The sequence below is a fragment of the Lolium perenne genome, chromosome 6 (genome assembly GCF_019359855.2).
Source record: "Lolium perenne isolate Kyuss_39 chromosome 6, Kyuss_2.0, whole genome shotgun sequence".
Lineage (NCBI taxonomy): Eukaryota > Viridiplantae > Streptophyta > Magnoliopsida > Poales > Poaceae > Lolium > Lolium perenne.
In genome coordinates this window covers 11,513,953-11,574,900 of record NC_067249.2, presented here as the reverse complement: position 1 = coordinate 11,574,900, position 60,948 = coordinate 11,513,953, and the positions used below count along the sequence as shown (strand labels likewise).

Here is a 60,948-nt window from a genome sequence, read left to right as displayed (position 1 = left end):
TGGTCGGAATTGGGTCCAGACCCGATTGCTTAGTTTTTAGGGTCCTAAGTGAAAATTGTATGTGTATGGTAAACCGTAATAAAATTGGGTGAGACGGGGATTCGATGACCACCATTTTTTTGTTTCCTGAACAACTTATCCATGTCAAATTGAATTGATGCGCCGACAGTACAACCGAACTAGCACTGGCACACTGGTAGATGCGCAGGCTGTAGCTACTATCACCGGCATGTTAGCACTGGCGTGCATATGTGCGCCAACAGTAAACCAAATACTCCCTCCGTCCAGAAATAAGCATACATTTAGGTTTTGTGTTTAGTCAAACTCTTTAAACTTTGACCAAATATATAGGGAAAAGTAGTAGCATTTATGACACTAATTTAGTATCCTGAGATTCGTTTTGAAATGTAGTTTCAAATTATACCAAAATCTCATTATATATGTTGCTACTTTTTTTTTCACGGTTGATCAAAACTTAAAATGTTTGACTTAATTAGTACAAAAGCTAGAAGTACACTTATTTGTGGACGGAGGGAGTAGGTGCTCCGATCGTAGTGGTATCCCTAGTTGTGTAGCGCGGCACTCCGCTGTAGCAAGTAGAACCTTGAAAGCTTTCGCCAAGCCTTGACCTGTGTGGTGCTGGTAATTGGGAGGAGAGTATGGGTGGAGAACGACGCAATAATTACTCCTATCAGATAGAAGCTCATTATAGTACAACTCCTTAATCCCAGCGCCCAGAATATATGTACGCGATAATCAAGGGAGCGGAGGAAGTAGTTAAGAGCATCTCCAGCCGCGTCCCCTAAACCGTCTCCCAAACCGCACCGGATTGAGCGTTTGGGGGACGTGTTTCATTCGTGCCGCGTTTGGGGGACGTCGCTCCCCAGTCGCGTCCCCCAAACAAAATTTTGGAAATTTTAAACTTAACGAGATTCGATTAGATTCGTCCAAACTTACATAGATTCAAACGAAATTTGACTAAATTTAAACTAAACCTAATCTAGAACCACTTGCGGCGGCCGGAGGCGTCGTAGTACTGCTGGAAGTTGTACATGTCTTCGGTGACGACCTCCTGCTTGACGCGCTCGTCGACGGGCTCGTCCTTCACCAAGCCGCTTGGTCCTGCCTCGCCGTCGTCGGTGAGGTCCACCAGCGGCTTGCCGGCGTCGCGGATGGACATGGCGATCGCCTCGTCCAGGTCGCCCCTCCAGGCGTCCTTGTCGTTCATGGACGCCAAGAACGCCGCCCGCAGCCCTGGGCAGTCCTCGGGGTCGTCGCTGCTGGCGATGAGCCGTTGCTGCCGCTCGTACTCCGCCAGCAGCGCCGCCTGCGACGCTTCCTCCGGCTCCTCCTTCACCTCCGGCTTCGGGACGAGGAGGGCGCCGCCGCGCCTCCCTTGCTGCCGCTGCCGCCACGCCTCGTGTTGATGGGCGTCGCCGGCTCCTCCTTGACCTCCCGTTTGGGGACGGTGTAGGGCGCCGACCGGTACGATGAGGACGGCGTCGATCGCGCCGGTCCCGAGGAAGAAGAGTGCGAGGAGGACGAGTACGTCGTCCTCCTCGGCTGCCATTGAGGAGACGGCGGCGGCGACGACGGCATCTCCAACCTTGGAGCGCCGTTGCGGATGCCGCGGATGACGTTGTCGAGGGTGCGCCCCGGAACGCCCCAGAACAGGGCGCGGCCGTCCTTGTTCCAGCTGTTGGGGCCGCCGACGAGGTTGTCGGTGCTGTGCATCTCGACGTCGTACTTCGCCTTGAAGTACATCGTCCACCAGGCGTCGTTGTTGTTAACCACCCACGTTGGATCCAACCGCTCCTCGGCGGTGAGTTGAGCCCGGCGGGCCTTGATGGCGTCCCTCCATTGATCCGTGCCCAGCTTCGGCGGCGGCGGGACGCCAATGCCGTTCACGGCCATCTACCAACCGCTGCTGCTTGGCAGCCGCATGTCCGGCGGGACTGGATACCGGGCATGGTACAACGCCCACGCCTCCGGCACGGTGAGGCTACCGCGGCCGAAGCCGTTCGCCGCGGCGTTCTTGCGGGAGGACGAGCTCGACATTTTTGGAGCGGCGAGGAGAAGATCTGGGAGGGGGGAGGCGGCGGCGACGAGAAGGATTGTGAGCGGCGAGAACTGCAGGGCGTCTTAAAACAGCGGCGGCAGCGGGTGGTTGCACGCAATAACTCCGGCGCGGACGGCCACGCGGCCATGCACGACGAGACGCGTCCCTGCGTCGCCTGGGAAAACAGGGACGCCATTAACATCGCTTGACCAAAGGTAGGCGACGGGGTTTTAGCCTTCCGTGCCGCTGATGGATCGGCCCCGCCATTCCCCGCCTCGCTTTTCGTTGTGTCCGGCGTCCCCGGTGCGTCCCCTGTGGGACGGGGACGGGCTCGGGGCGCCAGACACCGTATCGGGCCGCGCCGGACAAAAATGGGCTTTGGGGGACGCGGCTGGAACGCTTTTTTTGTCCGGCGCGACCCAAATCCCTTTGGGGGACGCTTTGGGGGACGCGGCTGGAGATGCTCTAAAACCAATAACCAGTAGGATCACTTAGCTAGTTTCAAATACTACCTCCATCCCAAATAATAAGGCACATGCGTATTTTAAGATGAACTTTGACCATAAAAATTGAGCAACATAATCTTGATTATATTATATGTAATTAGTATCGTTGAATTCGTATTGAAAAGCATTTTCTAATGATGCTAATTTCATACAAATAATTTTTATATATTTGAAATAATTCTTGATCAAACAAAAAACACGTAAAACGAGAACACCTTATTCCTTGAATCGGAGCTAGTACATCCTTTTTCGTTTCCCGCCCCCTACGCGTACCAGCTAGCTACTACCTTTATGTCAAAAAATAGAAGAAGCTAGCTACTACCTACCTAGTTTCCTGCCGCAGAGGTAAGAGGGGAATCAAGTACCGTAGTATATTGTAGGGCATTCAATCTTGTAGGATACTCCTACGTGACTATTAGGTATACATTGTGCTAGCTTTGCGTTGCTATTTTTTCGGCCTTATTTTGCATCTTGCTACCCACTCTAAATTGATTTGCAACTATCTAGTGAATGTGTACTAAAAAGATCAAAATTATTTTTATACACTGCTAAAATATCGTTCAGTAATATAATTTTGGTCAAACAAATTTATTTGGGCCAAATAGAATAGAAGATTTGGGAACCGTAGTGGCTGCACTACGGTGGCTGTCAATGCCCGACGCCTGGGGCGCTTCTCCTATGGTGAGCTATATGGTGAGATCAGAAAAGAGGTCGTCACGGCCACCGGTATCTCCCAACATGCTTGGTCCGGCGAGCAGAGATCCGTGATCAGTGGGTACGTCGGTGGTGAGTACACAATGGTGGGAAGATGCTTGTCTCCCTATGTTCTTTAGTTTCAAGTCTATTTTGCACGAAAATAAAATCCATATTTCTCTTCCAAAGTCTCTCTCTATTTCTTCTCGTCAAGTCAATTCAGCGCAAAAATAAAATCACATTTTCTTTCTTTAATATATAGATGGATATATACAACATGGAGGTGTAGGTATCTGTGTAGACATCATCCCGCCTCGATGGGAGTCCATGTTGGTGTCCGTGTGGATGATGCCCGACCTCAAGGGGCCCCACATAGGTGTCAGTATAGATGGTGTCCCACCTCAAGTGAACCCGTGTAGATGTCGGTGTAGACTGCAGGGCACTGGGGTTTGCACATGCACTGCCGCCTCCAATTAGGTTGTCATCACCAAGAGCTGGGAACCGCCAAGCCCTACACGGGCAGCAGCCCGGAGGCGTCATAAGCAATGAGAGTCGAGCCGGATGTCGGCAGGTTGCACATGGCCGTGCAAGGGCACCTTATGGGAGATGCGAAGTGGCCGTGCTGAACAGAGACGTGGCCACGGACGTCGATGGGTACCAGCATGCTGCACATAGGCACGTTCGTGGATGCACTAGTTTAGATGGCCGAGCGATGGCCACCTTCATCACCTCTACATGTGCGGCTGCAACGGACATCGCCATGGGCGCGTCGGATGTTTGTCCGCCTCCAGATGCAATCGAGGTCACCTCCGTCTAGGGACGCCGGCACACCTCATCCTGACCACGTAGGCATGCCGGCTACCGGAGTTGCCGGCACGAGGCAATGGACATGCATCTTCGCCCGATGAGGTAGAAAATCATGGAATCCATGGGATTGTATCTCATTAATTTCATACACACGCGTAGCTGGACTGCGAGAGTCCTAGACGCGCACAACAAGCCATGCCGCATCTTTGATTCATCGATCCATCTTCATGTGCTATCATCGATCCATCTTCATGTGCTAGTAGCCCAGTACATGCACCACGTTGGGCCAATAAATCATTATCTAGCCATTAGCCCAATAACTAATGCATGTTATGATTAATTAAGAAGCTAATTAACTTACTATATTTGCCCGCTACATCACATATACTCCATCCCTCCATGTTCGTCATCATGGTCGGCGACGTGTTGTGACCGACGTGACCGACGTTGTCATGGTGATGTTCATCTTCGTGGTCGGCGATGTGCCCATGCTTGTGACCGGCGGTGTTCTGGTGGTGTTCGTCTTCGTGGTCGGCGACATGGTGATGCTTGTGACCGGCGTGACTGACGGTGTCATGGTGGTGTTCGTCTTCATCGTTGGCGACGTGCACATGCCTGTGACCGGCGTGACCGGCGGTGTCCTGGAGGTGTTTGTCTTCGTGGTCGGCGACATGGTGATGCTTGTGACCGGCGTGACCGACGGTGTCATGGTGGTGTTCGTCTTCATGGTCAGCGACGTGCACATGCTTGTGACCGGCGTGACCGGCGTTCATCTTCGTGATCGGCGGCATGGTGATGCTTTTGACCGGCGTCACCGACGGTGTCATGGTGGTGGTCGTCTTCGTGGTCGGCGACGTGGTGATGCTTTTGACCAGCGTGACCGGCGGTGCCATCGCCGACGTGCCGAAACTTGTGAACGGCGGTGCCATGGTGGTCTTGTGATAGGTGAGGTAAGGTCACCATGTTGGCATATAGGTGAGGCTAGGAAAACCATGCGACCAACCAATCAAAGTGTCACTTGTGTGCCACCCGATGCAACCCAGCCTATCAAACCATGTGTGATTCGTGAACCAGAGCTCGTCCGGAACGAGATGGGAGTCCCATCTCGCTGGCGCAGTGAGCCATGAATCACATGCAGCCTACCAAACGCGCCCTACACAACCCCGGCATGAGCGAACATTGCCGACCGACCATTGGTCTGGTAGACAAGAGTCGGCACCAGCCGCTCCAGACGGCGAGAGGCAGGGCGTGTAGCTGCTTAATTAGTATTACCTATTTACATAAGTTTAGAAACTATTCATCATTAGTCAACACTAATTACATCAGAATATTCTTTGAGTGGAAGCCAAACAGGTAGGATCATTGATTATCCTGGCCTCATTACAGGCCAAAACAGAGACGAGCTCATGACGTAAAGGAATACGTAAAGTCGGACGTGTTCAGCTTCGGCGTGGTGGTGCTGGAGCTGATCACCGGGCGGCAGCCGGTGCACAGGAGGGGCTCCGGTGCGGGCGCAGGCGCCGACGAGAGCCTGGTGATGTGGGCGACGTCGCGGCTGCGCGACAGCAGGCTAGTGGTGGCGGAGCTGCCGGACCCGGCGCTGAAGGAGGGCGGGTTCCCGCCGGAGGAGATGCAGATCATGGCGCACCTGGCGAGGGAGTGCCTGCAGTGGGACCCGGAGGCCAGGCCCACCATGACCGAGGTCGTCCAGATCCTCTCCACCATCGCGCCCCACGCTGCAGACAAGCGCCGCCGCCACCACCTGCCCGCCGCAGCAGGCTTCCATGCTGCCGAGAGGCCGCGGGAATGCTCGGTGTCGCTAGAACGGTGGCAGGACGGTGACCGCGATCACTTGCACAGAGGGAACGGCAACGTTGTCGTCTCGGGAGAGGTTGCGGTTAATGTCGGCATGCCCGTGACGACGATGGGTCGGAGCTGGCGGTCCCCGGAGCCGGAGGAGGTGGATCTGACAGAGCCGCGGCTGGAGACGTTCACGCAGTCGACGACGACGACAACGACAACGACGACCATCTTCAAGTGAACGAATGAAGATCGATCGAACAATCAAACATACGTCGCAGAATAGATAGGTAGACTACACTAGTCCATTAGCTTCGGAAACTCTGCTGCGATCCTCTGCCATGGAAGGATCCATCTATGTTGTACAGACAAAAGGTGGTCACTTAATTTATTTGAGTAATTTTAAAAAAGTAAGTTTACTTGAGATATTTCTCTCTCGTGGTATAAGAAAGAAGGAATGTAATCGGACGCCATTTTTTTTGCTCATGGGTGCATAGCATCCAAGGACTACGGTGGCACTGGCTTCCAAGATATGCGCCTCTTCAACCAGGCGCTATTGGCATGCCAAGCGTGGAGACTGATACAATACCCTAACACTCTGAGTCTCTATGTACAGCTGCTCAAGGTAGTATATGACAACGGGACCGAACCGCGTCCGGCCGTTCGTCTGGAGCTTGGCATTTGCACGCATGCTGTTCACGGACGGCAAGGCTCGGTGGTAAGGGGAAGAACCCACGAGTAACGCCCTTAGACTTCTGTTTTCTGTTCTTAGTGCGCTAGCTTAACTTACGTTCTCTACTCTTCGCAGTTGGTGAACTTGGATTGCAAGCATGCTCTCAGAACTATTTTTCTTCAGAGAGTTATAAACTATCTTCCTACCAATTCAGCCTATGCAGATTAATCTGCAGCGAAAAAACCAAAGTATCTACCCAAACTGTTTCCACCCAATGGGATTGTGGACAAGAAGACGCACTAATTGGAACCAACACTGCAATGGTGAACAACAAGGCACTTCTCCAGATTCCACAACGGACTGCAACACCATATAGATCTTCTAAAGGAGGCAACAAAGATACTGGTCGCTAACATAGTAACAATACTGCTACGATGGGATAGGAGTTACACATCATCCTAATTAATCGACTACCGGATTTCACAGTAAGAGAACTGCTACTAAGGAAATTCAGCTCTCACCTCTTCATTGATCCGCTCTTGTCACAGACCATCCAAAAGTGTTATCTTGTCCTTGTTCTTCACGTTGCATTGCTGTTTCAGAGAAAAAAAAAGGAAGTGTCAGCATTGAGGCAATTAAGCACTGGTATATATTTGTTGCCACTTTAATCATCAGAATATCCAATGGAATAACAAGTCAAGTGGCTAGTACAATGATTGTTAACTGTTATGTTCACTCGTAAATCAAAATGATGAATTTGGTCAAGCAGTAACGCAATATATATTTTATTTCCCAAACGTCAGCAGCAAAAGTTCTTTGAACTGTTCATCAGTAAAACTTAAATGCCTTCTTTTCCCAGCCTGACATGTTTTAGTTTTATAGTAAACGAAAATCTGATGATATATAGAATGAGAAATGCGCCACAGACATAAATTAGCAATTGTTAACTTGGATTGGCAATAATGTCATATAATAGGAAGTTTTCACTGTGATATGTCTTTTTTTTTTGGAGCAACCGGCAGTGTCTTTTCATTAAGCAAGAGGGAACAAAACGGTCCAAACTGTACAAGAGAGGGCATTTTTAGATTAAGGTGGTAAAATGCCCAGAACCCACCATGAAGGACGAGCTACCAAAAAGAAAACTAATCTGGTTCGGCCGGGATGACCGGGCCGAAGCCATTTATGGCACGATCCCTTTGGAGGATATCCTCGTTTGCGATGCTTGTGACCTCAAGGTAGGTAAGACGTTGTCCAGTGAAAATGCGCCGGTTTCATTCCTTCCATGCGTTCTAGAGCACATATAAGAACCGGCCGCTGATGTGTTTCTTTTCTTTCTGTGGCTTTTCCTTTATCATGTCGTTCAACCAATCAGATATGGATTGGAAGTCGAGGCGTCGGTCATCGGAGGAGTCGCCATCCCAAGATTTGATAAGGTTCCAGACAGCCGCCGTGAACGGGCAGTTTCTGCAAAGGTGGTCAGCTATCTCAGGCTCGCTGAGGCATAAGGGGCATCGAGGGTCATGAGGCCATCCTCGGATGGAAAGCATATCGGCGGTAAGGAGCTTCCCATGAAGGGCAAGCCAACCAAACAACTTGCATTTGGGCTCCGCATGTGCCGACCAAATCTTCATGGCATCGAAGCAGGCTTGGGAGCCAAGGAATTGTGCTTCATAGTAGGCGGAGCTAGCGCTGTAGGTTGAATTGGCATTAAGCGTCCAGTCGATGGTGTCCGGCAACTCGGGGGCAAGGTTGATGGAGTGGACGGCCTCCCAGACGTCGATATATTGCGCCAGCTGTTGAGGCGAGTTAAGGGACGCGACAGAGCGGATCCAATTGTTTTCACAAAGCTCTTTGGCGACCTTACGATTCTTCCTCGAGGAAATTTTGTAGAGGTCGGGCGCCCATTGAGATAGAGGGCCCCGAGCATACCAATTGTCATGCCAGAATTTGGCCGTCTCCCCGTTTCCAATGGTAACTTTAGTGGCGGCTCTGAAGAGGGACATGTCGGTGTCGTCGCATGGAAGCTTTGAACCAGACCAAGCGCGGTCCGGATCAGTCCACTGGAGCCAAGCCCAGCGTAAACGTAGGGCACGTCCAGATCTCTCAATGTCCGGAATGCCGAGACTCCCCAGCTTCTTTGGCCTGCAGACCGTTTTCCAATTCACAAGAGCTTTCCCCTGGGCAGCATGTTCGCCCTCTTCACTGGCCCAGACGAATGTCCTGGCAATCTTGTTGATCCTATCACGAGCCCATTTTGGCAGAGGAATGGCAGTGGCATGGTAAATGCCAGTGGCCATGAGCACCGTCTTCGCAAGGATGACCCTTCCAGGTCTAGCAAGGTTCTTGCCGATCCAACCCAGGAGCTTTCCGGCGATCTTGTCGATTAGGGGCTGTAGGTCCACCTTCCGAAGACGGCGAAAATGCAGAGGGAGCCCTAAATATTTGCGAGGGAAGCAGGGAAGCTTCGTGGGGAAGTCATTGAGAATTTCCTGAAGGTCCACGTCAGCGCAGCGCACCGGGAAAATTTCCGTCTTGGTCATGTTGGTGACAAGTCCACTGGCCTTTCCGAAACAGTCGAGAATGGAAGAGATGGCACAAAGGTCCTCCCTACTGGGGTTTACGAAGATTCCAGCATCGTCCGCGTATAGAGAGATGCGGCAGTGGTTGGTCCTAGAGCGTATGGGACTCATAATGCCCAATTGAGTGGCCGAGGATAGGATGCGTTGTAGGGGGTCGATGGCGAGGATGAACAACATGGGTGATAGCGGGTCTCCCTGTCTGAGACCGCGGGCGTGGCAGAAAAGGGTGCCAGGTTCACCATTTAGCAGCACTCTGGACGTGGCCGAGGAAAGGGAAAGACACACCCACTCTCTCCAAGCTTGGCCAAACCCCAGCGCAGACATGACGTCGAGAAGGTAAGCCCATCCTACGGAATCGAAGGCCTTGGAGATATCAAGCTTGAGGAATAGGCTCGGGGTCTTGTTAGCATGAAGTTCCCGTATGAGGTTCTGAACATGTAAGAAGTTGTCGTGAATGCTTCTTTTCTTGATGAAGGCGCTTTGGCACTTGGAGACGATATCCGGGAGCATTGGAGCCAGGCGGTTGGCCAGAAGCTTGGAGAAAATCTTTGAAAGACTATGGATGAGGCTAATCGGCCTGTAGTCTCCCACTGAAGTGGCCTCAGCTTTCTTAGGGATGAGGATGATGTTGGCGGAGTTGACAAGGCTGGCTCAGCCCTCCCGAAGATGGGACATGTGCATGATGGCGGCGATAATGTCGTTCTTGATAATGTCCCAACAAGACTTAAAAAAGGCGCCGATGTATCCATCTGGTCCAGGGGCCTTGACGGCGGGTAGGGAGAAGACGACCTCTTTAATCTCATCGTCCGTAAAGGCGACGTCTAAATCGGAGAGGTCATGTGGCACGTATTATGCGTAAACTCAAGAGTACCAGAGTAAAATCTACCACTTGTGTTCGAGCAAAAGGTTATAGGTGACAAGGTATCAACTTGTCAATGCCTATGGATTGTAGGCTAGGGTTTAGTTGGAAGTAGAGGGCAAGTAGATCTCGAAGGTTTCAGCCGAAAAGTACTCGACGATTATGAAAACTAGGGTTTGTAAACAATGATTCGATGATCTCTGCGTCCCTCGACTCCCCCTTATATAGGAGGCGGAGCCGAGGGATTCGTGCTGTACAAGTTACAAAGTCCGGGAAGGTTTCTAACTCATCCCGTAAGATTACAAATAAGACTTTCTATTACAACTCTAGCTTTCCTTAATAATATCTTGGGCTTCCGAATCTTCTTATTCTTCGGGTAATGGGCCTTCAGTAAACCCCGGGTACTATCTTCGGCAGGCCCATTTGGGATGCCTATGTCAGTAGCCCCCGAGATTTTGCTTGAATCGTAGGGTCAAGAAAAATCTCTACTGTTTATTTTTATTCGACAGCTTCGACTTTTTCTATATTTCTTCTCATAAACATCTATATTGTACATGGATGATGGTAGTTGGGGCTAGTTCATCTGACGGATCAGGTACTAGTTAACTGCTCTAGTGGCAATCCGCAAAAACCTACTTCAAGATCACGTCCCTGGACATGACCTCGGGATACTGGTGTAAACTTTGACAGGTGCCGCTTAAGGTCTTACCATTCTGTCGAGTCCCAGTAAAATTCATCGGGTACCTAACGCGTCCGTTAGGATTTTTTCTTCGTATCTGTTGATACGGATAAAAGTAGCAGAGCGCAGTCTTTGGCGATGCCACGCCCAGCAGAACGGATCTTGGGTCTTACCTTCACAAATTTGCGGCATTCAGAAATTGATCGCAACTTCGGCGTTCTGAGAATATATTGTCGAGTGCTTTTTCGGCTGTTGGAATGGCACATTTTATCGAGTCAAAAATGACTTATATTGCCCTCCCGATGGGAGTGTATGTAGAGTTAATTATAACTCGAAATATACTTTTTTGCTCTTCTATTTTTCTTTTTCTCTTTTTCTCTTTCTTTCTTTTTTATAATTTCATCGGGCACGCGAGCAGCGTTCCCGATGGGAGTAGCCCCGGAGGCTACAGCCAAGGACTTGTACTTGGGTGTAGGCTCCACGCCTTATGCCGCTATATCTTCTTTTATCTCCCGAAGTTTTATAATTTCTCGGGTGCGCGAACAGCGCTCCCGATGGGAGTAGCCCCCGAGGCTATGAACAAATATTTGTATTTGGTCATAGGCTCACGCCATTTCTATCTTGTCATTCTAGATCTTTTCCTTTTTTCCAAAGTAGCCCCCGAGCATTTGATCAAAAACTTGTATTTGATCAAAGGCTCAGCATTATTTTTCCGTGTCGCCTTTTATGAAGCTGTTCAGTCGAATTTTTTCTTCTGCCAAGGTGACGTTATTGCTGACAATAGCCACGATTGCTAGTCAGAAATTTGCGACAAGTCTTTTCTCGCTGCCATGCGGGCCCAATTGATCCACTATCTTGACACGTCGTGCAAGTGGGGGACACACGTCCTCCGCTTTTTCTGGCGCACGCACCGTAACTTCCCCAGCGTTGAGTTACTTTTTTACCCTTGTTGCCACGTGGCTATCATCTGTCACACATTTTCCTTATCCAACGGTTCGTCGTTTCACCGCACCCCTATATAAGATCGTCTTCTTCCTCCTTGAGCACTTCCGCTCGCGCCGTCCTCCTTCTCTCATCTGCAAATTTCCTCCTGCGATCCACAACCTCCTAAGCTCCTCGCCTCCAAACTGCAAACCCTGCGCCATTGTTGATGCCACCGCGTCGATTGACAAGGCACAGCACACCGGAATCCTCCATGGCCGCCGTGGATCTTGGGGCGGCGGAGTGGGAAAGATCGAAAATTTCCACTCTAGACATCAACATGCTGAAGAAGCTGGGGATCAGCAAGAAACCCAAGGCATTGTGCTTCCCCAGTGAGGAGAGCTACCCAACCCCTCCAATGGGGTACCGGGTAAGTTTTGTCGATCACCTCATCCGCGGTCTGTCCGCCCCCATTCATCCTTTTCTCCGTGGACTGCTTTTCATCTACGGTCTGCAACTCCACCACCTCACGCCAAACTCCATTCTTCACATCTCCATTTTCATCACTCTTTGCGAGGCCTTCCTTGGCGTCCAGCCTAACTGGGCGCTATGGAAGCGCATTTTCTTCTGCCGCCGTAATGGCTCGCCCAATGTCGCCTATAATATAGGCGGCGTTGTAATTTCTGTTCGGCCCACTGTTGACTACTTCGACGTCAAGCTTCCTGACTCAGTTCAAGGATGGCGCAAGAAGTGGTTGTACATTCAGGAGAAGAACCATGGATGTGCGGAAGACAACATCCCTCCTTTTGATGGCGCCGAGAAAATCTTTCGCCGCCGCTCCTGGGACGCGGAGGCCACCGAAGAAGAAAGGGCGTCGACAGAAACCTTGATGGCTCGTATCCACGAGTTGCAAAATACTCGCGGCAAAGAGTTATCGGGTGTCCAAATCATCGCATACTTTCTTAGGACTAGAGTGCAGCCGCTTGTGCTCGCAAATATCCTCTCTGGAAATATGCCGGCGACAAGGACGTAAATCGGCTGTCGGTGAATTTGGAGGTCAAGGATTTAGAAAGACTTGTCCGAAAAATTTCATCTCTCAGCAAAAAAGATGCTGTCCCTTCTTCTTGCCGTGTGACACCATTCAGCGCCGCCAATCCACTTCCCAAGGTAATCTTTGTCTATTGTCTTGTTGTTGCTTTGCTATCTTTTTTGTAACTTCTTTTCTGACATCTCTCCTGTTTTATTTTGCACAGAATCATCCAGACCTTGTCTCGCTTCCTGCTCTTCCTGAAGGTGGAGAAGTCGAAGAAAGGGCCATTGTCACTGATGACAATCAAGAAGCTCCGTCTTTTGTGAATGAACCCGTGGATTCTCAAAAATCTGCGGGATCTTCCGAAGGCACTGCGTCGGCACTATCTCCTCCTCCCGCTGTTTCTCCAAAAGGCAAAAGGAAGAGGAATGACGTCGAAGATTCCGACACTTCCAAAGCCGAAGAAGTTGATCCTTCACGTCAGAAGGCAACTTATGATCCATATCTCGCATCCCTCGTCAGCTCGTAAGTCACCTTGATTTCCCCTTATTTCTGTAGTCGAAGTTTTTTGTCTCATCTTGCTTTTTATGCTGTCGATCTTTAATCGCAGTGATGATGAGGAAGAAGTACCAACTCGTGACGTGGCTCCTCGGACGAGCGCGTCACATACTTTACTTGTTTCGGAGACGCCAATTGAAGGAGAAGAATCCTCGCCTCCTCAACAAAACGTCGTCACCACCACTCCTCCTTCAAGCCCCCTTGCTCCTTCACCAAAAAGGACAAGGGTTGAAACGATCATCGAGCTTGCCCCTCAATTGGGTAGCTCTTCTCATTCGCTCTTAGATGATGTAAGTTTTTGACTTTCCTGCTAGTATCTATATTTCCTCTGTTTACTTCTTTTTGTGCCTTCATATTTTTCTCGTACCGATATTTTCTTTCTCTGTTCTTCTTTGACAGCCCATGATCAAAGAGCTTGTTCGCATTGGATCCCAATTCATTGGGTACCGTGAATATGCCAGCAGGATCGAAGGTAACAAGTTTTTTGCTGTCATTGTTTCTAATCTTCTTGCTCCTATTTTTGTCGCAATTTTGATTGTTCTTTTCTATTTTGGCAGAGAAACTTGCAGAGGCCAACAGGCTTGCCGACACTCTTGCTCAGAAATTGGAGCAAAGTGAAACGGCTCGCAAGAAAGCCGAACTTGATGCTAGCCAAGCAAAAGTAGAGGCTGATGAGGCCAAAGCAAAAGCTGCTAGTGTCGAAGAACTGCAGAAGAAACTTGATGATGCTGAAGCTGCTTTAAACGAGCACAAAGCCGCACAGGACACCCGTGAAAAGGGAATCCTCAAGCGCTTGAACACACAAAATCGTCGCTTCCTCGGTAACTTTGTTGATCCCTTCTATTTTTCTTAAGACTTGCTTTCTTTTGTTTTTACTTGCTGTCAACTAACATATAATTTCTATGGCAGGTCAAACAAGCCAAGATTTTGACCTTGAGAATCCCACCAATGATCCTCTGCTTGACGCACTGTCTTATCTGGAGTTTCATGGCCAAGAAATTCGCGAAGGCGTGGTGAATGCTGACGCAGGATTGTCGAAGTTGTTCCCCTACTTCTTCCCGAAGAAAGAGGAGCCTAAGACTTTCCTTGCCCTTGCCAAGGACTTCAATCCACCAGAGGATCTTGGACTGAAGATGCGCCAGGAGAACATGAAGGTTGCTGTTGAGAACACTATTGCCTTGGTCGCTGACAGTCAACAAACTGTTGACTGGATGAAGGTAGGCGACACCGAGCAGATAGAACAATCAAAATGGAGGTCGTTGATCAAGGCAGCCAAGCCCAACACGAAGAAAATCTTGGCCTATCTCGGGATCAAGCCATCTTCAACTCCTAGCTCATCAAGGCCGGAGGTCTAGTTGAATGCCTTTGCTTTTTCTTTCCTTTGCTTTCTCTATTTCTTTTACTATTGTCGCCATTTTAGCCTTGGCAACAATTACCCTGTTAGTCCCTTTGGAGAACTTCTTTTGTAATGTCCGTGTAAACTTTCTAGAAATCAATGAAATTCCTCTTGGTACTATCATTGATCCTGGGACTTTCTTTTCCAGTTAATATTTGATAATTATTCGACCAACCCTTGCTCTGCCGATGCTTCACCTGCGTCTTCCTTCTCGAAGAAAATACTAGTCGATGATAATCCCCTCGAAGGTTCTTCAAGCAAACATTTGTCGGAAGATTTGCAAGAACTTCGACAACAACTTCAATCCATGAAGAAACAAACTCTGGCAATGATGGAACAATCTCGGAAAGCGTCCGAACAAGAAAAACTTGCTCTCCAACAAGCCAAAGAGGCTATGGCTGCCAAGGATACTGCTGTATTGGAAGCAAAGGGAGCCACTACCCGAGAAAATAGCATGCTCGAGCTAATGTTGGAAGCTAGCACAGATATGTTAGGTATGTTTTTCCAACCTCACAATGCCTCCTCTTTATTTTGCTGTGCCCCCCTTCAAATTTCTTGCCTTGTCGCTTAATAGGCTCGGTTCTTGATGCTGCCGCCGAAGATCGAAGAGTAAACGAGAGAACAAATCTTCTTGTCAATCTTTCCCTTAACCATGGCTGTTTATTCTGGGCCACCCCTGAACGAACCCAGCAAATTGTCAGGTTCCAAGATCGTGCTTGCCAAGTGCGCGAATTTCTCAATTTTTGCACGACAACATTAACCCTTGTTTACAAGACTTTGTTTCCTCGAAATGAGGTTCCCAAAACTCTTCCTGAATTGCTGGAGATATTCAGAGATGCTCCCCGCATTCATAATTTTGTGCGAGCTCAATTGACTACTGGAGCAAGGTTCGCCATGATTATGATAAATATTTGTCATCCAAAATTAGACCTGACGAAGATTGTTGCTGATTGCCTGGCCAAGAAATCGCGGCAAAAAATGATATTGACACAATCAATGAGATGGTAACTCCTGTGGCCGAGTCGATGATAGATGAGCTTCTTCGGATGGACTCAGAATTCTTCGTCAAGGGGTCCTATGCTGAACATAAAACAACCAGAGGCTTGTCCATAGATAGTATTTTAGGCTTTGACTGATTTGTACCATATTGCAAAACCTTGTGTCTCTATCTTTTTTGATTTCTTTTTTATTTCCGAAGAAATTTGTTGTATATTGCAAAGTGCTCTATATTGTTGGAGCCCCCGAGCCTTCTGGCTAGAGTTTGTACTGTTTTTTCCATCTCGAAGATTTTTCCTTCTGTTGTAATAAGACATCTTTGTTTTTTCATTGATGGATTGCAAGCCCTCGAGTATCTTAGTGTCGAAGTTCTATATTTTTGTTGCGAGGTTCTTGGACCAAAGCAATAAGATTTTTGACGTGTACACTATATTTATAATTGTTAGCTTCCGATTTTTATATTTGGCGAGGTATTAGTGTACCAAGGCGAAATATTTCGGTAAGTCTAGTTTGTCTATATTGTACGTATTTTGAGACTTGAAGGCGTTGAGCCCCCGAGCGTGTCGAAGAATAAGAAGTATATCTCCACTATCTTTATTATATTGCAGCACCGCGAGCCCGCCTCATTAAAAACCTTTCCGGCCCCACTCGGTGCCCCGAAAAGGAAAAGAGTGCGTCTGAAAACTCGCGGGCGTTTCAGTACATTGTATTTTTACAGAGAAGGACTGTATTTCAGCTCTAGGCGTAGAACCGCCTGAGCTGCGCCACGTTCCAGGGGTTTTTCTCGGGAGCCCCTGTCTTCTTGTCCTTGATCCTGTATGCGCCTCTGTCGATGACTTCCATGACAACGTAAGGCCCCAACCATGGTGATTCGAGCTTCTCAGTACTTTTTTTATTTAACCGCAAGACCAAATCCCCAACTTGAAAAGATCTTGGCCTTAACCGTCGACTGTGGTAGTTTTTGAGGTCTTGCTGGTATTTGGTGACTCGTGAAAGTACTTCATCTCGAGCTTCGTCGAGTGCGTCCATATCATCCTCCCGAGCTTTTTGTGATGTTTCTTCGTCATACTCTGTTACTCTTGGAGAATCATGCTCTATTTCAATTGGTAGTACTGCTTCGGCTCCGTGGACGAGAAAAAATGGAGTTTCTTGTGTCGCCGTATTTGGTGTTGTTCGGATGCTCCGCAAAACACTTGGCAATTCCTCTGGCCAAGTATGTCGAGCTTTTTCAAGCGGTCCTAGCAGGCGCTTTTTGAGGCCGTTGCAGATGATTCCATTGGCTTTCTCGACTTGTCCGTTAGTTTGCGGGTGCCCAACTGACGCAAAGTGCAATTTAATGCCTACTTCTGCGCAGTATTCCTTGAATTCCTTGGATGTGAAGTTTGAACCATTATCTGTGACAATGCTATGAGGCACTCCAAACCGAAAAACTAGGCCTTTCACAAACTTTATTGCCGATGCTGCATCTGGTGAATTTATTGGCTTCGCTTCTACCCACTTGGTGAATTTGTCGACAGCGACCAGCAAGTACTCATACCCTCCTGGCGAAGCTTTGTGCAACTTGCCCACCGTATCAAGTCCCCATTGGGCAAAGGGCCACGACAATGGTATTGGTGTTAATTCCGCCGCTGGAGAGTGAGGTTTTGCGGCAAATCTTTGACACGCGTCGCAAGTTCTTACTATTTCCTTGACATCCTCGATTGTTGTCAACCAATAGAATCCTGCCCGAAAAACTTTGGCTGCAATAGCTCGACTACTTGCGTGGTGGCCACATATTCCTTCGTGTACATCCTTCAGAATTATTCTTCCTTCCTCGGGTGTGACACACCTTTGCATAACGCCTGAAATACTTCGCTTGTATAACTCCCCCTTGATCACTGTGAAAGCTTTGGATCGTCGAATAATTCGCCTGGCCTCAACTGGATCGTCGGGTATTTCTTTCCTGAGGATATATGATATATACCCTTGCATCCAAGGAACTTCTACCATCATCACAAGTTCTTGGTCCTCTTCATCCTCCGTAGTTTCTTTGAGGGGCGCCGAAGTTTTTCCTTCCTTTGCTTTTTTCTGCACCTTTTTCGGCTTCGTGGATCTCTCCGCTATTTCTTCCCAAAATACTCCTGGCGGGATTGGGAGGCACTGCGATCCGATGTTTGCGAGAACGTCGGCTTCATCATTGCTCAATCTACTGATGTGATTCACCTCACACCCATCAAACAGCTTCTCAAGCTCATTGTACACCTCCTTGTATGCCATCATGCTATCATTGGCTGCGTCACATTGGTTCATAACTTGCTGAGCCACCAATTGTGAGTCGCCAAAGATTTTTAGTCGAGTTGCACCGCAAGCTTTCGCCATCTTCATCCCGTGTATGAGGGCTTCATATTCTGCTTCATTGTTGGATGCGTTAAGGAACGTCATCCGAAGGACGTATTTCAATTTGTCGCCTTCAGGTGAAATAAGTACTACTCCTGCGCCAGCTCCTTCTGCTCTCTTAGACCCATCGAAGTTCATGGTCCAAGTTCTCGACAAATCTGGGGGTCCCGTGTTTTGTAGCTCCATCCACTCTGCAATGAAATCTGGCAGAACTTGCGACTTGATTGCCTTTCTTTTTTCATACGTGATGTCCCGAGGGGAAAGTTCTATTCCCCAAAGGGAGACACGCCCTGTAGCTTCTGGATTGTTCAGTATATTTGAAAGAGGTGCTTCGTTGACTACTATTATCGGGTGTGCCGAAAAATAGTGGCGCAACTTTCTTGCCATTGCAATTACTCCATATGCTAGTTTCTGGTACTGCGGGTACCGCTGTTTGGAAGGCGATAAAACTTCACTGATGAAATATACTGGCCTTTGCACTCCATGGAGTTTTCCTTCTTCTTCTCTTTCAACGACTAGCACCGTGCTAACCACTTGGGGCGTGGCTGCAATATACAGTAGGAGAGGTTCCTTTTCCTTCGGCGCCACCAAGATTGGTGGTGTCGAGATTATGCGCTTCAAATCCTCGAAAGCTCTGTCGGCCTCTTCGTTCCACTGGAATTTCTCTCCTTGCTTTATCAGAGCGTAAAATGGTAACGCTTTTTCTCCCAGCCTGGCGACGAATCTGCTCAAAGCTGCGACTCGCTTGATTAGCTGCTGTATTTCTTTCAACTTTGTTGGCTTCCTCATTGTTACGATAGCTCGTATTTTATCGGGATTTGCTTCAATCCCTCTTGCTGAAACTAGAAACCCCGTAAGTTCTCCCCGCTGAACGCCAAAAGAACACTTCGTCGGGTTCAGCTTGGGGCAGAATTTGTCGAGGTTGTCAAAGGTTTCCTTGAGATCCTCGATCAGCGTTGCCCCCTTTTTTGACGTTATGACGACATCGTCGATGTATACTTGCACGTTTTTCCCAATCTGTGTCGCCAAACACTTCTGCATCATCCTCTGATATGTTGCTCCCGCGTTTTTCAGACCAAAGGGCATTGTTCTGTAGCAAAACACGCCATAAGGTGTGATGAACGCTGTCTTTACTTCATCTTCTTCTTTCAATCTGATCTGGTTGTAACCAGAATATGCGTCCAGGAAGGAAAGACGTTCACATCCAGCCGTGGAGTCGATAATTTGATCGATCCTCGGGAGGGGAAAGTGATCGTTTGGACAATGTTTATTGAGACACGTAAAGTCGACGCACATGCGAAGGACCTTAGTGTTTTTCTTCGGCACCAACACAGGATTTGCTACCCATGTGGCTTCTGTGTGCAACTCCTTGATAAAACCAGCTTCTCGTAGTCGATCGATTTCTGACAGCATGGCCTTGCGGTTTGGTTCCGAAAAACGCCGCAAGGGTTGTTTGATTGGTCTCGCTAGTGGATCCAAGTTTAGGTGGTGCTTGGCAAGTTCCCTGGGTACTCCTCCTTGTGGAACCAAACCGCAAGGCGTATTAAAAAAAGAAGTATTAGTGATCTCATACAAGCTTTAGTTTCAATGTTAAAATGTAGTCTGTGAACAGTTACAACCTTATTTATTAATTTAAGAAACGTGTAGCTGTTATCACCAGAATTTGACCGAGTCAGAGGTGGGCCGCGATCAAGATGGGTTTGAAGAATATACATGGAAGAATATACTTGAATCGGCCTTATATGCAAAGTTTGGGCTAGTTTGCCCGTGTATCTGTAATATAGTAGATTACGTGTCGGTTAGTTAGAGTTTGGCTCGTGCACGGTTGGGATTATTCCCACGTTAGAAAGTCTACGGACTATAAATATGTATCTAGGGTTTATGAAATAAACAACAATCACGTTCACCACAAACCAATCTAGGCGCATCGCCAACTCCCTTGTCTCGAGGGTTTCTTCCGGGTAAGCATCATGCTGCCTAGATCGCATCTTGCGATCTATGCAGTACAAGTTTATTCGTCGTTCATGCGTTGCTCGTACTGAAGCCTTTTTGATGGCGAGCAACGTAGTTATCTTAGATGTGTTAGGGTTAGCATTGTTCTTCGTATCATATGCTATCGTCGTGCAACCCTTAGACATCTAGCCGCCCTTACGCCTATCTTAGGCGTAGGGGCGGCACCCCGCTTGATCATTATTTAGTAGATCCGATCCGTTATGGTTGCTCCTTGTTCTTCAAGGATTAGTTTAATATCTGCATAGTTAGGCCTTACAAAGGGTTGAAGGATCCAGCGGCGCGTAGGGTGTAGTTTGCTAGCCCTAGACAGGATGTTCCGGGGATCAACCTCGTGTTGGTTTTTAGGCCCTGTCTAGGATCGGCTTACGATCACCGTGCGCGGCCGCGAGGCTCAATCACGAGTAGGACGTTCCGATTATGCGGTGAAAACCCTAAATCGTCGTAGATCGTTTTAGCTTTATTTTGATCAAGCAGGACCACCATATATTCGTACACCTCGTGCGAATCATGGGTGGATCGGCTCTTTGAGCCGATTCACAGGACAACCTGAGAGCCGATCGAGGCTCGTATTTAATGTTTACGTGTATGCCATGCAAGAAACTAAGCGAGGCATCTCCATCACCTTCCTGACCAGGTATAGGTCAGGTGGCACGCCCTTGCACCAGCATCGGACGTGCGTGCCGGAGTCTTTGCGGGCCGTCGCTCGGAGGGACCAGGGCCAGCTGCAGCCCTAAGTTGCTCCCGGCTCTTCTGTGTTGCCCGTCGCTGCTCGCCGGTGGGTTTCTGACCGCAACAGTAGCTAAAAATCCAGGCTTAATGGGTATGTCACAATATTTTTGTGCAAGAAAACACAGTGGTAAACGTGATAAAAATGCTAGGCATATTGTTTTCGTCCTCTTATACTTTGGTAGATCCATTCTGTAATTCCGCACTGATAGTTCAGAAAGCTGCAGTATTACAACAGAACGAGAGGTCCATGCTACAACAATGAACACGTTATTTTCCAGAAGAACTACAAGAAGCTATTGTGAGACTATAAGAGGAAGGAAAGGTTCAGGAAGCATGGTGTCTGGTGCCAACACAAGAACAAAAGTAACCATTCCATGAAGTGGTCTGCCGCAGTTTGATACTTCAGTATGTGTCTAGCAAAGGACATCTCAACAATCAACGACACTATCAAAAGTAATTTTGAGACTAATTAATGCCGATCCCAAAAAAATAATAAAAACCTATGAAGGATGACAATATATGGCCGATAGTTTCATTTGGATATACGATATACTCATCCGAGTAGCAAGTAGGGAAGTAAAAAAGATAACTAATAAGTTTGTACCCAAGCAGACAACCTTAGGGATCCGCTGTGGTAGTGTATTTAAATTTTAAAAGGAGTCTTCTGTAATCATTTGGGAATAGAAAAATAAACCTTCATCCCTGCATGATACCTAGTTCTCTAATTTCTCTTACCTATCCACATGGCCCTTCTCAACTATCCTAGGCCACAGATACGCCCACACACAAGGGTGCCCATGCTACTATGACTACAAGTAAACACCTTCTAATATAATCCTTAGTATGCAAGTGGTTACAAATAATCTTATGGCAAGCATTCACTATTTTTTGCTTTAGTATTATCATTAGCGACCCAAAGAATCAATAGCAAGTGAAAAATTACATCGAGCATTCTCTAATGTCGCTTACCTATTACTGTCAAAATGGCCCAAGAAACCAACCAGTTACCTAACACTGTTATACAGCTACAGAAAACACAAAACAGTGAGGTGCAGGGTGCACACTAATTGCAAAGCTATGTAACACTATACAGATCATTGAAGGGAAAAGAGGCAAACCTTGTAGGACAATCCTTCAGCACTGGAAAAATGGGAGGCCAGAACATCGTAAAGGGATAGATAGTACACGAATATCGGTCATCTTTTGTCATCTCGTACACTTTGCGCAGCGTTCTGGACTTGACATCCAAGTGGAGTGCCCATCGGCCCATCTCCAAGAAGAGGAACTCAGCAGTATAGTCCCCCACTTGGTTTATCTTGAGGAAAGCAGTAGGCTCATCCTCAAGCAAATGAGCACACATATCACGCAGGCAAATGTTGTCCACCAGCAGCCAGCTGTTCCCCGCCTTGCGGAGCCAGACATGAAGTTGAAGCTCCTTAGCATGGATGAGATACACATCTGAAGCACCATCATCAGCCCGTGATAGCATGGTGGTGCCTTTTACGCCAAAATCCACCCCTTGTGGGAGCTGAATTGTGGAGAAAAATGCGGCGGTCAGATCCAAGACAAGAATTTCATTTCTGGCGCTCGACATATAGATCTTGTTGCCAACGAGTATAGAGCCTGGGGTATATCGTGCATGCACGAAGTAGTCCGCGGCCAAGGTAAGATGCGTGCGCCAAGCGTCGTCGCCATTTTGCAGCATATATACGTGCACTGTAGATTTCGTTCCATCTATGGTAGACTTCACCGTCAGATAAAAGTATGACAATACTTTGCCTTCTTCTTTGAAGAAGAGTTGTCTGTAAGCGTAGAAAATGCCCTCCTTGGTTGGGAGGCGTAATGTCGGGATGATGGTCGTGCCTCTCTGAGGGCACGTCGGCGTGTGCAGTACAGATATAATGTCGTGCCAGATTTCGCTGTGATTGCCGTGTACCTGCAAAACGGTGCAGGTGCGGCTGGTGAGGACGCGGCCGTTCCAGCAGCCGACCATGTCGAAACACGCACGGCGGACAACAGCGGGGAGCTCTAGGGTCGGGAGTTGAGGCACCATCGAGAAGAACCGCGGCCGCCAGAAGCTCGTGTACCACCCCTGTCCGAGGTAGAAGCCGAGGAGCCTAGGCGGATGGAGCTTGCGGAACCGGCGAAGGAAGGCGTGATCGGAGGCGAGCTGGAGCCAGCGCCTGCAGACGGTGGCGGCACGGACAAGGCTGGCAGGGCAGCCCAGCCGGACGATGATCTCTGCGAGGAGGTCGTCGTCGTCGAGCGCCATGGATACGCACGTCGGCGGTGACTGCGTCTCGCCCTCCATATTGTCCAACGGCGGCTGCGTCAAGCGTTCGGTTCTGTGTAGGGTTTGGGTTTAGGGCAGAGATCAAAGGCATCTCCTCATGGCCGAGTGACCTCGGCTTGAGAGGCCCATCCAAACCCATCACGAACTAACAACTAGGAGCCACAAGTCCGTAATAAAAGCCCCAGTTTCTGAGAGTTAAAAAAAAAGAGTTAGGATTAGTTTGGCAACAAAGTTCCTGTAAAACTGAAAGATTTCAGTGCGCTGGAAAATAAACTCCAGTTTTTTTTCTTCGAAATTCTGCCAATCCATTAATAATTATCAATAGCAGTAAAACAGACCCAAAAGTAATACTCTAAAAATTACAAGTAGGTCTTTCGACCACCTAACGACGACTACAAACACTAACAAAAGCCGAAGGCGCACCACTGTCCTCGCCCCTCCATCACCGGAGCCAGGCAGAGTTTATCGTAGTAGAGTTTGTTGTAGTAGACAAACGGGAAATCAAAGATGACAACCATAGATCGGAAGAGACTGACCTGAAACCATACAAACGAACATGAAAACAAACCGAATCCCAGCAGATCCGCTAGGCACAAGACTCCACACACCCTCCGCTGTTGCTAGACGCACTACCAGAGAGAGGATAGGGCGGGGGGGGGGGGACCTTATTCTGATGGATGTAGCCGCCGCTTCAGCATCCCGAAGAAGACATTGAAAATAACCTAACAAAGAACAAAAACCCTCCCTCTGGCGAGGGGACAGAACCAAGGCCACCGGAGACGGAGTGGACCGGCGGCGTCGCCGGCGAGGGGACGAAACCCTAGATGGGTTTTTTTTGGTCGCGTCTTGATCGACTAAAAAATTAACAACTTAAAGGTGTGTTCCGTTTTCTAGCCAGTTTGTTGATACCATTATTTCTCAGTTTTGGCAAAAACTATACACAGTTTGGTAAGTATGGTTTTACCGTCGCTTTGACCAGGTGCATGTTTCTTGTTAGCCTAAGCAACCTTGTTAAAGCATCTCCATTGGGAGATCCGAAAGGCCACTTAGGCGTAAAACCGTTCACCACCGCGCACCCTAAATGCTGCCGGCGCGCAGAGCGGCCCGATAAACAAACTGGCACTTTCGTGTCGGCCCCGGGGTTCGAACGGGGGGCACTATCAGGGTTTTCCGTGTGTAAAAAGGCATGACTAGTATGGTAGGGTCACAACACACGGTCAAAGCGGCACCGACGCCTTCATCTCCCCAATAGGATGTAAAGCTTGGGAGATGGCTCGTCGACCGACGCAAGAGCAATAGTGAGGACCATCGTGTCGGGGTTCCCCCATGAAGGCCTATTGGCCATTGTTTGTTTTGAGAAAACTCAGAAAATTTTGCGTCCTGGTGCATTGATAGAAAAGAGAATTATCAAATCCGGAAGATGACATCAAGTGGAAGATGGCGCTAGAATGAGGGATGTTCCTCTCTTACGACGTTGGGCAGAGAGTGAACGGCCTGTGCCCTGTTGCCACCAATCCATGACCCTATAAACACAAGTGTGAGCTCTAATGTTATTTTAGTTCAATGTTTTACAAATATAATTCTAAGGGTTGGATTCCTTTAAATACAAGTGGTTCAGATCCATGAAAAGAGTCTCATGCTTCTAGGCCCCTCTATAAACACAAGTGTGAGCTCTAATGTTATTTTAGTTCAATGTTTTATAAATGTAATTCTAAGGCCGGGTTGGATTCATTTAAAGGAAACGATTTTATTCCTTCTATATATGCCACATTGGCAGTTTTCACAAAAAAATGTTTAAATGTGATTTTCTTCTGAGTGCACTTGTTTTCAAAATGGCCTTGTGTGCTAACTGTGAAAGCTGTTCGAATCTTCACCCAATGTTAAATAATGTGACGTTCCACATAATACTTTCTTCTGCCTTTTGGAATCTCATCTCACTACCTTTTATTGCCTTCTCTATATGTTTTTTTTTAATCTTGCACATGACAAATGGAAGAATTTGTCTACTTGATAACCGATCGAGAACTTACATATACAAATATTGTTTTGTTTGTATAACAAAGCTGAGAGCACAACTAACATGAAACCGTATGCATAATCTTATATTGCATTCCGTCGACAAAGAAGAGAAAAGCACATCTCCAGGTCTCGATTGTGAAGAGCATCCCAAACCATAGCCAGAAACCAAACAAAATCCCAGCAACTACATAATAGTACATCCAATGGTCCTGCTCTTCACCATTTCTGTCATCGGGTGCAAGCAAAGTATTTTGGAATGTCAAGAGGAAACCCACAAAGCCCGGAATTGTTGGAGTAAATCGATGGGTCTATGAGGGTCTGAATCTGACTCCCGACAGGTATCTTTCCAGACAAAAGATTATTTGAGACATTCAACGTGCTGAGCCCCGATAAGCTGGAGATGCTCAGAGGAATGGCTCCTGAAAGTCCATTAGATGATAGATCTAGGGACTCGAGAACACTCAAACTGCCAATGTCTTCAGGAATGCTGCATGACAGATAGTTTCTTGAAAGGTTCAGAAACCGGAGACCTTGAAGGTTGGTTAACTCTTGAGGGATGCACCGAGACAGTAAGTTGCCGGACAAATCGATGCCAGTTAGTAACCAGATTGTTCTCTGGAAATTCAGCTCTTGGCCCTTCCAGATTACATCAATTTTATCCTCGTATAGGACGGACGGATCTGGAATCCACTGATTTATTGGAAGCATCATGGAGGTCAAGTTGCTGAAGGCAGAGGGAATTGACCCGATCAAGCTATTGTTTGCCATGTCGAGTAGCTGAAGTTGTGAAAGTTGTGACAACTCCGGTGGAATTTCCCCAGTGAAATTGTTTGATTTGATGCTAAGTATTTTCAGCGATGGGATACGACTCCCGATCCATGCAGGAATCTCACCGGAGAACATGTTGTTTCCAATGTCCAGGGTCGCCAGGAAGTTGCAGCCCCTTAGGACCGTGGGGAAAGGACCGACAAAGCCATTTTTAGCAAGATAAAGTGACCTAAGAGAGCAATTTCGACTTGCCTTAGCCATGGGGACTTTACCTGAGAAGAAGTTGTTGGAGAGATCCATGAACATGAGAGCCTGCATGTTCCACCAGCTATCTGGGAGCTTCCCAGTGAGCTGGTTGTTGGACAGGTCCATGAACAACACATAAGAGAGATTTCCCAAGCAGTGTGGGAGCTTTCCAGAGAGCAGGTTGTTGGAGAGGTCCATGTACAACAGGGAACTGAGTTTGCACAAGCAGGCAGGGAGCTCCCCGGTGAACCGGTTGTTTGACAGGTCCATGTATAATGCAAAATGCAGCTCACATAAGCAGGCTGGGATCTTCCCGGTGAGCCAATTGTTTGATAAGTCCAACCTCTCGGTGGAGACAATCTTGCAGAGCTGGTGCGGGATGTGGCCGACAAGGCTGTTGTTGCGGAGATCGAGTTTAACCAGGCTGTGCATGTCACCCAGCTGTGGCGGGATGGAGCTGTTGAAACTGTTGTTGCTGAGGTCAAGTGATTCGAGGGAATGCAGCCGCGAGATGTTTGCCGGGATGGCGCCTCCAAGGTTGTTCCTGTAGGATAACGTTGCATAGAAAACAAAAAAATTTCCTACCGCGAACATGCAATCCAAGCCAAGATGCAATCTAGAAGACGGTAGCAACGAGGGGGTATCGAGTCTCACCCTTGAAGAGATTCCAAAGCCTACAAGATGAGGCTCTTGTTGCTGCGGTAGACGTTCACTTGCCGCTTGCAAAAGCGCGTAGAAGATCTTGATCACGATCGGTTCCGGCGCCACGAACGGGCAGCACCTCCGTACTCGGTCACACGTTCGGTTGTTGATGAAGACGACGTCCACCTCCCCGTTCCAGCGGGCAGCGGAAGTAGTAGCTCCTCTTGAATCCGACAGCACGACGGCGTGGTGTCGGTGGCGGTGGAGAACTCCGGCGGAGCTTCGCTAAAGCTACGCGGGAGATATGGAGGAGAGGGGGCGGCTAGGGTTTGGGAGGGGGTGGCCGGCCTCAAGGGGGTGCGGCCAACTTGTGGCTTTGTGGTTGCCGGCCCCCTCCCCTATGCCCCTCATTATATAGGTGGAACCCCAAGTGTTGGTATCCAAGTCTTCGAATAAGACCCGAACCAAAAACCTTCCATATGGAGGGGAAACCTAGCCAAGCTAGGACTCCCACTAGAGGTGGGAGTTCCACCTCCCATATGGGGGGGGTGGCCGGCCCCCTAAGGGGGAGTCCATTTGGGACTCCTCCCCCACTAGGGTTGGCCGGCCATGGAGGTGGAGTCCCATGTGGACTCCACCTTCCTTGGTGGTTTCTTCCAGACTTTTCTAAAACCTTCTAGAACCTTCCATAGAACCTTCCGCGACATTTTAATTCACATAAAATGACATCCTATATATGAATCTTATTCTCCGGACCATTCTGGAACTCCTCGTGATGTCCAGGATCTCATCCGGGACTCCGAACAAATATTCGAACTCCATTCCATATTCAAGTACTACCATTTCAACATCCAACTTTAAGTGTGTCACCCTACGGTTCGTGAACTATGCGGACATGGTTGAGTACTCACTCCGACCAATAACCAATAGCGGGATCTGGAGATCCATAATGGCTCCCACATATTCAACGATGACTTTAGTGATCGAATGAACCATTCACATACAATACCAATTCCCTTTGTCTCGCGATATTTTACTTGTCCGAGGTTTGATCTTCGGTATCACTCTATACCTTGTTCAACCTCGTCTCCTGACAAGTACTCTTTACTCGTACCGTGGTATGTGGTCTCTTATGAACTCATTCATATGCTTGCAAGACATTAGACGACATTCCACCGAGAGGGCCCAGAGTATATCTATCCGTCATCAGGATGGACAAATCCCACTGTTGATCCATATGCCTCAACTCATACTTTTCGGATACTTAATCCCATCTTTATAACCACCCATTTACGCAGTGGCGTTTGATGTAATCAAAGTACCTTTCCGATATAAGTGATTTATATGATCTCATGGTCATAAGGACTAGGTAACTATGTATCGAAAGCTTATAGCAAATAACTTAATGACGTGATCTTATGCTACGCTTAATTGGGTGTGTCCATTATATCATTCACATAATGACATAACCTTGTTATTAATAACATCCAATGTTCATGATCATGAAACGATGATCATCTATTAATCAACAAGCTAGTTATACAAGAGGCTTACTAGGGACTCCTTGTTGTTCACATAACACACATGTATCAATATTTCGGTTAATACAATTATAGCATGGTATGTAAACATTATCATAAACTCAAAGATATTATAATAACCATTTTATTATTGCCTCTTGGGCATATCTCCAACAGTCTCCCACTTGCACTAGAGTCAATAATCTAGTTTACATTTGTAAAGATATAACACCTTGGTCTTCTGGTGCTTTATCATGTATTGCTCACAGGAGAGGTTTTAGTCAACGGATCTGACATGCTCAGAAACGTATGTATTTTGTAATTCATTTGCGTCTCAACGCATCACTCATTTCCAAATGAGTCGGCATTAAATATGTTTGGTCTTCTGGTGGAACCTTAATTCCGCGGTCTGAAATATGTCACTAATATTGTCACACACAATATAGCTTCAAAGTTCTGACTCTGTCGGAACTACACCAAGTTCTCAAAGAACCTCTTGACTTAACATCCTTTGTTATTGTCAAAACAATGACATACTCTGCCTTCTTTTGTAGAATCCGTCACAATATTTAGAACTCTTCTAAATCTAGCATAGACAACTTCTAGCTCATTGTGTTACCTTTTAAACAACACTTAGTCTAATTTGAAATTGAAATTATATTTTATATGTGACAAAACCAATATCGGTGTAACACCTTACAGCGATTTGTTTGTCATTTCTTCATACAAAAAAAAAAATATATCCTTAGTTCTTCTAAAGTACTCAAGGATATTCTTACTGTCGTCCAATGATCATCATATGAATCATTCTGGTATATGCTCATAACACTTTATAGCACATGATATCTGATTGTGTACATATTATTCGTGATCTATAATCACTCATGTGTTTTTACTCATTGAGTGTCAGATACACTCAAATCTTGTTAAAACTTTAACATGACAAGAATATTTTCTTAATATTTCTATATTGAACCATTTTCAATATCTATTCCATGTACTTTGACTTAAACTTATTTATGTGTTTCAATCTATCTTCATAGATCTTGACACTAAATTTGTTTCAGTCCATATCCTTTCATTGAAGTTAATTTTCAATGAAACATTTTTAATCAAGTATATAATTACATTATTTATAACCAACTATATGTCATCTACATAAAGTATTATAAATATGTCTCAGCGCTCCCACTTAATTTCTTGTAAATGCAAGCCTCTTCATCATTTCTGATGAAATCAAAAACTTTTTGACTATTTCATCTGGTGAAGATTCCAACTCCGTGATACTCACTTCATCCAATTGAAGTTCGTATACCTATCTAGTATTCTACGGACTAGTAAAACAATTGGTTGTATCTTGTATACATACTTCTGTTAAGTAGTGTATTTTGCCATCCTACTAGCATATCTCATAAAAGAAATATGTATTGATTACTAGAATAATCCACATAGACTATAAGCATTGCTATGGAAGATCTAATCTTATCGTAGTCAACTCTTTGAACTTTGTCGTAAACAATTTTTTCGACAAGTCGAGCTTCTTTAAGGATATTTCATCCAAGTCTATAGATCCATTTACTTTCAAAAAGTATTCATCTATTATGGATTTCATGGCGTATGGCCATTTTAACGGAGTCAGGGCCCATCATAACTTCTTTGTTTGTAGTTGGTTTATCATTGTTCAAAATCAATCCTTTGTCCACAAATCATTTATTTGATCACAAAGTAAACCATACCTACAAGGTTCAATATGTACTTCGATCTCCATGACTAAAACACTTTGTAGTCATGGGAGCCATGATCGTTGTGGCCGCTTCCGAAACCAATTCCGATGCTGCGCTACTCTGATCATTATGCTCAGGTTCATAAACCTTATCAAATTATATTGTCCTCCCACTCAAATACTTTACTAGAAACAATTTCTCGGAAATAAGAAACATTGACAAACACTTTTGTCTTTGTCTCGTGGGAAGAATTCCCAATCAAATCTCTGGGATAACCAACAAAGACATTCATCCGATTTTGGTTGTAAACTTATTTACTTATGCTATGCATACCAAAATTTAAGAAAAGACTATCAGGTTTCATACCTATGCCATAACTCGTATGGTGTCATTTCAACGGATCATGATGATGCTCTATTCAGTGTAAAAGCGGTAGTCACTAAAGCATAATCCACAAAAATATAATGGCGTCATAATATTTTATCTCATCATTAATCCAACAAGGTTTGGATACATATCTCGGATACTATATCATCATTATGATACTCCAAGAAATGTGAGTTGTAGAACAATTTCATAACTCTCTTAGATGTTCGCTAAAACTCGTGATTCAAATATTTCCACCATGATCCAATCATAGATATTTGACTTTTCTATTACGATGATTTCCACTTCATGCTGAAATTTATTTGAATCCATTCAAATGTTTCAAACTTCTTCCTTATTGAATATATCCACATATATATACTCAATTCATTGTTGAAAGTTTTCATGAAGTAGAAGAATCTCCCGCACACAACTATGCCCAGTGAACCACATACATCATCATGTATTTTTCCACTAAGTTAGTTGCCCGTTCAACTTTTTGGCCTATGAACGGTATTTTAATCATTCTCTTTAGAAAAGATTTGCAAGCGCCAAATGATTAAAAAATCAAATGACTCCAAAAATCCATTTGCATAGAGTTCCTTCATGCGTTCCTTTCTAACATGACCTAAATGGCGGTTCCACAAATAAGTGGAATTCAAATCATTTGCCTTATGGCATTTTTAGCGTCAGTGTTATGTATGTGTGTTTCACCATTAAGATTTATAATAACTTATCCATCGTATATGGAGTAATGTCATAATTTGAACAACTCATTGTTTTCATTTGACCAGAGCAAAATAACAATTATTAAGTTCTTTATTATAAATTCTAAGGGCTAGATAGAATGCCAACGACGAACATAATAACACTTTATTTTGTTCCAGACGTGCATTCCTATCATATTCCTTGTCAGTCACTTAGGCCATTGTATTCTTGTATTGTGTTGTTTTGTATGACACTTCATACCAACCAATATAGTACTAATACCCAAGAATTTTATAGTGTGACCTAACTAGGAATACAACCATAACATGTATATCATTTATATACACCTGAGCTAGACTTTCTAGTCTTTTCTTTCTTTCTGCCAGAATATCTTTTGCAGTTTCTCTTTTAGCTTTCCTCATTATTCAGAAAAACACTTCAACATCAATAACTTCTAGGTTTGTTGGTCTAATACCAATAACCTTGAGGTTCTTATTTTGAAGTTGGTCATCATATGACAAGTGTTCTAGATTTCACTATTAGTAACTTTGTAATACGATGAACAATTTCACTCATAATTTTATCCATCAATTCATGACAACTTTCTGAGACCATGTCTGTACATGCTAGGCTCATAAAGTTTAACCTTAGTATTCGCATGTGCAAATATGGCTTGCACCCGTTGTAAGCACACGTAGAATCTATAACACCCGATCATCACGTGATGCTTCGATACGACGAGTCTTAGCAACGGTGCATACTAAGGATAATAACTTCATGGATATGCGAATATCGTTAGTGCCCCAATAGTTGGAGGATTGTGACGCCTGGCGTCTTCAACCTTCATACATTCCCATAAAACTTATGAGTTTATATAGTCTCACCAAAATATATTCTATCATCTTGCAATAAGGTCTTAGATATCACACATATCTCATACCTTGATTATTTCTGAAAACTAAATTTTCAGCTCCTTACTTTTCAAATAAATTTGAACTTCAAGTTTGACGGAGACAAGATAACTTTAGGTACTAATTGAAACCATAGCTCTTTAAATCAACAATGTGAAGTTTACTAAAAGTTTGCAATAGGACTTAATCAATTCTTGATTCTTTAACAATACGGTACTAATCCGTAAAGTTTCTTGTCAGATTTTAACAGTATTTCTATCTCAATAACAAGACTAGCGCATAGTAGTAAACGGATGCCAATACTACAAAATTAATTCAAAATACTACTCAGACTATGTTTATGATAATTAGTTCATGTTTTAATCTAATTACTAATGAACTCCCACTTAATACAACATCCCTCATAGTTGTTAAGTGGTACACGATCCAAATTCACTACACCAAAAACCGATCATCACGTGAGATGATGTAGCTTCAATGGTGAACATCATCATGTTGATCATATCATCCATATGACTCGTGTTCAACCTTTCGGTTTCCGTTGTCCCGAGGCCATGTCTGTACATGCTAGGCTCGTCAAGCAAACCCAAGTATTCCGCGTGTGCAACATGGCTTACACCCGTTGTATGTGAATCGTTGAATCTATCACATCCGATCATCACGAGATGCTTTGAAACGCATTTAACTGTTACAACGGTGCATACGAGGGGAGAACACTTTATTATCTTGATATTAAAGTGAGGGATCATCTTATAATGCTACCGTCGCGTTCTAAGCAAAATAAGATGCATAAAAGGATTAACATCACATGCAGTTCATATGTGATATGATATGACCCTTTTGTCTTTGCGCCTTCGATCTTCATCTCTAAAGCACGGACATGATCTCCATCATCAGCGGGCATGATCTCCATCATCGTCGGCGCAGCATCAAGGTTCATGACGCCGTCTTCATGGTTGTTCACCTCATGTAGCAACTATTACAACTACTTTGAAAAACTACTCAACATGAAATTTAAAGACAACCATAAGGCTCCTGCCGGTTGCCACAATACAATAATGATCATCTCATACATATTCATCATCACATTATGGCCATATCACATCACCAAACCCTGCAAAAACAAGTTAGACGTCTCTAATTTGGTTTGCATATTTTACGTGGTTTAGGGTTTTCGAGAAAGATCTAATCTACCTACGAACATGAACCACAACGGTGATACTAGTGTTGTCAATAGAAGAGTAAATTGAATCTTCATTATAGTAGGAGAGACAGACACCCGCAAACCCTCTTATGCAATACAAGTTGCATGTCGAATGAGGAACAAGTCTCATGAACGCGGTCATGTAAAGTTAGTCCGAGCCGCTTCATCCCACTATGCCACAAAGATGCAAAGTACTCAAACTAAAGATAACAAGAGCATCAACGCCCACAAACCATTGTGTTCTACTCGTGCAACCATCTATGCATAGACACGGCTCTGATACCACTGTAGGATAACGTTGCATAGAAAACAAAAAAATTTCCTACCGCGAACACGCAATCCAAGCCAAGATGCAATCTAGAAGACGGTAGCAACGAGGGGGTATCGAGTCTCACCCTTGAAGAGATTCCAAAGCCTACAAGATGAGGCTCTTGTTGCTGCGGTAGACGTTCACTTGCCGCTTGCAAAAGCGCGTAGAAGATCTTGATCACGATCGGTTCCGGCGCCACGAACGGGCAGCACCTCCGTACTCGGTCACACGTTCGGTTGTTGATGAAGACGACGTCCACCTCCCCGTTCCAGCGGGCAGCGGAAGTAGTAGCTCCTCTTGAATCCGATAGCACGACGGCGTGGTGTCGGTGGCGGTGGAGAACTCCGGCGGAGCTTTGCTAAAGCTACGCGGGAGATATGGAGGAGAGGGGGCGGCTAGGGTTTGGGAGGGGGTGGCCGGCCTCAAGGGGGTGCGGCCAACTTGTGGCTTTGTGGTTGCCGGCCCCCTCCCCTATGCCCCTCATTATATAGGTGGAACCCCAAGTGTTGGTATCCAAGTCTTCGAATAAGACCCGAACCAAAAACCTTCCATATGGAGGGGAAACCTAGCCAAGCTAGGACTCCCACTAGAGGTGGGAGTTCCACCTCCCATATGGGGGGGTGGCCGGCCCCCTAAGGGGGAGTCCATTTGGGACTCCTCCCCCACTAGGGTTGGCCGGCCATGGAGGTGGAGTCCCATGTGGACTCCACCTTCCTTGGTGGTTTCTTCCAGACTTTTCTAGAACCTTCTAGAACCTTCCATAGAACCTTCCGCGACATTTTAATTCACATAAAATGATATCCTATATATGAATCTTATTCTCCGGACCATTCCGGAACTCCTCGTGATGTCCGGGATCTCATCCGGGACTCCGAACAAATATTCGAACTCCATTCCATATTCAAGTACTACCATTTCAACATCCAACTTTAAGTGTGTCACCCTACGGTTCGTGAACTATGCGGACATGGTTGAGTACTCACTCCGACCAATAACCAATAGCGGGATCTGGAGATCCATAATGGCTCCCACATATTCAACGATGACTTTAGTGATCGAATGAACCATTCACATACAATACCAATTCCCTTTGTCTCGCGATATTTTACTTGTCCGAGGTTTGATCTTCGGTATCACTCTATACCTTGTTCAACCTCGTCTCCTGACAAGTACTCTTTACTCGTACCGTGGTATGTGGTCTCTTATGAACTCATTCATATGCTTGCAAGACATTAGACGACATTCCACCGAGAGGGCCCAGAGTATATCTATCCGTCATCAGGATGGACAAATCCCACTGTTGATCCATATGCCTCAACTCATACTTTCCGGATACTTAATCCCATCTTTATAACCACCCATTTACGCAGTGGCGTTTGATGTAATCAAAGTACCTTTCCGGTATAAGTGATTTATATGATCTCATGGTCATAAGGACTAGGTAACTATGTATCGAAAGCTTATAGCAAATAACTTAATGACGTGATCTTATGCTACGCTTAATTGGGTGTGTCCATTATATCATTCACATAATGACATAACCTTGTTATTAATAACATCCAATGTTCATGATCATGAAACGATGATCATCTATTAATCAACAAGCTAGTTATACAAGAGGCTTACTAGGGACTCCTTGTTGTTCACATAACACACATGTATCAATGTTTCGGTTAATACAATTATAGCATGGTATGTAAACATTATCATAAACTCAAAGATATTATAATAACCATTTTATTATTGCCTCTTGGGCATATCTCCAATAGTTCCCGCTGAGTTGCGGAATGGTGAGCCACTGGAGCGCCCCGGGGTCGAGCGTGCTGAGCCCCCCGGAGAGACCACGCTCCCCGAGCGCTAGCATCCAGACATGGTTGGCGCCGCAGAACACACCGTCCCATTTGCAGAAGGTTACACCTTCTTTGTCCCAGTTGGACAACGAGGCTGCGCCGGTGAGGCTGTCCTTCCATGCTAGAAGCGCATCGACATCGTACGAGGGCGAGACCAATGGACCAACCAAATTCGCTCGGATGGTGGCCGCCAGAAGGAAGAGCGCGGCAGTGCCGGCGAGCTGCGCGTGGGCTCGCGTCCTCATGTCCAGGACACCGGGTGTGAGATGGCTGATACGAGTAGGGGATACTCCAGTCGGCATAACATCACAAACTCAATCGCACAACATATATATGGACGGATTGGTTGCAAGCGTTGGTTTCGTCGTGTGTATGCAACTATGCATACGGCAGCGCACGGCAGCAGGGTGACGAATGGCAGCATCAAACAGCACCAGTCGAGGACAAGTCAGGAAGATTCGTAATCGTTCCCGGCTCTAACTAGCCAAGATGCCGGTCCATTCAAATGCGGCTTGGAAGCATTGGCCCTAGGAAAAATCGCACACTCGCACATAGTACGCCGTTCGTGTCCTGGGTCTGGAGGCTGCTGAGGCCCTTGCGGTGCGCCAAGCCATGGAGATTACCCGTGAGAATGGTATCCAGAAGATTGTCCTGGCGTCGGACTGTCTGTCCCTTATAATGAAGATTCAGGCTCCTCTGCCTGATCGTTCGGAGGTTGGCTCCCTGGTGGGTGACATCAAACGCCTGTCGTTGAGTTTCCTCTCTTGCTCTTTCGTTCATGTTGGTCGTTTATGTAATATCGCGGCTCATAAACTTGCTCGCTCTAAGGAACCCTCTGACTTTATTAGGGACGAACTAAGCTGTGATGTTCTGTAATCAATATAGAGCTGTGATTCTCAAAAAAAAAGTACGCCGTTCGTGTGGAACTCGACATTTGGATGCATGGGCGACATGGCACCGAGATACAGGGAAGAAGAAAACGCCGAGTACGGGCCAAGTCCTCATCTGTGCCTGGGTCCTCCGAGTGGCCCACTCTAGATCTATATATAGGAGGAGTTTAATCATTATACGTACCAGTTGACAGAAAGATTAATAAAGAGTTCTCTCCATATTCTCCTATGTGTCAATTTACTTTACGCATTCGGTGTGCCTTTGCTGTTCGTCTATTTCATCTACGCTATGCACCATCAGGACCGGCCAGCCGGCAGAGGTTGCACAACACGTTATCAGCACCTTCGCTTCACCAACCCTTCGTCAAGCCTGCATCGAGCAGGCGCTCGGCACCCGATCGCGAAGATATAATTCAAAATTGATCACAAAAATGGATTCATTGTTCGATTTCCTTTCAATTTATGCGATTTGCGTAATTATTAGATCTTATCTATGATGTGGATTTCTCTCCCGAGAGTCGAGCTGACATGATCAAAGGCTTGTTAACTACACTAAAGGGAGACGGAAGGCTTGTTAACTACACTATGGTTGGAGGCTCGTTAACTACACTATAGGGAGACGGAAGGCTGATGATTCCGCTGATCATAGCACCGTTGCGACGTACACATGCTGTGTCACGCACCGTTTTAATTCCAGGAGAATAATAACGAAGATGTTACGCTGGCCCTGATGGCCGAGCAAGCGAATTCCTTGGCCGCTGCCCGCGCGAACTTGCCGCCGCTGCGGCCCTGCTAGCCGCTGCCCGCCGCCTCCGCGCTACTGGCCGACACGCGCGCCTCCGCTGCCTTGCTAGCCGCTGCTTGCCGCCTCCGTGCTGCAGGCTGACACGCGCGCGCACACACCCCCGCTGCCTGCTGGCTGGCGCCCCCTCACCCCCACCGCGGCCCTGCTGGCCGACACGCGCGCGCCTGCACCGTGGCCCTGTCGGCGCCCGCATGCCTCCGCCCGCGCGCCTCTGCGCGCCTCCGCCATGGCCCTGCTGGCCAGCGCGCCTCTGCGCGCCTCCGCCATGGCCCTGTTGTATTTTGTATCAACATCGCATTTATGCAAAATTGATTACCTGCTGTAATCTTACACATTTTGCATAAATTGCGGATGACGGGAATCATGAGTTTGCGGAGTTGGCTCAGAACGGGCTGAACTACCTGACTTGGACCTCGGACATTGAGATCGTCCTCAAGGACAAAGGGATCAAGGGTGCGCTGCACTTCCTCCGCCACCACATGTGTGGTACTCTGAAAAATGAGTACATGGCAGAACAGAGTGGCCCTCAAAGCGCGGTTCTCTAGGCTGAAGTACGCTGTTCAGCCACACGCGGAGACAGAATCGATGCGTCTGAGGTTTGCGGACTTCAAGACTGTGGGAGAGTACAACTCTGCATTACACCGGATTTGTACCTCACTTCTCCTTTGTGGTACTACTATCACAGACAAAGAGAAGATAGAGAAAACTCTCTCTACCTTTCATCCAACTGCTATTCAGTCTTCGCGGAACTACTGCCAGGAGAAATTTCAGCAGTATGCAGCGCTCATTGATGTCCTCCAGGTGGATGAGGCGAAAGATGAAGTTATCAAAAAAAATTTCTCCTCGCAGCCTTTCGCTGGAGGTCCAAGTCAAGAAGTGAATGCCGACACATATAAGGTGCGCAAGCCAATAATGAAGAAGCGAGGCAAGAAAGCAAAACAGGGACCTAACCCCTCCAACCCGGCCAATCACCATCAGGACGACAAGGGGAGGCAAGGCCCCAGGATTGCTTCCGCTGCGGATCCAAGACTCACTTCTCCAGGCAGTGCCTGGCCCCTAAGCACATTGTGGACGCGTACAAGGCCAAGAAGGCGCGCGAGACGCACCTTGTTCAGGTGGAGGCACCACCGGCGCCCGCTGCGGCGCCCGTGATGATCCCCGTGCCCAATGCCGCGCCCGGAAAGGCGCAAGTTGAGGCACCTGTAGCGGCACTCCAGGCTGTTCCCGTGAACACCGAAGTGCCCATGGAGGTTGAGCACGTTGTGCCCCCTCCCGTGATCCAGTTGGACATTGATGCTGCCTCGGCAATGATAGCCAACGAAGAGAAGCTCACCGAGATGAAGATATCTGCTGAGGTCGATGGTTTCCTCGCGGACTCCATCTAAAACTTCACTTCGTCCTATTTATTTCATGATTTCACTTTGGCAATAATTTGATACATTCTTTTGATATGGTTGTAAGCTCTATGAGAGCAAAACATTTATTTGTTTCGGCGATTGGATGACATTTGTTTCATTCATTTATTCCATTATTTAATATGAGATGGTTATGTTATGTTCTGAAATGTTTATGTGTCTACTTACTTAATGATGCATCTTCCTCGCTCCATTATATTGATTAGACGCTATATTTTAGAATACGTGTGGCGCCCAAATGGAGGAAACGTGCCTTGCCGATAGCGGCACCACCAATACCATCTTGAGAGAAACAAAATATTTTGAGTCCATAAATAAAAATCTAGGGAATATTATGACGATCGCTGGCTGCGGTCCGAATATGGTTGGCTCTAGAAGCATTATTATACCCGGAGTCGACTCGTACTCTCTTAAGTTTTAAAGACATATGCGCAAATGGTTTCCACATAGAAACTGATGATGACAATGGTAAGGAGTACCTAATCATCACCAAGCGCGACGAAAATGGTAAACACGTGGTCGAAAGGCTTCCTTCATTTTCTACGGGGTTGTACTACACCAAGATCGTAGCACCCCCGTGTACACTACCCTTAAAACTGTCTTTCGAAGCTTTGAACTATTCTGCCTATGGCATGATCGACTAGGCCACCCTGGTCTTAGGATGATGAGCAATATAATAAACAACTCGAATGGTCATAATGTCAATGTAAAAAAATTACCGAATCCTAATGATTTCGTATGCTCTGCATGCGCCACTGGAAAATTAGTCATCAGACCATCCCCCTAAAGGTGAAGGATGAAATACCCGCATTCTTGCAACGTATTCAGGGGACATATGCGGTCCCATTCAGCCCCTCTCGGGCCGTTTAGGTACTTCATGGTGCTCATCGATGCTTCCTCTAAATGGTCCAATGTTTGTCTGCTGTCAACAAGGAACCATGCTTTTGCAAAGTTGATCTCACATATCATAAAAATGCGGAATAAATTCCCTGATCATCGTATTAAGTCTATTCGAATGGACAACTCTGGATAATTTACTTCCAAAGCGTTCGATTATTACTGCATGGCAACGGGAATCAAATTTGAGCACTCTGTACTGCATGTCCACACGCAAAATGGACTTTCGACCGCTTCTTCAGGGTTGTAATTTACAAACTACATGTTGGGGTCACGCGGTGTTACACGCTGCCAATCTCATCAACTTTCGACCATCGGCCTACAACATCCATTCTCCTATGTAACTTGCGCAAGGGTCGGCACCGAAAATTTCCCACCTTCGAAGGTTCGGCTGCCAGGTATATTACCAATACCACCACCCCAGCAATCCGCAATGGGACCTCCGTAAGTCGGGGATGTACGTTGGTTATGAGATAATGTCCATAATCCGGTTCCAGGACCCTATGACAGGCGACTGTCATACGACACGCTTTGCTGATTGCATTTTTTACGAGGATATTTTCCCGACTTTAGGGGGAGGAAACCAACCTCTTGATGATAAAAGTCGAGAAATCACGTGGCAAGCCACGGTGATCCACGCTCATGACCCGCGCACTGTTGAATCTAACAAAGAATTCCAAAAGATAATAGATTTGCATTCACTAGCGAATCAACTGCAAGATCACTTTAGTGACTTAAAGATCGTGACAAAGTCGCATGTGCCCGCATGCAATGCACCGGAAAGGGTTGAAATACCAAAGAGAAACGATGGTATGCCTGCCCCCGTCCAAAGGCCTAAAATGAAGAGGAATCTGGCTCCTCAAATCCCAAGTACTCGGGAACACCTGAAGAAAAAGGACAAGAGGGATTTATTACAGTTTACCCCTGAAGAGGGGAACCAGTTGAGACCTGGCACAAGTACGGATATTTCAGTGCACGAAATCCCGGACTTGAATTTTCCTATATCGGAAATACCTAGCGAAGATGTGTGCACACACATTGGAGCGGGAAAGCTAAAGGACCTAGCTCCCGGATTGGGAAATTCGGTGGAGCAAGGGGATGTGCCCGATGCACTCCATGATGAAATGGCCATTAACTATGTTAATTCGGGTGAGTCATTCAATCGAGCCATGGCAAATGTCGATGTTAATTTTGCCAGGAAAATTGCCTCAATCATAGATCTTGACCTAGAGCCTAACACGCTCGCTGATTGTAAGAAAATGTCAGATTTGAATGATTGGAAGAAGGCAATAACTACTGAATTATTATCTCTTAACAAAAGAGAGGTGTTTGGACCTATTTGTTTAACTACTCCCCCACATTCGCCCTGTTGGCCATAAGTGGGTTTTTGTTCGAAAGATAAATGAAAATAATGAAGTAGTAACGTACAAAGCAAGGCTCGTTGCTCAAGGTTTCACTCAGCGACCAGGTGTCCACTTTGATGAAACTTACTCCCCGGTCATGGATGGAATTACCTTTAGATACTTGATCTTAATGGCAGACAACATGGTTTGAATATGAAACTTATGGATGTTGTCACCGCTTACCTTTATGGTAACTTGGATTCGAACATATACATGAAGGTACCAGAAGGAAGGTAGACCAAATAGAGGTTTATACAGTGTTCAACTTAAGAAGTCACTGCATGGACTTAAGCAGTCTGGTAGAATGTGGTCTAATCGTTTAAGCGATTTCCTTCATCAGAATGGCTACACAAGCAATGCAGATTGCCCATGTGTTTTTATACGGAGATCACAAGATGGTTTCTGTATTATCTCACCCATAAAATATGAGATCATTCTGAGGTGTTTAGGTAGGGTAAAAACAGTATTGTATGTGAGGAATTTAAATAACATATCCATTATTCATATAATATGGCATCGTTAATATCTTTGAATCTGTAAATCGCATTTGGATAAATAATATGTCCATTATTATTAGAAAAATGTGAGGAATTTAAATAACAATATAATAGAAAGATTTAATATATTGATCGCGATGATTCATATGTTCATACATAGAAGGCACACACGACACCACACACCACACCACCATGCATCTACTCATAAATATTAAGTTCGATGCGATCCAACTGGCTATTGTAGCCAAGTGCCCGGAAATGCCTCCTACCCAGCCGAGGCGAGCGTCGAGAGCGGCATACTGCAATTGCTTATGGCTTAAGGGAAAATCGCCCCATCCAAAAATCAGTGCCTCTTCTTCTGCTAATTCCTTGGCGGTCTTCGGCGGCTTATTCTTCTTATTAAACTTCTTCTTCTGACACGAGACCTGTCCCAATATAATGATTTGCCAAATCATACAAACTCGGAGTCTGCTTATTTGGGAAGGGGTTCCGGAGGATCTGCTGGAGGTTAATCACAGATGGAATACCAATAATTCCGTAGGTATGCAACATATTCACATAATTGTGGATTGCCGTGCCACAAAATCTGATGTTCTTGTCCGCAAGGAAATTGATGAGCAGTTGTGGCACTTCATTGGCATGAAAAATATGGAAGACCAAAGTCTCTTGCACGACGGAGAGTTGAAGGACGGTGGCGCGTTAATTAGCTCTACCCTCGTGAGGGTCGGTGAACTCGCAGTCCACGCCCACGATCTTGAAACACAGAAAAATTGCCATTAGGATTTTGGATGCTTTATGATATCTCTAAATTTGAAGCACCTTCTAAGAAAATGCTTCTTTGCTACATCTTTGATAACAAAAGCCATGGAAAAGCTAACCTTGATTTCAGTGGCGTCGAGGAAATCCCTCTTGACGGCACGGATCCACCTCTCCACCCTCTTCACACGAAGGGTGTACGTGACCTTGAAATTCATCTTCTCTATGACATCGTAGTAGACTTCAGATCGAGGGAAGACGAGGGCGTGCGTGAGCTTCACCATTTCTGGATCCATGAGAGACTCGCCAGGCTCTTTTTTGGGAGAGAGATGTGGCTAATGGCGCTTTTGGTGGCTATGGAGATCTAAGGAAGAATAAAACATGTATATAGGGGAGGGAGATGAAAAGGCCAGCCCAATGGCGCTGGCGGCGATGCAACTTCCGGCGGCGATGATCGTTCGTCTCTCTGTTTTCCGTGTGCAGTAATGGCGAGACGAATCGGTTTCCACGCGGGAAAGAACGGTTGGACTTTATGTCTTGGCTCGTGTCTCCAGCCGGGATAAAAGGACTGTCAGCACGCCGAAAAAGGCCTTAGACCTTTTTGTCCCGGTTGGAGCCTCCAACCAGGACAAAAGGTCTTAATGAACCGTGACAAAAAGGCCCCGTAGCTTCTCGGTGATTTCGGGGCGACGTGGCCGGCCTATTTGTCCCAGCTCCAGACTGGACCGGGACAAAAGGCCTGGACGGAAGGCCAATTTTCTACTAGTGTTTGCACGGTTAATTTTTGTGACAGTGTACCTTGCCCTTGAACAACACACCGAATTTCATACCTTGAGACAAAACGTACATCGTACGTAGTTATCAGAAAAATTAGATAATATTTCAGCACATGCCATAGCTTCGACCTGATATATGCATGCCTGTTGCCAATATAACAGCTTGTGTTAGTGAACCCGGACGAATAGCGCCCGGGCTTGGGTGGTCTGGAAATCAGAATACGAACCGTGCGGTGATGCAGGGATCATTAAATGATGCTAATGCGCGTACATGGCAACGTGCCGTACGTGGTACATACATGCGCGATGGATACGATTCTGGAGCAAGCGAATTTAATGCTGACAGGTGGGAGGTGGTCAGAATTAAATTCAGTGCCAGGTGCGGGTCGGCTTTGGAACAGGTTACATGATGCCCGCGGTTTCCGTGGATCATGTTCCATTCCATGTCGTGGGTCTGATTCAATTCCTTTCTTTTTGCGTGTGTTGCTTCTGAAATTAGAGGATCTCCAGCCCTTTGATCCCGGGCGAAAATCTGAATTTAACAAACGCCGGATTGGATGTAAAAAGGGCGTGGGGGGCAACATTTTCCCAGTCGCACCCCCGGCTTTCGCCCATCAGCGGCGATAGATTCAAAATATTGTCTTCCCGCTACACAAAAGAATCGTCAATGTTCGACGATCGGATCAGCCACATTTCGGCGATCGTAACTAGACGATTACAGGCTCATCGGCAGTCCCGTCCTGAGCAACAGTGTCTGGCGCGGCATCGTCAGACGAAGCATCGGGGTCTGCAGTTGTGGAAGTGGCGGGAGTAGACGTCTATCGCCCTTGCCTCCTCTTGTGTGAAGCTCGGGCTCGACGCGGCGGCCATGGAGCCCGACGTGATCATCTCGTGCATCACAGGCTCATTTGGCGGCGACATCCCGGGGTTGGAGAAGGGGAGCGACCCACGTCTCAGGGCAGGCGAGAAGGCCTCGTACATCGCACCGTCGTACGCCGGCGGTGACGGTGTAAACCCGGCCATGCCGCCGGCGGCGTAGATGTCATGGAACATGGACGTGGTCGGCGACGCCGGCGAGAAGGAATGAGTTCCGACCATACCTTGGGTAGGCCATGGCCCGGGGATGCGCGGCTGGCCGAAGTTGATGGAGATCAGCCTCGCCTGTTCCTCCGCTGCCGCCGCTGCCACCCTCTTCGCGTTGCACTTCTTCTCCCTCTCCGCCCGGCCGCGAGTTTCGTTCCGCCGCCCACTCCGCGTTTGAGATGCCCTGCGGCCTCTGTTTTGGCGCCCGCGGCTTCCTCGCCTTCGGCGCGCCATCGGCGGCATGGTGGTGGAAGGGAAGAGGAGGAGCTGCAACTGTGGGGGAGAATGGCGGTAGCACCGAATTTCGGCGGGAAAAATGGTTCTATGCGGCGCATTTTGGAGGGAAAACAAAATTAATGGAGGGAACTACCAGCAGTGTCGCCGACAACGCGGGCCCGCTCGACGTTTCGCGCATTTTCTCTCGTCCGGAGTCCCCGAGCGCTCCCCGGGGGCCAGAGATGGCCTGGGCTCTCCGGACGGATGAAAGGCCTAATCCGGACGAAATCGATGAGCCGGGGACGCGACTGGACCGTTTTCGTTCATCCGGATGAAAAAAAAAGCGTCTTGAGGGCCTCGTCGGGGAGACGGCTGGAGGTCCTCTTAGCTTGCAAGCGCAGCTGGCCGAAGCTAGGAGCAGTGTAGTTGTTGTGGAGGCAGTGGTTGGTTGCTCCTCGCTGCCTGGTGAGGCGACAGCACCAGTTCAACCTCGGGCAACTCTGTTGCTGGAGGACAAAGCACAGTGCGCTGCGATTTGGGGGTCCGGGCCGAGGTGTCCGTGATCGATGGTGTCGACGGAGGAGAGCGCGCCGTCGTCTCAGGCTGGAAGAGGAGGTAATTGGCACTCTTTCTGATAGCTGTTAGAGCATCCCCACTCGTTGACGCTCCCCACGCCCAAATCCGGCGAAAATTTCGGCCGGATTGGAGGTAAATTTGGCCTGGGGAGCGCCGAAGTTCCAGCCGTCCCCCCGGCAGGAAACCCCCAACCTCGACCATTTGACATATTTCAAACAAATTCGACATAAAATTTAACAAGTTCGGCGATCAATTGGACGAAAATTGCTGAAACAAATTCGGCGATAATCAGTACAATGTTTAACAAGTGCTGAAACAAATGAAGCACACAAGTTCACAATTTTTGAAACAAATTATGACAGACTAGTTGGCGTCAATGTTGGTGTTGCCTCGGAGTGTCCATATGTGCTCCACCAGATCATCTTGCAGCTGCTGGTGCATTGTAGAGTCTCGAATCTCCTGGCACATAGCAATGAAGGCGGCCCATGATGGAGGCACCTGGTGATTAGGCTGTGCAAGAGGACCCTCTCTCTCATATGGTGCTTGTTGCTCAGCCAGAGGAACCAGATGTTTTCGCTCATTTTCAATAATCATATTGTGTAAGCACACACAACAATTCATCACCTCCCACATCTGATCTTTGGACCAAGACATAGCGGGGAACCGGACGACAGCAAATCTCTGCTAGAGGACACCAAATGCACGCTCGACGTCTTTTCGGCAAGCTTCTTGTTTCTTGACAAACTCGCAAAGTTTGGGGGTGCTAGGTTTCGAGATAGTCTTCACAAATGTTGCCCACTTTGGATAGATACCGTCTGCAAGGTAGTATCCTTTGTTGTAGTGCCGACCATTGATCACATAGTTCACCGGGCGAGCATGACCCTCAACAAGCTTGGAAAAGATCGGGGAGCAGTTTAGGACGTTGATGTCATTGTTGGATCCAGGCATACCAAAGAAAGAGTGCCAAATCCAGAGATCATGGGTAGCCACTGCTTCAAGTATCACAGTGCAGCCGTTTTTGTGACCCTTGTACATTCCCTGCCATGCAAACGGACAGTTCTTCCATTTTCAATGCATGCAGTCAATGCTTCCAAGCATCCCTGGAAAACCCCTAGCTTCATTTGTTGCAAGGATCTTCTGAGTGTCTTCGACAGTGGGTGATCTCAAGTAAAAGTCCCCGAACACTGCTATGACGGCCCTGCAGAACCGGTAGAAACAATCAAGGGCGGTGGACTCCGCCATCCGAAGATAGTCATCTGCACCATCACCGGGAGCTCCATACGCCAGCATCCTCATAGCCACTGTGCACTTCTGCAGTGACGAAAATCCAACCAAGCCAGTGCAATCCGCTTTGCATCTGAAGTAGGGGTCAAAGTCTCGGATGGCATACACAATTTGCAGAAATAGCTTTCTGCTCATCCTGAAACGACGCCTGAAAACAGTCTCACCGTGCAATGGATTGTCGGCGAAGTAGTCGGCGTACAACATGCAGTAGCCCTCCATTCGCTGTCTCGGCTTGCACTTCCGGCGACCTGGTGCCGACCCACCACGGCGACCAGTTGCCTCCCCGGCGTACAGGCTTGATAAGCAACCGAGGATCAGCATGTGCTCCTCGTCTTGGGCAGCGGCTGCCATCTCTTCTCGCATAAGCTCGACGAACATCTGCTCCTCCTCTTCGTCCGAGTCCATGGCCGGCGAGGCAAATGGACGAACACCTGACGGGCGTGGTCGAGGCAACCCGAGTCGCAAACGACGAGGAGTAGGCCGTCGTCGGAAAACAGGCCGGCGGAGGAGCAACCAGATAGGCCGTCGTCGAAAGACGGCGGAATATAGGCAGGTGGGGGAGGAGTGGCGGCGGAATCTGGGCAACAAGCCGGCGGGGTGGTGACGGCGGCGAGAGAGATACGAGGGGGGGGGGGGGGAGATTTTTGAGCGAGGTGGCGGTTGGGTTCGTGTATCCAGTCGCCGGCAGAGCGGGCCCTTCCCCGCTTTTCACTCGTCCGGACTCCCCGATAGATCCCGGGGGGACCGGGGATGGCCTGGGCTCGCCGGATGGCTTAAGGCCCAAATCCGGACGAAATCGAGGAACCGGGGGCACGACTGGGCCGAATTACGCCGTCCGGATGTGAAAATCGTCGCTCGGGGCTCGTCGGGGAGACTAGTGGGGATGCTCTTACGTTCTTGCATCCTGATCCCCAACCCCGGTGCGGCTAATCAGATAGAAAGATTCATTTATTTATGTCTTCAGTATTGCTGGCATACTTATCACATGCGATGGGAACATGGTTTATATCTGGAACAAATGATGTCATAGGTTTAGTTTTTAGCCACTCCCAAAAAAATGTGCTGACAGCATCTTCCTCATGGAAAATGTCGGGTAGAGCTAATGCAGTGAACAAACCAGGTTAATTGGTGGTTGGTCTTTTTAGTATGGTAGGTTGCAGAGTGAATATTTTTGGTGTTGCTAGATGTGGTACAAATGGGATGGAATTTTTGGAAGTGAATAATAATTTGTGCCTTCGACGAGAGAAAATACTTTGTGGATGCCAATGTGTTGTAGTCATATAAAACTTGAGTGCACAGCCAATTATATTACTTTTACTCGACAAAAATCGAATCCTATATCATGTTTTCATTAATTGAGGTTTGCACGCAGGCCCCATGTGGGAAAAGCCCCTCCCGAACGACCCCTGAAGTCCGCCCGGGTCACATCCCTTGAGCGGACTCTGCGTGAATTCCCGAGCCACACTAGTGGCGAAGTGATTGTGCCAGAGGTTGGGGTTACGTTTGATTCGATCGGCGAGGCTTATGACTTTTACAATCTGTACTCTTGGGAACGGGGGTTCGGAGTTAGATATGGCAAAAGTCTGCTAAATGTTGACCGAGTGAAGTGCATGCAAGAGATAGTCTACGGGTGCTCGGTGAGTACTTAGAGCATCTCCACTCGTGCCCCCGTCGAGGTCCCCGGCGAGCGTTTTTTCCATCCGGACGGCGTAATTCGGCCCAGTCGCGCCCCCGGTTCCTCGTTTTCGTCCGGATTTGGCCCTTCATCCATCCGGCGAGCCCACGCCATCCCCGGCCCCCCGGGGCGCGCTCGGGGACTCCGGACGAAAGATTTTGGCGCGAAACGTTCCCGCGCGTCTGGTGGCCCAAACTTGTCGGCGAGAGACACCGATCGTCGTCCTCATCGCATCGTCTTCCACGCGCTGTAAAAGCCTGCCGCCGGTCAGCATTCGCCGGACGCGTAGCTTCGACGCGGCGAGTTAATGCCGTCGCCTCGGTTTCATGCGCGCTCGTCATCCGCGACCAGCCCTCCTCGCCGCAACGCGGGCGGAAGAGGAAGACGGCGAAGAATCAGGCCGCCGCGGCCGCCGCCAACCAGCTCGCCGAGGAGGAGGCGAAGCGCGCGGAGGACGCCGCGGTGGCGGAGGCGATCGCCAGGTCGCTGAAGGACCTGGTGCCCGCCGACAACAGCCTCCCCATCGACGCCGCACTGGAGTGGTCCAGGCGCGACTGGGAGCGCCAGGAGGCGGAGCAGCAGCGGCGGATGCTGGATCTGGCCGCCGCGCGTCAACTCGCCGCCGGCGCCGCCGCACCATCGTCCCCGCGGAACGCCGCGCCCAGGGGAGGTGATCAAGCTCGAGGAGAGCAGCGACAACGACATCTACCGGCCGTCGCCTCCACGCGCCGGCGACGCTGGCCAGGGCACGAGCCGCTGGTACGAGGCGCCGCCACCCCAGGACGACGCCGGCTCCAGCGACGACGACGACGGCGGCGACTACACGACCTTCTACCGCCATTTCGGCATGTAGGAGGCCGCTTTTAGTTTTAGTATTAGTTTGCCAATCGCCGAATTCAAATATATGTACGAATTCGGCCTATTTATGTACGAACTCGCCTCTATATGTTAAATATCATTAAATTTCGCTTATGTTTGAACGAATTCGCCTATTTTGTCTGAATTTGTCGTATTACGTTGCATCCATCCTGGGCTCGCGGCTGGGAAAATGGGCCTCCCCACGCCAAATCTTCCTCCAATCCGGACGAAAATTTCGCCGGATTTGGGCGTGGGGAGCCCAAACGAGTGGGGATGCTCTTATCCTACTGTCATTTTCAGCGGGTTGAGACTTTGGCGTCACTCTGACTGTTTATTTTGTCGCCTCTTTTTTCAGGGAAGGCCTCGAACAACAAACTCGCAATCAACGAGATTTTGTGCCCTCTCATCAGGTTGCTGCGGTCAAAGGACAATGAGTGGTACATTTGCAAGCACAGAGATGTACACATCCATGAACTATCGGCATCTTTCGGAGAGAGGGCGCATTGGCCGTCGCACAGACACATACATAGCTACACAAAGGATTTGATTAAGCAGCTGAGGGAGAACAACGTCAACCTTGGGAAGGTGTACATCATCATAGGGAGCTTCTTCGGAAAAATGGAGAACATACCTTTCACGAAAAGGGCATTGAAGACTTTGTGTGGCCAGATTAGTAGCGAGCAGGCGGATGACGATGTCAGGAAGACAATAGAAGTGTTCTCCGAGATGGGGGCTGCGGATCCCGAATTCACTTATAGCGTGCAAGTGGATGACGACAGGAGGATAATAAACCTGCTGTGGACTACAGGGAAGGGGAGGGCTCAGTACCATTATTTCGGTGATGCAATCACATTTGACACCACATACCGAACAAATGTTTATGACATGCCTTTTGGTTTAATTGTGGGTGTTAACAGCCACTTCCAGAGTGTCATATTCGGTGGTATTCTGCTAAGGGAAGAAAAGGTAGAAAAATTTGAATGGCTTTTCAGAGAATTTGTGAAGATGATGAGTGGGAAGAATAATTTGTTTGCCATTATTTTCCCACCTAGTCGCGGGATCCGCCAACTGTTTCCCATTATCTGTGGCACATATCTGTTATTCTAAACAAAAAATTCAATGTACTTTGGTATAATGCAGATCAGTGTAGAGCGATGGAAGTAGCTACTGTAGGATAACGTTGCATAGAAAACAAAAATTTTCCTACCGCGAACACGCAATCCAAGCCAAGATGCAATCTAGAAGACGGTAGCAACGAGGGGGTATCGAGTCTCACCCTTGAAGAGATTCCAAAGCCTACAAGAGGAGGCTCTTGTTGCTGCGGTAGACGATCACTTGCCGCTTGCAAAAACGCGTAGAAGATCTTGATCACGATCGGTTCCGGCGCCACGAACGGGCAGCACCTCCGTACTCGGTCACACGTTCGGTTGTTGATGAAGACGACGTCCACCTCCCCGTTCCAGCGGGCAGCGGAAGTAGTAGCTCCTCTTGAATCCGACAGCACGACGGCGTGGTGTCGGTGGTGGTGTAGAAGTCCGGCGGAGCTTCGCTAAGCAATGCGGGTAATATGGAGTGGAGGAGCTTGGCTAGGGTTTGGGAGGGGTTGGCCGGCCACTCTATGGGGGGCGGCCAGCTTGTGGTCTTGGGGTGGCCGGCCCCCTCCCTTGGCCCCTCATTATATAGGTGGATCCCAAGTGTTGGTGTCCAAGTCTTCGAATAAGACCCGAAACCAAAACCTTCCATAGGAGGGGGAAACCTAGCCCAACTAGGACTCCCACCCAAAGGTGGGATTCCCACCTCCCATGTGGGGGGTGGCCGGCCCCCTATGGTGGAGTCCACTTGGGACTCCACCCCATCTAGGGCTGGCCGGCCATGGTGGTGGAGTCCCATGTGGACTCCACCTTCCTTGGTGGTTTCTTCCGGACTTTTCTAGAACCTTCTAGAACCTTCCATAGAACCTTCCGCGACATTTTATTTCACATAAAATGACATCCTATATATGAATCTTATTCTCCGGACCATTCCGGAACTCCTCGTGATGTCCGGGATCTCATCCGGGACTCCGAACAAATATTCGAACTCCATTCCATAATTCAAGTGCTACCATTTCAACATCCAACTTTAAGTGTGTCACCCTACGGTTCGAGAACTATGCGGACATGGTTGAGTACTCACTCCGACCAATAACCAATAGCGGGATCTGGAGATCCATAATGGCTCCCACATATTCAACGATGACTTTAGTGATCGAATGAACCATACACATATATTACCAATTCCCTTTGTCTCGCGATATTTTACTTGTCCGAGGTTTGATCTTCGGTATCACTCTATACCTTGTTCAACCTCGTCTCCTGACAAGTACTCTTTACTCGTACCGTGGTATGTGGTCTCTTATGAACTCATTCATATGCTTGCAAGACATTAGACGACATTCCACCGAGAGGGCCCAGAGTATATCTATCCGTCATCGGGATGGACAAATCCCACTGTTGATCCATATGCCTCAACTCATACTTTCCGGATACTTAATCCCACCTTTATAGCCACCCATTTACGCAGTGGTGTTTGGTGTAATCAAAGTACCTTTCCGGTATAAGTGATTTACATGATCTCATGGTCATAAGGACTAGGTAACTATGTATCGAAAGCTTATAGCAAATAACTTAATGACGAGATCTTATGCTACGCTTAATTGGGTGTGTCCATTATATCATTCACACAATGACATAACCTTGTTATTAATAACATCCAATGTTCATGATTATGAAACTAATCATCCATTAATCAACAAGCTAGTTTAAGAGGCATATTAGGGACTTCTTGTTTGTCTACATATCACACATGTACTAATGTTTCGGTTAATACAATTCTAGCATGATATATAAACATTTATCATAAACATAAAGATATAAATAATAACCACTTTATTATTGCCTCTAGGGCATATCTCCTTCAGCTATTGCAAATGTTTTACCTAGCACGAAGCATCGATGGTGCAAGTGGCACGTCCTGCGGAAGGTGAAGGAAAGACTTGGTGCGCTGTATGGAAAAAAACAGTCAGTTCAAAGTTGATTTCCACCGCATTGTCAACCAGATGTTGACAAAAGAAGAATTCGAGGGGGCCTGGGTTCACATGGTGAGCACATATGCATTGGAGAAAAATCCATATCTTTACCAGATATATGAGACAAGGGCAAAATGGGCGAAACCGTACTTCAGTGGCATATTCTGTGCGAGGATGACTAGCACCCAGAGGAGTGAAAGTGTGAATCACATGCCAAGACTTATGTGCCACCTGGGTCAGCCATGCACGTGTTTGTAAAGCAGTTCAACAAATTGTTGTTTGATAGAGACGCCGAAGAGAGCTTCCAGGAGAAGAGGACACGCCTGGTAAATACGAACCCATGGCTGCGATGGGAAACCTCACACCACATTTTATTTGCATGACTTCTGAAAACTGTGTATCCCTTCTCCTTGTGCTTATTTGATGTATTTCTCCGTTGAACTTGTCGCGTGCAGGGTGGGATTGTCTACAAAGTTGGGGAGCCCATCGAAAAACACGCCGCAAAGATATATACTCGTACCATGTTCGAGAAGTTCCAGAAAAGTTTGTACAAGTCGGGATCTTACTATGTTGACGAGCTGGTGCCAGGAGAGGTCTATGCTGCGACACATTTTGATAGTGAGAGCCGGGAGAATTGGTGCAAGGTTAAGTACACGATTACAGTTAGTGGTGGTTATTATACATGCGAATGCGGTATGTACGAACCAAGAAAAAAATAGCGCGCTATAACAAAATAGCGTCGGCCGAAAAATACGCTATTAGCGTGCTATAGCACGCTATAGCGCCGAAATGATGTAGCGTTGGATGTCTAGAAATGCTATAGTGTGCTATTAGCGCCGAAATAGCACGCTATTTTTTTTCATGGTACGAACACATGCCTGAAGGTAATTGATTTGGACCATGTTCAGCCCAACATGTTCGGTGCCAGGCAAAACACTGACCCAACGTCCTCTGCCTGCTCGCTGCTCCGTTCGCATCATGGCTGTGGTTACGTCCTGGGTGGTTGGCCGTCTACGCAGTACGTATTCGAAGACCATATATCTACGTCTGCTACAAAGCTCAACATGACGTCACGCAAAGAAGCGAACGGACCGATGCTGTGAGGATTTCCGGATCACTCAAGCTCGAGCGTAGTAGCGAGTTTTCGCTTGTGTTACTGCAAGCAAACAATGAACAGAAGAAAGTCACATGCAAATAGGCAAAACCGATAGAAAGCATGCTTAGTGCGTGGTACGTATATGACTCGGTTTCGTATTTTACTTGGTATAGTACAGTATGTAAGTATAAGGGTTGTCTACGGGAAAAGAAGACTTTTGGGCATCGGATCGGGAGACCGGGACCGATCATGATCGCCACAAGGTTTTTGTTCTAGCGGACGATTGGCAGGAGAATCGGGAGAGGCCGGCGATATATTGCCGTATCTCTATCACTTCCCGGCCTCCCCAATATTCCGATTCAAAGCCTCCAAACCGGCAAACCACTGACCACGTACACTCCGATATGAGCGACACCAGCAGTCTCCGTAACTTCGCCGACCTGCTCCAGCCCCGCCACGGCCGCCCCGCCGTGCCAAAGCCGGTGGCAGACGATGTAACCACCCGATACCAACTCTTCCCGGAGTTCCCTTCCAAAAAAACAAAGTCGCCGTCCCATATGAGCGACGCCGGACAGATTTGGCCGCCGCCACCGCTCGACGACGAGGACGTCCTCACCGAGATACTCTGCCGCCTGCCACCCCTACCAACCTCGTTCATGCACGTATCCCTCACCTGCAAGCTCTGGGGCCGCCTCGTCAGCTCCGTCGCGTTCCGCCGCCGCGTCCGCGACCACCACCGCCACGCCCCGATCTTCGGCGTCTACGAGAAGCACGCAAGTACGCTCCGGTTCATCCCCTCCCTCGACGCTCCAGACCGCATCCCTCCCAAGAGATTCTCGCTCAAGGTCTGCGCGGATGGCAGTGCCACCGTGGACAACTGGGGCGTGCTTGGGTGCCGCCACGGCCGCGTCCTCGTCATCAACCTAACCCGGCGCGAGCTCCTCGTCTTCGACCCCGTCTCGGGCGACCGCCGCGTCATCGCCTTGCCGCTGGAATTTGTCAACCACAGGTGCACCGCCAACGGAGCAGTGGTATGCTGCGAGGACCAAGGAGCAGGACACTTTCGGGTGGTGCTGGTGGGCTTATTGGGCAATGGGAGCGAGGTTGCCGCCCGCGTCTACTCCTCCGAGACCGGCGAGTGGGGTGACCTCCTTGCGGCGCCGGAACCATGCCGCGTTGGCCGTCTCCCATGCACCATGGTCGGCAATGGCCTCTACTGGTGGCTGGCCGAGCCTCTGGGCTCCATACTCCAGTTCGATTTTGGTACCCAGAACCTAACCATCATGGACAAGCCTCCCATCGCCGACATCAACATCGGCTGCAGCAGAATCATCCGGGCAAATCGCGACACTCTGGGTCTCGCCGTGCTGACTTACCCGACCTTGCAAATCTATGACCGCGAGGTTGGCTCCCATGGTATTATCACTTGGGTTCTGCGGAAGACGCTCCACATGGACAAGATCCTTGGTTTGCCGGCTTGGATGGAGGGGTATAAATACGTTATGGGGTACGCCGAGGACGCCGGTGCCATTGTTATGTCCGTGCACCACGGAGTAAGGAACGCTCTGTACATAGTACAGCTCGAGTCGATGAAGCACAGGGAAATCGATGGAAAGTTCTTCGAGAACTCGTATCATCCATTCGCAAATTTCTATATAGGTCGGCCGTAAGTGCTTATCTTCTACATTGCAGGAGTGAGCTAGTAGCAACTGAATAATCCTAGTAGGTCCTCTCCTTTTACTAGCTACTTCTAAATGTCGAGATTGAAACTCTTAATAATTATGCGTGATTATATTGCTCGAATTTGGTATTTCTAGAACAGCATGGGCTGGATACTCTATTTGAAAAGAGACTTGTGTTAGTTAGGAACTTAGGATATGTTTTTTGAAGTGAAACACTCAAAAGAGAAACGAATAAGCTAAAGATATACATGTTGATGTGTCCAATCTTTGAACTGCTGAGCATGTTTCCTTCGAATTTTGTGACTCACAAGTCTGAGTTCTTCTTTAAATATAGCCTTTCGACTATGAAAATGTGGGGCTTGATTTCTGAAGATTTTATTATTCCTAACTATCCAAATGGCCCAAGCAGCAAGAATGATTATTTCCACGCAGAATGTGACATGAATAGATTATATCTTCTTTAAATTGAAGCCATCAATAATCCAAGTTTCTTTGAAAAAAGAATAGATTATAGTTGCTAGTCCGCGCCCTCGCCAATCCATCAATAATCCAATTTTTTTGATGCGTTCATGGAGCATAATTTGACTGCACTCTTCATCATATAAACCATATAGATTTGCCTTACTGTCCCTGTTGGTTCCCGGAGTCATATTCCTCATCAGAAAACTCACCGGGATTGAATTAAAGCCATCAATAGTTAAAGTTTTAAAAAATAGTTGCTAGTTTGCGTCGTCGTCAAACCTCTAAAGTCTTAAGTCTTAAATATTCACGCGAGCACACGCGTTATGTGTGTAGTGCAGCCCTACCGTTACTAGCATTTTATATGTGTACAACAACTTTCCTTATAAGTTACTACAAATAACTTTGTCTAAGCGAGGTGGGACTAAAAGATGGGGTTTATGGTTGTTTCCTGGCTACCCAACCCATGTGCTCTTTTCTGCTGGGCAGAACAAGGCATTCGACTCCTCGCATACGCATAGCCTGGCCATAGTGGACTTAGTCACTAAAACCAAATTTCAAAATACGGGCAATACCAATCTGGCCGTAATACTCGGTCCCCAGTCCCCTTCACTGCAAAAGGAATTCGTGGAACTCAACATCGTGAACATCTAGCTTGTCGTCGCCCGCAACAACGGTGATGCGAGCTGCTCCCGCGAGAAGGAAAAGTAGCCAGCAGCGAAACATAACTTCAGGTAGTTATTATAATGTTTTATTCTCTTCGATTGTGAAGCATAATTTTATTCGCGCATTGTCTGGTATTGTGGCTATGCTTGAACTTGAGCAGTTAGTGTGAAGATTGTTTTTCTGCATGGAGAACTTAAGGAGGAAATATGTGTGAGCCAACATGAAGATTTTGTTGCATCTGGTAAGGAGGATTTTGTTTTCAAGTTAAAGAGATCACTTTATAGTCTGAAATAGTCTCTAAGACAATGGTACAAAATGTTTGATTCATTTATGCTTGCACATGATTATAACAAATCACATATATACTTGTTGTTATATGTTGATGATACGTTGATTACTGTCAAGAGCAAGAAAGAGATCACTACCTTAAAACAATAATTAAGTAGTGAGTTTGAGATGAAGGATCTTGTTGTTGCTAAAAAAATACTAGATATGGAAATTACAAGAAATATCTAGTGGGTTATTTCGAGTCAATAAAATTACATTAAGTTCTACATCGTCTTAATATGCATGAGGCGTTCTTTTTTCTTGGTTTTCTTTCCATCTCACAACTTCTATTTCTTGAGCCGACCTTCCCCGCTAAATTCTTTTAGTACTCCTATATTGCTCCTCACTTCAAGTTGTCAGCTTTGCAATGTCATAGTACCGATGGAGATATTAATTACATGTTTCGAGTTCCATACTCTTGGTTCCTTGATGTATGTTGTGGTTTTTTCTCGCCCTGATTTATCATACACTATGAATTTGGTCAGTAGAAACATGGCTAATCCTGGTAAAAATATATTGGAAAGTTTTTCAGCGAATTTTCAGGTACCTTCGTGGCGCACATTCAAAGCTTGCTTGAAGTTTGGCAAGACCGAAGAGGGACTCGCTGGATATGTGGATTCAGATTTTGATGCCGACTTGGATAAGAGGAGGTGCCTCATAGGTAATGTGTTCACTATTCGTGGATGTGTTGTGAGTTGGAAGGCAGCGTTACAACATGTTGTTGCTCAATCTACAACCGAGATAGAATACATGGCTATTGCTGAGACTTCAGAGGGTTTGTATGGTTAAAAGGTTTATATGCTAAGCTTTGTGGAGATGACTCATAAGGCTACCACTTGTAAGTGATTTTGTTCCTTATGGTTCTTTATTTCTTACCCGAGGATGATCAATTTTAAGCTTGGAGAAACTTATGGCTATGAAATACGCCACTTTTATCACGTTTAAACCATTATCGGAGTCAAGAAATTGACTAAGTTTACCTCTCAACTTGCCACTAATGACTAATTAATGCAAAGTGTGCAATATCTTCTATTTTTGGATGATGTGAAGTAAAATCACATCATAATGATAAATGGACCTGCAATTACTAAAAAAAATCGTGTCAGAAGTATGACAAAGTTGACTATGCTCGAAGAGGCGGTTCCAGAGACTTTAACGAGCATCGGTATGAGCAAGCCCTTCCCTTACTGTCCGCCCGTACCATGTGCCGTAGCCTTCCTGAGATCAAACTCTATAAGTTTCGTGAAGGACCAACGCTAAAAAGAGAGCCATTCATCGCCAAACAGAGCCACCATCCATCAGATCCATCTGCACCACACTAAGGAGATCCACCACCATAGTTCAGCCATTTCATCTCGAATCTTCTCCATAGCCATAACCATCACCATTGTAATAGAGATCTCCTTGAGAATTGGCGACCATTTTAAGAATATTCTGATTTTAATCTAAGTATTTGCCACAATGATTTCTATCTTTGTTATTGATCTTGATATTATGTGTTAGTAGTCCTCACGGGCTGTGGATTGGGGTGAATCCTCGTAGCATTTATGTGCATATAATCTTATTATATGTGTAAGGATTGAATATGATTTTCGCAATCTTGTAGCCTTGTCTCTTTGCCTTGTTTCGATAGATCTGCAGGTACCCATATCATTTGTATTGATCAAGGGAAGAGATGTGATGAGTGGATAACTGCATGCTACTGCGAACCTCAGTGCCAGAAAGGGAAAAGTAACAGTACATATTTAGTGATTCATTCGGGATCATGGCATAATCATCTAACTTAATATTTTGGTATGTATTCATATGCTTAATAACTATTGTTGCTTGCGGTTGTGAGGACAATGGTTGGACCAAGAGGCTCTTGTCACCTCTGCCTTTATGGGCAGAGTACATACGGATGTGCTACTCACAAATATCTTATCTCTATTTTATTTGTTACACATATGCGCCTCAATATATATGTATGCATAGTTGCAGGCGAAACTTTAACCCTGGCATATTTCCATCATTGAACACAACCCCTTAGAAATAAACTAGAAAGGTCCGATAAATACAAAATAAAATAAACTAGCAAGTCTTGTAGATGTTTCATTTACACCATTTTAGCAGTGCTTACCAAGGTTCGATTAAACCTAGATCTAATAGGGAGAAAGGTTATCATACTACAATCCGTAATCCGGATCGAAGGTATCAGCAACGTCGCCCACCTTTCGTCGGTTTTTTTTGTCGCGGAAGATCGGGGTCGAGAAGAGCTCAACGAGGCACTGGGTGATCAACACCTGCGTCTTCTCAGTCATCGCTACCTCCGCCAAGGCGGCCATGGCAGCCTTGTTGCCGATAGGCACCCTGCTGATCTTGCGATTGGCGCATCCAGATCAATGGCGGCATATTTCGCCTTAGACAAGGAAATACGCGTCAACCGCCACTTCTCGCTCGTTTTGAGCTTGCTGTAGCAATGCAGCAGCACGAAAGGCCTATACCCTTCCGAATTCTTCCGGTACATCACCATGGCGCGGTCGAACTAATCAAAGGAAGCGTAATGGACTATCAGATAGTGATTAAACGAGGTGCTAAACTTGTGGTAGAAAGAGGCGTACCATATCAGAGGCGTTTGTGCCGCTGTCGGCTCTGTTCTCAAGCTCGGTATGGTGCCCATGGAACATGTTCACCGACGTCTGGATGCTGGCCCAACGCGTCAACATTACCTATTGGCTCCTCTTCATTGGCATCGTGCGGTAAGCCTTGTCGACTAGCTTGCGCTCATCGAACTCTGCGTTGATCCTCGCCCAGTACTTCCCGTACTTTTGGTTGGCACCGATGACTGAGTCGTGGCTCACCGTCGACCATGACTCGCATAGACATTGATCTTCCAGAACCTTCCACTTGGGTCCTAGTGAGCCCGAGGCCGCCTTCTTCTTCCTCACGCCGGCCGTGCCAACCTCCACGAGATCCGCTGCATCTTCCGCGGCATCCTCATCCTCGTCGTTCTCTTCGTTGCTGTCCTCTTCGTCAACGTCCCCCTCCCCCTCCTCCTCGCGCGCCGCCTCCTCCTCCCCGAATGAAGCACCGGCGCCCTCGAATTCGAGCGGACCCCTACGACCAGTGAAGGCAACGCCGTTCGCACCGGGGCCTGGCTGGCGCTGCGACGCGTCGTACGTCGGGGAGAAGAACAAGGCGTTGAGGTTAAATCCGCCATGCGCCAGCGCATCCTCGTACCGCGGCGACAAGTTCGGTGTCACGCACCCGTGAGTTGCCGATGCGGCCTCGCTGACGAAACTGGGAGTCGACGGGGACGCCACTCCTGGAATGTATGCGATGGCCGATGTACTCCATGGGCTCACAGTGGAAGCAGCGAGTCATGCGGCCAGAGTTGGCCTTCTTCTGCGCACGCGCCACCTCCGCCTTCTTCTCCTACTTCACCACCCACCGCCCCCTCTGCTCCGCCGTAAAAAACTTGCGTCGTAGGAAGTCTTGCTCCCACCTTTCGTCGGTCCAGTCTTCTGGCTTCGTCCTCGTCACCGGCGCCTTCTGCGGCTTCACGAAGGGTGCCTTCGGCCCTTTCATCGCTGCCTCCTTGCCCGGTGGCTTGGTGGCCGCTTTCTAGGCCACTTTTTTGGGGCATGTCAGCGGCCGCCATGGATGGGAGAGGGTAGCGGTGGCGGGAGGGAGAAATGAATCGGCAGGAGGGGTGAAATCTTTTGGCATACTAGAAATATCCGGCTGGAGGGCGGGTTGTGGCGGGAGAGGTGCAATGTGGCGGGAGACTGGTTAAATTTTTATGTGTCAATGACGCGTCGGCCCCACCACTCCCCGCCTCGCTTCTCGTTGTGTTCGGCGTGCCCGAAGCGTCCTCTATGGAACAGAGACGAACTCGGGGTGCCGGACACCGGATTGGGCCGCGTCGGGCGGAAGTGTTAGACTAACTACCGTAAATATATTGATGTGTTAGTTAGTCATAGCTAAGATATACCTTTCTCCCCATGTATGTAACAAATGTGTATGTTGATCTTATCCCTTGAGGATTATAAATAGAAGGCAATGCTGAGAGGCATGATCACGGCAAAATATAGTAGTTATCTAGAAGAAAGCTTTGAGGCGCGCAATTGGAGACGAAAATATGTTCGACACACCCCAAAATTCTTTGGGGAATGCTTTAGGGGATGCAGCTGGAGATGCTCTTACATAAGTTAATAGACATGAAAACAGGTCACTGATGTGCAGTCTAGTCAGTGTACTATATCGTGTAGGACTCCTTTTACCTAGAGCGACCCTAGGTCATCGAATCTTAAGGAGCCCAAGTGGAAGTAATGTTACCCAACACATCGTTTCTCGTGTTCTCTTTGTTGTTCCGGTCGAAATAGCACAACTTAGAGCATCTCCACCGGCACTCCCAAAAAACGCCGGCATGCACGCCGACATCAAGTTATGGGGAGCGTCGGATGCATGCACTTACCATTTGTGGACTACGTCTCACACCAATTAACCCAATAGAGACACCGGCATCATGCATGCACATGCAAGTGGGGACAAAAAAATAGGAGAGAGAAGAATCTTTAGGCCGTATCACATGCAAGTGTGGCACATGCAACTTTTCAGCGGAAATTGGACACCAGCGCTCCCAATCGGCTCCCTTCACGAAGGGATACTTTCGGGAGCGACGACGCTTCTATGGGACTCCAAAACATGCCGGCGCTTTTTAGGAAGCGCCGGTGCGGGCAATCACAATAGAGCTATTGGAAGCTCTATTGAAAGCGCCGGTGGAGATATTCTTATCAACAAGGCTATTATCGTTGTATTGTCACCTGGGAGGCTAACTAGGGTAGCTTAGACCATCCACTATGTTGCTCCAACGGAACCATAGAGGCTTTTAGTTCGGTTCTACACATAGCAGAGCATCGCATCATTCGCTGCGACAGAAAAAGTGGACCAAGAACTTGGTTCGACTCATAGCAATAGAATATAACGATAATAGCTTTAACAGAACAACTCGTTCACATGGGGCATGCAGCAAGTTAAGAGCATCTCCAGCCACGTCCCCCAAAGCGTCCCCAAACCGCGCCGGATTGAGTGTTTGGGGGACGTGTTTTGTTCGTGCCGCCTTTGGGGGACGTCGCTCCCCAGCCGCGTCCTCCAAACCCCTCCCCAAACATTTAAAATATTTTTTTTGGCATTTTTATTTCAATTTCCACAAACTAATACATAATTGGGAACGTGGTTTACAGGAAGACACAATTTGGAACATGGTTTCCACAAACTAATACATAGTTTGAACCATGGTGAAC

The 60,948-nt window shown here is 47.4% G+C and overlaps 4 protein-coding genes and 1 pseudogene across 4 annotated transcripts; 3 read left to right on the top strand and 2 right to left on the bottom strand.

Annotated features, from left to right (window-relative positions):
- The first annotated feature begins 9,439 nt into the window (after positions 1 to 9,439).
- LOC139832286 (uncharacterized) lies at positions 9,440 to 14,633 on the top strand. Its single transcript, XM_071822011.1, has 5 exons — positions 9,440 to 9,453; positions 13,629 to 13,636; positions 13,722 to 13,985; positions 14,074 to 14,506; positions 14,585 to 14,633. The coding sequence occupies exons 1-5, from the start codon at positions 9,440 to 9,442 to the stop codon at positions 14,631 to 14,633; spliced, it is 768 nt and encodes a 255-aa protein (XP_071678112.1).
- A 7,045-nt stretch (positions 14,634 to 21,678) lies between these two features.
- On the bottom strand, positions 21,679 to 22,946 carry LOC127310789 (uncharacterized). The gene is made up of 3 exons (XM_051341428.1): positions 21,892 to 22,946; positions 21,793 to 21,814; positions 21,679 to 21,699 (listed from the first exon to the last, which is right to left on the bottom strand). The coding sequence occupies exons 1-3, from the start codon at positions 22,944 to 22,946 to the stop codon at positions 21,679 to 21,681; spliced, it is 1,098 nt and encodes a 365-aa protein (XP_051197388.1).
- A 2,096-nt stretch (positions 22,947 to 25,042) lies between these two features.
- On the bottom strand, positions 25,043 to 35,480 carry LOC127310790 (receptor-like protein EIX2; annotated as a pseudogene).
- A 9,059-nt stretch (positions 35,481 to 44,539) lies between these two features.
- Positions 44,540 to 49,530, top strand: LOC127310791 (protein FAR1-RELATED SEQUENCE 5-like). Its single transcript, XM_051341429.1, has 3 exons — positions 44,540 to 44,588; positions 48,722 to 49,332; positions 49,507 to 49,530. Exons 1-3 carry the CDS (start codon positions 44,540 to 44,542, stop codon positions 49,528 to 49,530), a joined length of 684 nt encoding a protein of 227 aa, XP_051197389.1.
- Positions 49,531 to 52,933: 3,403 nt separating this feature from the next.
- On the top strand, positions 52,934 to 54,199 carry LOC127310792 (uncharacterized). The gene has a single exon (XM_051341430.1). It carries the CDS (start codon positions 52,934 to 52,936, stop codon positions 54,197 to 54,199), a length of 1,266 nt encoding a protein of 421 aa, XP_051197390.1.
- Positions 54,200 to 60,948: the final 6,749 nt, after the last annotated feature.

Bases quoted from the DNA above. Each gene is read 5' to 3' on its own strand.
- LOC127310789 (XM_051341428.1), bottom strand. From the start codon at position 22,946: ATGGCGCTCGACGACGACGACCTCCTCGCAGAGATCATCGTCCGGCTG. The intron at 21,815-21,891 runs GTACGAGATGAC...CCATTTTTCCAG, and splicing joins TCCAGAACGCTGCGCAAAGT to TGCTGAAGGATTGTCCTACA. The intron at 21,700-21,792 runs GTTTGCCTCTTT...TGTTTTCTGTAG, and splicing joins CTGAAGGATTGTCCTACAAG to CTGTATAACAGTGTTAGGTA.
- LOC127310791 (XM_051341429.1), top strand. From the start codon at position 44,540: ATGGTGTCGACGGAGGAGAGCGCGCCGTCGTCTCAGGCTGGAAGAGGA. The intron at 44,589-48,721 runs GTAATTGGCACT...CTCTTTTTTCAG, and splicing joins GTCTCAGGCTGGAAGAGGAG to GGAAGGCCTCGAACAACAAA. The intron at 49,333-49,506 runs GTAGAAAAATTT...GGTATAATGCAG, and splicing joins TTCTGCTAAGGGAAGAAAAG to ATCAGTGTAGAGCGATGGAA.
- LOC127310792 (XM_051341430.1), top strand. From the start codon at position 52,934: ATGAGCGACACCAGCAGTCTCCGTAACTTCGCCGACCTGCTCCAGCCC.
- LOC139832286 (XM_071822011.1), top strand. The intron at 13,986-14,073 runs GTAACTTTGTTG...TTTCTATGGCAG, and splicing joins ACAAAATCGTCGCTTCCTCG to GTCAAACAAGCCAAGATTTT. The intron at 14,507-14,584 runs GCCGGAGGTCTA...TCGCCATTTTAG, and splicing joins TCAACTCCTAGCTCATCAAG to CCTTGGCAACAATTACCCTG.